Here is a 72,089-nt window from a genome sequence, read left to right as displayed (position 1 = left end):
AAGGATCCAGAGGGTCCTAGAAACCTACAAGAGGAACATTGTGACGGGTGGATTGGGGCTCAGGGGAGTCTGCTCAAACTATTGCACTAATCAAGGACAATACAAGTAGTAAACATCAAACCCCTACTCTGATCTACCCAATGGACAGGACATTCTCCACAGTTATGTGGAGAGCGGGGACTGATTCTGGCATGAACTCTGGTGCTCCATGTTTGACCACTTCCCCTTGGTGGGGAGGCCTAAGGGTACTGAAAGAAAGAATAAGCAAGCTACCAAGAAGAGATTTGATAGCCTATGACCACGTAGAGGGGGAGGAGGCCCCCCTGGGTCATAGACCTAGGGGAGGGGAATAGGGTGAAAGTGAAAGCGGGAGGGAGGGAGGAATGAGAGGATACAAGTGATGGGATAGCAATTGAGTTGTAATCTGAATAAATTAATTAAATAAAAGAAAGACTTTGTGCTGTAAGACTATTCATTTCATGGGCACCAATCCCTGAATTAGATAGAACTGCCCTCATTTGACAGGTAAGGAAATGGAGAAATGGTTTAGGTACTCTCCACATAGTCTGGCAGATTATTGAACTGACAAGGATTATAGTGTCAACCATTACCGTTACATCATCTTTTCTATCAAGAGAAAGTAGGGGGAGGGGAGAGAGAGGGGGAGGGAGAGGAGAATGTCCATGCACGTGAATGTGCAGTAGTAACCATCCCAGAATAGTCTTCGTTAGCCTTTGTTATGAATTGCCACTAAATCTAACACAAGACAGATTGTTCTCAAAGTGTGCACTCCACTGTAGCAGCCTTAGCATCCAGTTTGAGAAATGCAAGCTGTCAAGCTTGCCCCAGACCAGCTTCAGAAACATGGAGTGAAGGAGCTCATACATCTGTTGGGGTTTGCAAGTCCTCAATGTGTTTCAGATTTGGGGTGAAGCCCGAGAAGTCCTGCACTAGATTGCCTTCATCTCCTAGGCAGTTTAACCAGCAAGAGAGAGGTGGCTGACACGTAGCCACTGATGCCAGCTCTTTTTCTTCTGATTTGACTGTCCTCCAGATGGACAGTAGCTCCAGAGTCAGTCGAGCACTCCCCAGCTGGGTTACTGAGCTGCTCAACTTCTAGTCAACTCCAGCAAGTGGAGAAAGGTATGCAAATGCGGGCAGGGGTTGCAGGCTGTGGTGGCACTCTCAGTATTCCTTGTTGAATTTGCTACAGCTCTGAGTGAGAAAGGGACTGTCCCTGGCCCTGGTAATTTCCCAGTCTGAGATAGGACCCCTTCTACTTTGGAAAATCCAAACCTTAGTGAAGTTAATGGAGTTCTTCAAGTTTGTTCTCAACACATTAGTTCAAAGAAGATTTAGCTTCCAAATAGAAATCTGTATTGGCAGGTACATGTGCCCGCACATGCTTACTTACAGGCCGACACTTAACATGCACCAATACTAATAAACCTCTGACTGTGCCGTTATATTGACATTTTTACTTAAATAATAAAGTTGTTACTTGAAACTCTTGATTCAAATTGTTTATTGCACGGAAAATAATTGCTTTTGTTTACTTAACACAATCATAATGGATAGGCTTTATTTTTATATCTTTAATTTTTCATTTATATATGTGTATATGTATGTGTTTATGGGTGCACATATTTGGGGAAGACAGAAGACAACTTATAAAAATTTATTTTCTCCTTCTACCATATAGGGATCGACCTCGGGCCATTGGGTTTGGCAGCGAGCACCTTTACCCACTGCTCCCTCTCTGCTGACTCGGTCTGTATTTCTGTGCTCTCACATGGCCATGCTCCTTGGCTTTCTTCTCTAGTTAGTATACACACCACACTCTTCTGCTTCATTCTTTATTTATTCATTTAAAAGGATAAAACGTAAAGTTCATGAAAAATATTTTTATATGAAGTGCTAAGGTTGGAAATGAAACAGCACAAATTCTAGGAAATACAAGATTTCACCCACACTGCTCACACATTATTCTTTTGTTGCTATATAAATACTTAAAAGTGCAGTATAAGCCAAAAATAGCTTAAACATTTTGACAGTGTTTCAGTGACGAACACCCCATAGGACTCCACTGAGAAACTTCAACAAAAAGGTCATTTTCTTTGCTTTTACTTATACTTTCAGAAACTCAAAAAGAGTCCTGTCATGCTGGAAATTGGTGAGAATTCATTGGAAAATAGCATCTCACCTAGGAGCAAACGTGGGCTGCTAAGGCTGCCTGTTAAAAAGAAATGTGCTCTAACTAGGTGCTTCCAAACATCTAAGGTGCACCGGAGTTAGGTGCAAATCCTGGCTTAATTCTTTCTCCATTGATAAAAGCCATGATAAAAAGACCATCCCACTGAATTAACCATTTTTATAAAAGGCTCTTGGGTTCCTGAAGAAAGACCCTCAGCAGTGAATCTAAGTTTTCTTTCTGTGTCGTCTTAGAAAAAAGTCTTAATTCTTACAGCCTTGGTTATTGACCTAATATTGAGAAGGATTCTGGATGTACCAGGCCCCGTGCTGTGCCCTAGAGATAAAATAGCAAATTCACAATCCACAAGACACAACACCAGTGATTTCCAGAATGCCATTATCTATTGTAATAAAGACTCTAATAGGGACAGGCCCAGGCCATCAGATGAAAAACAATCGGAGAACCAATATAAATACAAACAGCCAAACAGGGCAACAGGTCATTCATAGTGTGGCTATTATACATTAGTGACTGTTGACTTTGGGTCCACCCACTTTGTAATATGGTAAACTTCTCATCCAATAAGCTAAAGGAGGGATCCTTTATTCCTTGCATCTCACCCACTCTTGTGGCTTGCTCAGACCTTGTGGCTTGCACATGGCCTTCCATGTGACACAAGGGTTGCTGCTTACTCTCCTCCTGGTGTTCTTTCTTACATGGAAATAACTGATTCGCTTACTACTATTAACCTACTTCCTTCACATCCTGGACAGCCCAGTCCCCTGTCACAACGGATGCTCTGACTGTTGTGGCCGTGAATGATGCTACTGGAAGCATGGTGGAGCAGGGAGAAAGAGCATCCCAGCAATGATGCTGTCTTATGAGGCATCCGTTGGTATGGCCATGAGTAAAAACTGAGTTACGGCAAGCTCCAAGTATATTTCAAGAGAATGGTAACAGTGTCAGAGCAGGTGGCAAGTCTTGAGGGAGACATGTCACATGGAAAGACAGGGGGAAAGGCACTTTGTGATCATTTTCAACGGTAAGTGGCATATGTTAAGAGACTTAACCTTTATAAATGAAGCATGTTAGTGAATGCCTTTAAAAGGCTTAGTGAAGTGTCCCATACACCATCTCATGTGCATGTGACTTTTCAGGTGTATCTGGCATATGTATTAGTATCATTTCCTGAGCTGTGTATCTTAATCTTTCATATAACTAAGGCTACTTGCCTGCAAAAAGAAAACTTTATGTCACCCGCAGATGGTTCTCTGGTGCTTCTCATCTTTACCTCTACACAGTATATGATCCACCAGCCGACAACAAAATAAAGTGTCTATTGTACTAAGTGTTCCCCCCCCCCTAAATCTATAGTTAATGCTTAAAAGGTTCAAACATATTTTTGAAGCTCATCCCTTCTCTTCCCCATTGTGCGACACTGGGCAAGTCATTTATCTTTTCTGAATTCAGATCACCTCCTAACCAGGAAAGGCTGATAGGAGGATGAAGAATAAGGAAATAGATCCTAGCTTCAGCTTTCATATCACTTGAACTTCATGCAAGTGATAATTATTATCTTAATTAATTAGCTAACTCTATACCTAAGTCAAATGAGGCATACAGGAACTAATTATAACACTGTATCGTGAAGTAGGGAACAAGAGAAGGTAATGGCTTCAGAACTGACGATTACTTAGCAGTTCAGAGCACTAGACCCTCTTGTAGAGGATCCGAATTCAGCTTTCAGCATCCACCAAGTGGCTCACAACCATATGCACTTCAAGTTCCATGGAGTCTGACACCCTCTTCTGACCTCCTCAGGCACTAGGCACACAGATGGTGCACAGACACATAGGCAAACACCTGCACACAAAATAAAATAATAGCCAAATTTTAAGATAAAGGTAATGGGAGGGAGAAAAAGGAAGTACAAACATTTCTCTCTAGTATATAATGTATGTGGATAACATGAAAGACAAGAAGTCTTACTTGGGGTTTGGGCAAAGTGGACCAAAAAGAGAAAGAGTAACTGGAGAATAAGAATAATCAAAGTACAATGGTAATATACTCATAAAGATGTCAAAATGAAACCCACCACTCTGTAGACCAAAATGAAAACAAGGAATATTTTCTAAAGAATATACCATAAGCTAAGAATGTGGCATGATTTGCTCAATCCTGTTGACATGATCCCTCCTTCTAAAAAAAAAAAAAGAAGGAATATGTAAATATGTATATGCAAAACTAACAACTCGACAAACAATATTGTCAAGTAGCCAAGTAATATCAGCGTCCTGGTTCCTGGACCCACTTCCTCACCCATAGCAGCGACCACCTATCATCACAACTAGTGGGTCCTGAGATGGGGAGCAATGGTTCAGGGATGGAGACCTCAAGTGGCAAGTGAGCATGGACAAGGACAGACTCTCAGGAAACAGGCTTTAGTAAGACAGCTCACTTAATTGGCTGGGGGGGGGGGGGGAGCTATAGGGTGAGTGTGCATCATTGGCCAGGGCCAGGGTGCTGGGGATGCCTCGTTTGCACAAGGAGGAATTCCAGGTGCTGCTGGACATTACCTTATAAGGGGGGAGGAAATTTAATGTGGCTAGAGGGCTACATGACCTCCTCTGCTGGGTAAAGGTTGGGTCACAGAGGTACGTGCACCTGGCCACATAAGCCTGGGACAGCAGAGAGAGACCTCACTCTGTAGATCTCAGGACAAGATTTTTGGAGTTTAGACACAACCCAACCCCTCTTGCTCCAGGCCAGCTTCTCTGGTCCCAGAACTCTGGCCCCATGGCCTATCTTCCTGGAAACCTAAGTACCACTATCTAAGGAAATGAACCCACTAGAGAGCATTGCATTTTTTTTATAATGCTGTTGAATAGACAGTGAAGGTTCTACTCCACATCAGCAGAGAGAAGCTGAGGGCGGAAGTAGTGACTTCAGGTTTGCCTGCTCAGATCAGGAAAGCTCCGTTTACAGCAAAACAAATATTATTTAGAGGCCTCAATTCACCATTTGGAATGGGAATAGGATGGATGGTGTTAATTGAAGTATCTGAGTTGTCATTTTATAAATATTTTAGTTCCATTATAAATTACTCATTTGTTCAGATATGTCAGCGTTCCTTCCCCCCCACCTGCCCTCCCATGCCTTAAGACATCTCACTAGTAAATAATTAAAGGGTATCAGGATAAAGTCAAAGAGAATTTGACAGGAGGATACCTGATGATGGATAGTGTTAAAGTTGGCCACAAATAACAAGTGTCTCTTAATTAACTCCAGCGAAAGGCATCACCTACCAGGCTTTATCGCCTCTCCACTCACAATGCCACCTTACTGCCATCGTGATAATGCCTTTTAACTCTCAAGTGACAAATAAGGATTCTTTGGTGGCTCGAAAGTATCTCCTCAAGAGGTGTTGCCACTGTGAAAGTGTTGGGAGTTGGAACTGCCAAGAGGCAATCCAGCCACGAGGACCCTTCCTGATGAGCGGATGGGAGCTCTGCTTTGTGAGTGAGATAAGGGTTCCTCTCGTGAAAAGGGCACAATGGGGGCAAGTTAACACTCTCTTGTGCTTTTATCTCGACCACACGCAGACCCAAAGAAAGTCATCATCAGGTGGTGGCACTTTCGATTTTTGACTTCACGGCTTGAGGAAATGTAAGAATAATTCTACGTTCTTTCTTTACCAACCATCCAGCCTCAAGTATTCGTTCATAGCCGCACAAAGCATGAATCTCGTAGACGTTGTTTGAAAGGTCGCTTGTCTTTTTTTTTTTTTTTTTTTTTTTTTTTCTGTATAAAAGGTCCCCCTCAGGCAAGTGCATGTGAACCAGCTGATGATGCTGTTTGAGGGACCGTTGAGAGATAGTGCCTAGATGGGGAAAGCAGGCTGCTCTCAGCACAGCCTTGAGAGTTAATAAAAGTCCCCAAAAGAGACAGTACATGATAACAAGCCCTAACCACTTGCTTTTGCTACCAGGGAGCAACCTGCCACCAAGCCGCCTGCTGTGATGACCTGTATCCCCTCAATCATGAGCCAAAATAAATCCTCCTCCCTTACTGGCTTCTTGACGGGTTCTTAGTCACAGTGACAAACACAATACCCAGCATAGCTTATTAAACCATGTTTCTTTTCTGTCTTTCACCTGCATAACTCCTAGAGCATAGTCCCAAAAAAAAAATTATATCACTGACAAAAAAGGTGAAGATATGAATGCTATGGAGTCTTCCCCTCTGGGCGGCCATCAGAGCTAGAGCAGACTAATTTTAAAAAGCAAATAAAGAGTATTCTAGATGTTAGCACAGGTAACAAAGGAAGACAAAGAGGGGACAGGGCAGCCAAATGGGAAGGAACATAGAAAACAATAATAAAGCAGGCTTGAAAGTGCTTAGGGGAAGCTGTCTTGTGTTCCCAGCTGCATGCTGCCATTTATAAAAGAAAATGCGTGGAGAGAACACTCAGTCAGCTAACACAGAACTGTTACGAACAGACCAGCTGGGTTTGTATTCACTTCTAAAGAAAAGTAATATACTTTCCCGTGTGAAAATATGCAGCAAGCACATACATACACACAGGGATGCTCTGTCTACACCCTTCATTTAGTCCATCAAATCATTTGATGGCGATATGCTTTCAGAGACGCGCTATAGAAGAGTAGAGTGAAAGTCCAATTTGGCTGGGACATTCTTTCATCCATCAAAAGCACAGACCACTTATTTGCTACAGTTCTTTCCATGAATAGTTCTTACCAGTATCCAATTCATAGAAATATTTGGTGGACTTCCAGAAAATGCTCTACGCAACCCAACATGCTCTTAAATTCAAAATGTATTTCTCTTCCAGTTCAAACATATAAGCTCAGTTAACAAAACAAAACAAAACAGAACAAAACAAAAGTTTAAGGCAGGCCAGGTGGTGGTTGTGCATGCTGTTAATCACAGCACTCAGGATGTAGAGGCAGATGTATCTCTGAGTTCGAGACCAGCCTGATCTACATAGAGAGTTCCAGGACAGCCAAGGCTACACAGAGAACCCCTGTATGGGAAAACAAACAAACAAACAAACAAAAGGTTTAAGTCCATGGACATTTTTCAAGGGTGTGTGTGTGTGTGTGTGTGTGTGTGTGTGTGTGTGTGTGTGTGTGTGTGTGTACTCATGTCACATGATTGCAGGTGGCCACAGAGGCCAGAAAGAGGGAGTCAGAGCCCCCAAAACAGGACTTCCATGTAGTTATAAGCCACCTGATGTAGGTACTGGGAACTGAACCCATGTCCTCTTGAAGAGTAGGAAGTGCTCTTGACTACATCTCCAGCTCTCCATGTAAATTGGTCGTCCTGAATTCTAGCATATCTGTGACCAGCCATTATTACTAGGGTTATGATCCTCTGAAAGCAGAACTTGTACACTTTTCAGGCTTTTAATATTGTTCTTTCTGAAAACAATTTTGTTTGTTTCTTTGTTTTATTTTTCTTCTTAAAGGTCTTTTTTTTTTGTTCTGTCTTTAGAGCTCTAACTTTTTCTTCTTGTGACTGGAGAAAGAATCTGTTTGCTCTGGAAAGACATTTGGGTTTGGACGACAAACGTAATGTCATTCAGCATCAAGTGGAAAACCTACACAGTGAAGATCCACAACCCTACTGCCCGTATCCCGTGGTCCCAGCCAGGCCTTCTCAGCTGTGACCACAGTGTCTCAGAAGTTGAGTTGGATGGGAGTTTTACACAGCCTGTGTCCTGCAGTCACGCCTCCATTCCAGGGCTGCATCAAACACAAAGCAAACAGCGTGAGTGTTCTTTCTCCCCTGTGCTTGGTCCAACTAGACAGCGTTGCTCCAAACAATAAATGCTCACAAAAATAAGAAACATATTAGATAGGAAGGTTATTATTGCCCTGTGGCCTAAATATTAGATTGGTTCACATATGTCTCCAGTAGAATCTTTAATTAAGATGCCTTTCTTATCAGTATGATTTGGCAATTATCTGTATGGTGATGAGCTCTTATTTTCCCAGCAAGGTAAGAAAGAACTTCACAGGGATGTCTTAACAGGTAACTTCCGGAGTGTTTTTTGCCTTTTGATTTTTATTTGACTAATTTTCATAAATGGCTTGGTGTTTATCAACCCTTTCCTCAACAGAATGAATTGGGATGCACCTACATAAATAATACTTAAGACTGATTGTAGTTGGACAAGAGACTTCTACTCCTTAAGAATTCAGTGGCCCAGTTCCCTCTTCTTGTCTCACTCATTTGACAAGTGGACACCAAGAGTCTAATAAATCTCCCTTATGACCCTTTGGTGGAACAGATGATGAGGAACATGGCTGCACTGGCTATGTCAGAACTTGTCATTGCAGTGACAGATATGGACCTGCGTGGCCAAGAATCAAGCACAGGCCTCTGGTGTGGCAGGGAGAATTCTACCATTGAACCACCCATGCAACTGGAGCGATGAAAATAGGCCTGCAAGTGTGGGACCCAGACAGTACTAAAACAGTCATAGTAGAAGCTCAACTTCAGCAGACCCGCTGAAATATTCTCACTAATGTTAAGGGAAGTGTGCTAAGTTTTGAGTTAGAAAGTGGACTTTAGACATTAACTTTCAAAGAATATCATTCTTTGTGCTTTTGCCTGATGAAACCCAGCTGACCACCTATGAGTTTCTCAAACCTTCTTGGCTTTACTCTCTCCTGCCTGGTCTGATTCAGCCTCTACTTTCCACCTATATACAACCCAACCACTTCATTTCTTTCAAGTGTTTTGAGGCAAATATAAATGAAAATACACCTGATCAAAATATGAATGTGCCATAAAAGCAGTCTTTACACGACATTTATAGTGTCTCACAGCAGCCATTTTTATCTCTGACTTTATCATCTCTCTCATATTCTTTGTCCTCTTCTCAACATATTCCAAGTTAGAGTAAGGAAATCCTTAAATCTTGTAACATTCATTGTCCAGTAGAACTCCATCCTTACATATCTTTGCTATCTGATCAGCAGGCGATGCCATCAGGGACCAGAGCTCTTGCCCTTTGAGGACTATGATTCAAGAAAAGGCATATAATAACTCACAAAGACCTAAGTACCTAATTAGTATATATATATATTATCCTTTCCCTTTATCCTCTGATGGGGGGGAGCTTCCATCTCCATTTTCTGACAACAGCTCATTGGGTCTCATAAGAATAGCCTGTATCTTATCCTCTGTGTGCCTGCAAGACCATCCCACCAACAGGAGTAAGTGATCAAATCGCGGACACCACAGTTCATGTCCGAGGCAGTCCCTGATCCTAATTGTTCTTAATGATAGTAATTATTTCTTGTACAACCAGATTTTCCAATGAGGGAACAGATTAAGACCCGAGAATTGGAGAAGGGTGTGAAAATCATCTTCAAAACGTCATGTCACTTAAGAGAATGTTCCAAGAGAAGGACTTAAGATAGCCCTGAGTGTCTGCTGTTCAGTGGATGAAGCTTATGTGGGCATACTCATGATAAAATCAGTGTGGCTACTCCTGTAACCACAATAATTGCAAAATCAAATACCTGGGGCCTCTAAAGTGGGTAGGGAGGCTCAGGATGGTAGCACTTGGGAGACAGAGGCAGACAGACCTATATGAGTTCAAGGCCTTTATGGTCTATACAGTGAGTTCTAGGATAATCAGAACTAGGTAGAGATACCCTGTGTCCTAAAATTCCAATAATAATAATAGTTATACTAAGGATAATAATGATGATGACAATGATGATGGTAATGATAAAAATAATAAAAATGGGTAGATAGAGAAAAGCAAAGGGCTCCATCCCCCTAAACCCCTAACCTGCTCTAGGAGGATGTCTCTCTCCACTTAATCTCCAGAACTTGTTTGCATTCCTTTTGAATTTTAAAATTTATGTACATGTTTTGAAGATTGCTTCCTGGTGAAGAATCTGCCAAACATGTTTGTAAATAGTATCTCTTGCCCCTATTCACACCAGCACCTGTGGGACTATAGATGCCTTTTTTCTGACATTTGAAAGTATTAAAACAGCTCCAGGGCTGAAGAAAACATTTTCCCTGTAATCTCTGAAAAGTTTAGTTGCCAAGGCGACAGAGGCCTTAGCGACCAGGTAAGCAGACCTTGGCTCCATATATTCACATGGTTATTCAATGAAAGAACAAATGTGAAAGCCAGGGATGATTGGAGGGAATAGATGCTGGGATTTCCTGCTTCTTAAACTGAAAGTCTCTTTTATTATGTAATTACAGGAACCCCAAACTTGCCCTTTTAAAATGGAATAGTTTTTTTTTGTTTTTTTGTTTTTTTGGAAAAGATTGCAATTTGGTTTCCATACCACTTTGATCCACTGACACACAAATGCCACCAGCATGGCCAACATCTGTAGCAACGTAGCAACACCCTAAATCCTAAAGGATACTTGCAAAGGCGTTAAAAGATGGCAGAATAAATGATAACTCCTAACAGCACACTCTACTGTCAAGGAAAGGGTGGTGCTTGAGTGAGAATGTCCTCAGTAACCTACGGCATGTAAACACTTGGTCCCCAGGTGGCGGCACTGTCTGTGGACACTTAGAGGGGGCAGTCTTGCTGGAGGAAGAAGATCACTGGGTAGGCGGGGCTTTGAGATTAAAAGCCTTCCATCACAGGCCTCCCAGTTGCCCCTATGTAGGTTGTGCTTGTGGTTACAGCTATTGGCTCACAGCCTCTCACTCCTGAAGCTGGCTCTGCTGCTTGCTACCATGTTTCCTATCAAGATGGACTTTTATCCTTCTGGAACCATATGCCCTAATAAACACTTGGCTCTATAAGATGCCTTGGTCATACTGTTTTATCACAGCAATGCAAAGGAACTAGAAAACCACAAAAAAGAAACTCCCTCTGCCTCTCTCTTTCTCTTCTTTCTCTTTCTCTTCCACCTCCCTTTCTCCTTCCTCTTCCCCTACCTTGTAGGAGTGAAGTGAACATACACAATATCATCCTGATCTGGAAGGACAAAGAGGCTGCCTGGTTGGAACAAGAACACAAACACAGTTTGAGATTTCCATGACTTCAAGCCAATCTTTGCTGGGTGTGTGACAAGTGCTTTTGGTCTGTGCTGTTTCATTGGTGAAGGGTTACTTTAAAAAAAAAAAAAAAGGCAAGACAACTCAAGAAACTCTCCTAGAATGCGTCCACAGCTAGTCTTAAATGTTTAGCTTCAGGCCTCAGAGGGAGAAAGGTTGAGAAAGAGAGGAGGAAATGTGCAGCACCAGCTAACACCAGACTCATGGATGAATAGGCCTGAGCTTGTATGTCCAACACAAGACAACTATGGTGATTAAATCAGTATCATCCTGCATATTCTATAATTTACATATTGTATTATCATTAACCAGTTCTTACCACCTCATCCAATACAGTGAACTCAAGTAATACAATGTTCAGGATACAAACACCTTCTTCATCTTGTCTGGCCTGCCTGAAATGGCCTTTTCCAAGATAACTAGTACCTCGGAGTCAAGGAAGACAAAATACTAAACACACAAAAAAGTGAGGTTTGCATTCTTGACTGTAGTCCATCTCCAGCCAGAAACCATGGATGGTCGTTGCCATAAACTAGGACTTTTATATTTTTATTTCCTATTGACTTTAATGTTCTTAGATGTTAGCAAAGAATTCAGTCTCATAAGCTGGTTCATGAGGAGGTTTGAGGTCATACAACTATACTCTTCAGATGAAAAGGAATCACACACTTAAAAAAAAAAAACCCCATTTAGCACCAATTAAGCCTCTTTTAAAACAAAATATTCCACCATACCTTGAAGGCATTATAACACTTTTAAATCACACTCTAAGTAGTGGGTCCTGTGGTTGCCAGAAGAAACACTGTACCACTATCTTCACTCACTTTTGAAGTTGAGTTCTGGTTTGTTCTGCTTGCTTTGAGTCAGGATCTCACCCCGTAGCTCAGGCAGTCCTCAAGATTGCAGAAGCCTCCACCAGCCTTATTCCAACTGCCAGCACTGGGATTGTAATCATAAGCCACCACATGTGCAACTAGAGTTCAAGGAGAGTTCTAGTAGGTTTTCAGGTTCCAAGCTATTATGTGGTTTTTTTCCTAGTGAAAACAGAAGAAGTAAACAATAAGAAATAACTTTATAATTATAGCTAGCAGACACTTAATACATAATTAATTAAGTAATGAGTAACTGACAGATTATAGAAAGATACTATTTTATGGTCATGTCATCCTTAATGATTTATCTTCAAAGTTGTTTTGTAAAGTTTAAAATATTAATTTAAAATTTTTTCCCCTCTGTAATTAGATTGGAAACATAACAGTGAGCCTTTTCTGTTAGATAGGTATGTTACATGCTACAACCATGTTAAAGGGTGTAAGCTGTGAACACAGGCACAGGTACTTCAATTTCATAGCTACAGGGTTACATTCAGAAGGTCAAATAGCCAGAGAAGATCATAAATGTACTAAAATAATGACATTTCACAGTTCCTACTAAAAAGCAATATTGAGAAATGTTACTCTGATAGAACAATCCCAAAAGGTTTCAAGTGAAAGATTCACCTGAGTTCCTAAAATCCACTATTTTGACTTCTAACCTGAACTTCCTATCCTACAGAAAGCTTTGCCAACACTGGGATCCAGACTTGAATTGTAGGAGATGCTGGTCCAATACTAGTGCATCCAGAATAAACCAAGAATCCTTTTTAAACAACCTTCCTTTTCCCTCACATAGATCAGAATTTTCAATTAAACTCCTATTTAATTTTTCTCTTCCCTTTAGAATACTAAAAGGAATATTGTTTTCTGATTCTTCTTAATTGTTCTCCTTTTCTGATCCAAATCAATTGAAACATCATAACAGCTTCAAAATTAATTATACAATTTCCCTCTGCCTGGATAGATACATACACACCTCCGAACTCCATGACTGCACTCGCAGGAAGCTCCGTGATGACTGGATGTTTTCACTGGTCCACTGGAGCAACTCACCTCTCACACAGTATGGCTTTGTGTTAAGAAGTAGGATAAAAAGGGCGTTGGCAGTTGACAAAAGAAGAAGAATCTATTATCTTCTTAAAATCAATTCTGTATAAAGAGAAGCAAATTTGACTCAAAAGCAGCATTTCTCAGGGTAGTTGAGCAGGTTCATGGTCATGTCTGTTGAATGTCTACAACAAGTGGAAGCTAAAATCACCAGATCGACTTCAGACCCTCCTGACTGTTTCACTCATCCCTACAAATGAAGTACAAAACCAGTTTTATACATACAAATAGCCAAAACACTAAGAATGTAATATTTACATAATACCTGATTGTGACATGGTTCTTCTTGCTACAGGTAGTTTATTGTATATATGTGTAATAATATAAATTTATATGTAAAAAATATTTAACAAAAAAGTAATGTTGCTCCCTAGAACAGAGGAACTATGAGACTCTAGATGACTAATGTTACATTGTGTGCATAAACTGGAAAAAAAGTTGAAGAAGAAGAAGAAGAAGAAGAAGAAGAAGAAGAAGAAGAAGAAGAAGAAGAAGAAGAAGAAGAAGAAGCCATCTTAGAACATCTGGGCCAATTTAGAATTGGTTTGTTTGTTTGTTGATTTGTTCATACTGTGTGGGATAGAATTTGGTTTTCAATGTTGCTGAAGAAGAGAAATACCTGGAAGATTAGTTTAGCTATCAAGCTCATTCTTTGTCCTTGTTCCTAAAATAGGTACGGCAGGGTTGCCTTGGTGGACTGGGCAGGCTATACACATACATAACCTCCTGTGGCATGTGGGACACAGCCATTTGTTTCTATGGGCAAATGTGCTGTGGAGTCCTTTTAAAATGCTTTTACTTGCAATAGGGCTTTATTATTTTCAGGTAAGTTTTTCTGATTAGTTTTTTCGGTCTTAGAAGAAAAAAAAACAGTACCAGAAGCTTTGTAAATATTTGCAAAGGGGATCAAAAGTGCACAAAAATCTACCACAGCTTTATGTTTTCTCTTCTGGTGTGTTTGTTTGTTTGTTTGTTTGTTTTCAATACCTCTGTCGTCATCATCTTTATAAATATATGTATGAAAATCTAATTGGCAACATAGAAAACTGGTAAAAAAAAAAAAAGTCAAGAGTTTTTTCTTGTAAGAATTAGAACCAAGGAGCTTCATAATTATTCAACATCCATTCAATTTTGTGCTATGGTTGGAAATGCACATGAAAGAAACTCCAGAAGATCCCTGGAGTCTTCTTTTAAGGTACTGGTCAATTGTAGCCACAATGTAGCCCTTACGCTAAGACGCTCTGTACCAAGCAGTCATCAGAATACGTTCTTTTGTGTGTACGTGTCAATGAGTCAAATTGTGAATCTTTGCCTATCCTTGGTGCCACTCAGTACTCTGTCCCAGTTTCTCAGTTTCTGGTCTCACATGATCACCTGTACAAGGAGCACACTTGGCATATAAAGTCTACTACTGACAACACTAGATCCAATCCAATATGGCGCTAATTAGAAAGTTGATAAAGTTGGTATCAACAAGGATGTGGCAAGGTGAACCCAGTTGAGTATTATACTAGAAAAATAATCAGGAGGAGTGTTGGGGAACTTCTCTTACCTTCAGAACACTGGGACCTTTCTGTCCTTCCTTTTTAAGCTTTAACCCACTTTTGTCTATAAGTCTTTCATCTCTGAGACTAAACATTCACCTCATAGTCACATACTTTCTTGTTTTCCTAGGCTTCCCCATGTTCACATCACACTTCTATTGCTGCCAGAATCACACCAAGTTTTATTTATTTTCGAGTATGTTTACGTATGTGTGTCTGTGTGAGAATATGTGTACAGGTATCCTTAGAGGCCAGACAAGGTTTATCAGACCCACCAAAGCTGGAGACAAAACTCACGCACTCTGAAAGAGCAGAAAGAGCTCCAGCCATCAATCATATTCCTTTTCAAAAAATTTTTAGATTTATTGATTTTATACATATGAGTGAATGCATGTATGTATACCATGTGTGTGTGTGTATGTGTGTGTGTGTGTGTGTGTGTGTGTGTGTGTGTGTGTGTGTGTACCTGATGATGTCACAAGAAGGGATTAAATACCCTGGAACTGGAGTCATGGACAGTTGTGAACTCCCATGTGGGTGCTGGGAACCCAACCCAGGTCCTCTGAAAGGGTAACAAGTGTTCTTAACCTCTGAGCCACTTCTTTCCTTTCTTTACATTTTAAAAAATTTACTTATTTATTCACTTTACATCCTGGTTGCTCCACCCCTTACTCCCCTCCCAGTCCTCCACTTTGCGTACCCCTCCCCGTTCCCATTCTCTCCCCTCTCCTCCTCTGAGAAGGGAGAGGTCCCCCCATGGGTACCAATCCACCCTGACACATTAAGTCCCTGCAGACCTAGGCGCAGCCTCTCCCACTGAGGCCAGACAAGGCAACCCAGTCGGGGGCATGGGATCCAAAGGGAGGCATCAGAGTCAGAGAAAGCCACAGCTCCAGTTGCTGGGGAATCCACATGAAGACTAAGCTGACCCCCAATAGACTTCCTGGGGCTTCCTCTATCCCAGGTCTCTGGCAATTCCCAGAGATGCCCTCACCTCCAATTCCCATTGTCTCTCCTGAGCTGCAACCCGACCCTCCCTAGTCTGAATCCCTACCACTACTCCACTTCCCATCCTGTCTCCGACCCAGTGCCTCCATCCATCCACCTCCAATGCCTATTTAATTTACTCTTCCAAGTGAGATTCAAGCAGTTTTCCCTTCGGTCATCCTTGTAACTTAGCTTCTTTGAGTCTGTGATTGTAGCATGGTTATGTTGTGCTTTACAGCTAATATCCACTTATAAGTGAGTATAGATCATGCATGTTTTTGGGCTTTGGCTGCCTCATTCAATATGACTTTTTTTCTAGTTCCATACATTTTCCTACAAATTTCAAGATATCCTTGTTTTTAATAGCTGAGTAGTATTCCATTGTGTAAATGTACCACTTTTTAAAAATCCGTTCTTCAGTTGAGGTGCATCTAGATTGTTTTCAGTTTATGGCTATTACAAATAAAGCTACTATGTACATAGTCGAGCAAATGTCCTTGTGATGTGATGGGGCATCTTTCGGTTATATGCACGAGAGTGGTGTAGCTGGGTCTTGAGGTAGAAATATTCCCAATTTTCTGAGAAGCCTCCAGAGTAATTTCCACAGTGGCTGTACAGGTTCACACTCCCACCAGCAACAGAGGAGTATTCCCCTTTCTCTGCAACCTCACCAGCATGTGCTGCCACTTGGTCATACTCATCCTGATGGTGTAAGATGAAATCTCAAGGTAGTTTTGATTTGCATTTCCCTAATGACTAAACACAATGAACATTTCTTTAAGTGTTTCTTGGCCATTAGAGATTCTTCTGTTGAGAATTCTATTTAGCTCTGTACCCTACTTTTTAATTGAGCTAGTTGGTTTGTTGTTGTCTAATTTCTTGAACTCTTTACATATTTTGGATACTAATCCTTAGTTGAATACAAGGTTGATGAATATCTTTTTCCATTCTGTTGGCTGCTGGTTTACTATTGATGGTGTCCTTTGCCTTACAGAAGCTTTTCAGTCTCATGAGGTCCCATTTATTAATTGTTGATCTTAGGGCCTGGCCTGTTGGTCTCCTGTGCCAATGAGCTCAAGGCTTTTCCCTACTCTCTTTTCGATTAGATTTGGTGTATCTGGTTTTATGTTGAGGTTTTTGATCCAATTGGACTTGAGTTTTGTGCAGGCTAATGAATTTGGATCTTTTTGCATTCTTCTAATGGAGACATCTAGTAAGACCAGCACTACTTTTTGAAGATGCTTTCTTTTTTCCATTTATGGTTTTGGCTTCTTTGTAAAGTCAAGTGTCCATAGGCGCGCAGGTTTATTTCTGGTTTTCAATTCAATCCCATTGATCAACCTGTCTGTTTCTATGCCAATACCATGCTGTTTTTATTACTATTAGTAGTACAGCTTGAAATCAGGGATGATGATACCTCCAGAAGTTCTTTTAATGTACAGGATTGTTTTAGCTATCCTGGATTTTTTAATTTTCCATATGAAGTTCACAATAGCCACAAATAATATAAAATATCTTCGTGTAACTCTAACCAAGCAAGTGAAAGACCTGTATGACAAGAACTTCAAGTCTCTGAAGAAAGAAATTGAAGAAGATATCAGAAGATGGAAAGACCTCCCAAGATCAGGAGGGTTAACATAGTAAAAAAAAAAAGGGGGGGGAGGGGCGTCTTACCAAAAGCAATCTACAGATTCGATGCAATCCCATCAAAAAAATTCCAACACAATTCTTTACAGACCTTAAAAGAACAATCCTGAGCCATTTCTCTAGCCCTTCCCCCAACTATCTTTCAGTATAACAGCTAAGCCTATAGAGGAGTGGGGGGGAAATAGCAATATGAGTAATTTTCAAGGCACACTATATAGTATGATCCCTTTTTATTTGAAAGCTGAATTAAGCAGTTTGGGGTGGGGGAGGCATTCTAAGGAGCAAGCCTTTGGACAGCTGCCATGAGTGCTATTGTTTACTTCCAATCAGAAACTTATGCAAATCCCAAAGAACTCTCCCAAAACAACTGAGCGGGCTACTTCAGGCTTCACAGAACCCATAATCTACGATTACCTTGTGCTTAAGTCATAAGTTCTATGTTCCCTGGTCCTATTAGCCACTGATATCTCATTTCTCAGTAAATGCATTGCTATTTTCAAATACAAACCCAAGATAAGATTTTAAATGTAAATATGCTTGAGAAAAGCAACATCAATTTGTATTTCTACTTCTACTGAGAGCAGATTATTCCCTAGGGAATATGCTGGATGTCATATATGCACAATACAAAAGGAAAAAGACAATTACAGATGCACCTGACGTGAATGGATGGATGAAGAAAAGGAAGGAGAAAGTTCAGACAAAAAGAAAATTGAGACTGAAATACTTAAAAAAAAAAAAAAAACAGCTTTTCTCTGCTATTTTTTTCCCTACATTTAGTCTTTGTATCTCACAGAGGGAAAACTCAAACCTGAAATAAGGCCATACACACCCTGAGAGAAGAATAAAATAAACAAGTTTAATTAGAAATGAACCATTGGTATTCTGCTTCTGCCAAGTGTTTGGGTGGGTTCCCACAGTAGACAGCTGTATCGTTAATATGAAATTGCTAAGTGTAGAAAGAATCCTGCATATCCATCCTATAGTAACACACTTCTTCACTATTCTCAAAAAAATGGCACAAATATCTTGGGCATGATGACCTCCTAATTCCTCTTCAGACCCATAAAGGCATCCCTTAGCCCCCAACTAAGCATGCCTGCTCACTCCCCGAAACTTACTGATCAGCCAAGGGTAAGAATTAATTAAAGCTAGTCCAATAGATGCACATCAGTCTTAATTGTCAATTAACAATATGGTCCATCAGCCTGCAATAGGAAATCTATTTGTAACAACTGATGGCTGAGTTATAAAACTTGGTTATTGTTGTTACTGTCTCAAACTTATATTTTGGACAGTAATTGAGAGACGTCAACAAAACAAATGGAAGCATAAAGCTTTATATACTTCTATGGTTTAGGATTTTTTTTTATACTAAAAGTAATGTTAGGGCTCCATTATACAAATATAATGAAAGTTCACTAACTAGAGAACCATGGAGCAATGGAATTGGAGAACACACACCGACAACAAGAAGTGTGAGGTGTGACCCGGGGACCTGAACCAGCCACAGCAGCTTATAAGAAATACAGATCACTAGTCACTAGTCATGGAACAGGTTTTAGCTGGGAGGCTGGAAAAGAAGAGACAGCGACCAAAAGTACCACATTCAAAAGCAAGAGGATGAAAGGACTATGGGGTGACACACACAGAGGCCAGGCAGAAAAACCCTCTCTCTGGCTATCACTCTGAGCTCTGGAGTGGGGTCTAGTTAGTTTGGGTTGGGCTGGGTTTTATTGCTGTTCTTTTTTTGATTGAATGTTTCTTGAGTGTGTTGGCATGAGTCTTCTAAGTTTTTAAAGCTAAGAGATGAATGGTAAATTCACAGACAAGATCTGAAAGCTTGCCGTGGAGTGAACAATTTTACAGAAAATCTATGATGGGAAATGAAGGCAGGTGAGGCCACCGGAAGACATTTTTCAAATGCTATGATGTAAGTTAAAGGATTTTCATCAGACTGTTCATGTGCTGAATAGGTGTTCAGTAAGTTTTCTACTAGGCAGTATTCATGCATTCTTCCTGGACAAATAGGGCTTTTAAGCCAGGCCTGGTGAAGAACACCTTTAATTCCAGCACTCGGGAGGCAGAGATAGACGGATCTCTGTGAATTCAAGGCCAGCCTGGTTTGCAAAGCAAGTCCAGGATAGCCAAAGACAAGCAGAGAAACCCTGTCATGAGAAGAAGAAGAAGAAGAAGAAGAAGAAGAAGAAGAAGAAGAAGAAGAAGAAGAAGAAGAAGAAGAAGAAGAAGAAGAAGAAGAAGGCTAATAAGAGTCAGTTCCTGGTTATTGAGGCCCTTCTATATGCCAAGTAGTTTACCCAGAAATATCTTCTTTTCCAAAATTCCATTTATTAGTAAGAAGTTGCCCCATTCATTCCTCAAGTGTGTCTGAACTCTATTGTGTTCCTTTGGCTATATATAAAGGGGGAAAGCCTCCAAGGAGCCTGGGTGTGCTTGGCCCTCAGTATTCTGCTCCTCCACACGGAGACAACAGCTTCCATGTTTTATATAATTTCTCCTTCATGACAGCCCCCTAGTCTGTGCTAATCGTACACGTTAAAATAAAATAGCAAATGTGCTGAGTGAAGTGCACACTACAAAGTGCTACTTGTGATATCAAGCACTTTCAAAAGTGTATAATATTTGCATCAGGTCATCAAATATGTCCCCTGCTGCAGGAGACTGCTTTGTTCCATGCTCTCCTCTATAACCGGTCTCATCTCTCACAAGAAAATATGCTTATCTCTCCTAAGCCGTTCTTACATAATCTCAGGCTTGCCTCTGTTATTATCCATAGGGGAAAACAGCATCATTCTTTATGTGCGCAGAAGAGTCCTCAGCAAAACACGAGACAAATGGTTCTGCCACAGCAGTCCTCTCTTGCAGGGTGTTGGGTTCCACCCCTTCAAATGCCTTCGCTCTTTGTAAGTCCAAAACTAGAATTTCTTCAAGAATGTGGATGCCCAAAGCTGCACATTAAAAGCAGGCTCCGGATGTCGCTGGATATCTTCCACCGTGCCACTTTAAGGAATATGATAAAGAGGGGGTGAAGGCAGGTGGTACTCTGTAACTGGCAGCTGATCGTGTGCTTGGCTTAAAGCCAAATGAACAAAGCTGATATTAACTGACTAGTATAGTCCTCCTTGATCCCTTAAATTCCTCTTGTTCAAATGCTTTATGACATTTAAGTATTCTTAGGATCCATCAATATATATAAAATGATGAGACGATTACAAATGGAGGCAGCTAGCCATCATAATCATCTTTTATGGGGCATTTAAAGTGTTTTTGCACTTTATACAGTCATCACATCCCACAGAACACCTTTTAAGCCTGAGGGTATGAAGGAGAAGCCCAGCATGGTGGTTCATCTCTTTAATCCCCTGTACTCAGGGAGGCAGAGGCAAGGGGATCTTTTTGAGTTTGAGGCCAGCCCCAGTCTACAAAGCAAGTTCCATGACAGCCAAGGCTACATTAAAAGACCCTGTCTCAAAAACAAAAACACACAAAAAGATACAAAAGGGAGAAATTAAGTTACCCACAGTCCTAGATAAAGCTAGAGAAATGATTCAAATGTGATTATTTTGCTCCCAAACTAACGTCTGCTCTCTGTGGTCCCCAATACTCAGATCTTCTGTGTTTCTTCACCACAAATACACATCCTGAATGTGTGTGTGTGTGTGTGTGTGTGTGTGTGTGTGTGTGTGTGTGTGTGTGTGCACGCAAGCGTGGGCACTTTCCACCTTTGTCTCCACATCATCATCTGTGCTACCTCACACTTTCTGGGGCTTGTTTGTTTTGTTTTTGTTTGTTTGTTTTTGTATGGCCCCAAGAACAATACCACTGGGAAGTTACTATTTCCAGCCCTGCTGTTGGCAGAGAAGCTCCCACGTGGCTGGGGCTCAATCAGTTTTAAACAACAGCTCCCGCACATCCTGATAAAGCCGACAGCGCCTTCCTCTTTATACTTTTAATGTCTTTACGGGGCTCTTCTCTGTTAATTGTTTAATCACAAATTTCTGTTGTTGCTATTTACATGTTCTTTTTCAACTTTTGAATACAGTTTTATTTCTATTTTGTGAAGCTTTCAGAAACATCAAATTAGAAGCACGCCTATTGTCTCTCCCCCACAGTCTCAGCACTGTTAACGGCTGAAAGACTCCAGTGAGCCAATGCCTGGAAGAGAAGGAGGAAGAGAAGCCAGCAAGAGGTCCTAGGAATTCTACCTTTGCCTAAGGGCTTCAGGGGCCAAATTCGCTCATTCCATAAAGAGAAAATACTCCCCTGCTTCTTTCTGCTTCCTGAACAAATCAAAGATGGAGCACCGCATATGTGTAACTCCGATGGGCTTTTATGTGGGCATGGGGGATTTATTTGCTATTTTAAGGAAAAATAGACTCATCCATCAATCAATAAAAAAAATATAGAGAGATTAAGAAACATCCTGCCCCAGATGATGAAAATGATAAAGTACATCCAGGCTAGTGTTGTGGTATTGTATGGTAAGTCCCAAGCTATCTATGCAAATGATAAGGCAGGGACTGTGAGACTGCCCACTTGCCTTACGGCATTTGAACTGGGGGCTATAGAGAGACCAAGAGCTCCTTCTGCTCTTGCAGAGGACCTGGCTTCCATTCCCAGAACCCACAGTGACTCACAGCTACCCTATACTTCCAACTCCTTGGAATCGGATGCTGTCTTCTGGCTTTGTGGGCTCCAGGTGCACACATGGTGCACATACGCAAGAACTCACTCATACACATAAAATAAACGTAGATAAATTATTTTAACATTCGAACTCATTTTGTGTGTGTGTGTGTGTGAGAGAGAGAGAGAGAGAGAGAGAGAGAGAGAGAGAGAGAGAGAGAAACATCAAACGTTTTAACCATTATCCAAACTGAGACTCTTACATCCTCTCCAGAAGACCTTGCCCATAAGGTCAGAATTTAAACAACAGACAAAACATTTTTACCAACCCTCGAAGCTACCAGAAGCAGAGGCAGAAGCTTGAAAAAAAAAGATTTTACATTTTATGTAAAAAAGTTTACATAAAAACTCTGAGAGAAAGCCTGGAATGAATGGTGCTGTCAGAGATTGCATTTGTTCAGGGATTCACCTTCATGATACTAACTCTAGCCACAGCCTAGGTCTGATCAGAGACCCGAGTGCTGCGCTCCCAGCTGATTTGTCTCTCTTAAATGTGTGGAATCTTTCCTCAATTCATTTGAAATCTGGCAAACTCTTACAAACAAACTAACTCTGATGCTTCCTCTATAGATCAGCAAGGTCCAGGAAGGAAGGAAGGAAGAACTCCACTGCGCTGCAGAGGAAGAGCCGGGTTGAGACACAGTCACTCTCTTCCTTGCACAGTCTGTCTGTCCTCTGCTCTCTGATGATCCGCAGCCTGTTTGATCCACCTCCCGGATCTTTCTGCCTCCTGTGAGCTGTAAAGGCTGTCCCCTTTGTAAGCAATGGTAAGGGAATGCAAGTGGTGTATATCTGAGAATCCCTAACCCAAAGATTTTTTTATATTTATGCCTATGCACATATAGATGGTCTCTCTATGTAGTCCTGCCTGGCATCGAACTTGCTATGTAAACCAGGCCGGCCTGAAACTCACAGAGATTCACCTGCCTCTGCCTTCCCAGTGTTTGGACTAAAGGCCTGTGCTACCATGCCACACCTGGCTAAACTAGTGATATACTTAAAAGCCTCTGTATTAAAAGTAAAATTAGTAATACTTTGCTCATGCGTCTAACTCTAAGTGCCTGAATACTTTGGGACAAATTATTTTAATGTCTTAGACCTGGATTTCTTCATTAGGAAACTAAAGATATCACATTAAGTAACTTTAGAGTCCTTTCCAATCCTGAGAAATTGTTCTCTTATGTGGGAACCATGGGGACCGGGAACTTTATGTATAACTTCCTATTTTCATGGAGTGGGGGAAAAGAGGCCACTATCACCATAGTCTGTATAGGAGATAGGTGATCTCAGTTATTTTAAATAGTGTAATTCTAAGAAAAAGAAGTCAAAATCAGAGCTTCCGAATAATAGCACAGAAAATAAGATGTTCAGTTCAATTTTCTGGAGGTTGAAGTGATTGTTTTGTTTTGTTTTGTTTTGTTTTGTTTTGTTTGAGACAAGGTCTTACAGTGTATTGCTGCCTGGTCAACAACTTGCAACATAGATCAGGCTGGCCTAGAACTCACAGATATCCACTTACCTCTGCCTCCCAACACTGAGATTAAATGCATGCACCACCATGCTTGATTTAGTTAACTTTTAATAAATGCAAAGTTAATAAAAAATAGTAATTGAATGGTATTGGGTTGGTTTCTGTTCCTTTCGAAGAAAAGTCCATATAATGAATTCTGAAGAGCTCCACGTGACGGTCCTTACAAGCTGAGTATATACATGGCTAATCAAGTTGAAATGACATCATTAGGACCAGCCCTAATATAGCATGACTCTCACCCTTATAAAATGGAGGACCACAAAGACAGACAGATAAGTGTAAAAACACACCAGGATGGAAGCTGCAAGAAGCTGGGAAAGAAGCCTTAAGCAATCCCTCCCTCACCTTCATCTTGGACTCCAGCCTCCAGGACTAGGAATACACCTCTTTTATTTTACATCAAGATTGTGGAGCCATGTTTCCACAGCTCTAGCAAACCCATGTACCACCTCACACCTATGTCCTCCAGGTAACCAGCCTAGCAAAAAGGCCCAGAGCAGAAAGAAACTAACACCTCTGGGAGCTTGGAAGGAAGGTGGCATAGTCTGGCTGCTACCTGGAGCAGCTATCAGCAAAGGTCAGTGTATACTAATTCTTGGTAACTTTTCTGAATCTTGACACCAGCCTCTAAACTAGGTACATGCACTGCAGAACTTAACACAAAATAATTCAGGACCCTTGTTCACAGTGATTGAGAATCCAAGAAGGCAGTGCAAGTGGGCAAACTAACAGTGAAGATTCTCCTTAGGAAACCAACTCAAGTGAGGCCACTCAGTTTCTGAAAGACACTAATGCTTCATTTGTTTTTCCTGCCTGGACATCTTGGTCAGCTTTCTGTTGCTGTGATGAGACACCATGACCAAAAGCAATGTGGAGAGGAAAGGGTTCGTTCCCTTTGTACTTCTCCATTACAGTCCATCCCTGAAGGAAATCAGGGCAGGAACTCACGGCAGGAACTGCAGCAGAAGCCATGGAGGAGGGCCGCTTACTGGCTTGAGCCACTGTGGTTAGTACTGGGCAAGGGTGAGCAAGCCTTATGAAGCAAGCCAAGGTTTTCAGCAATGTATCACTGCTTTCCCTGGAAACATTACATGGCTAAAAGCACCAACATATCTAGTGTCTCAGTTGATAGGGTGGCTACTCCAGTCTAAGGTCTTATAGAGAGTGAAATAGCTGTAGTCTGAAGTGGTGAGAAAAACCCTTGATGTCTGAGATTCCAATGGTCACAATTGTCACAGATTAAAGCACTGAATGTCGAAATCAAAAATTAAAACAATTCCTACTGGGGTGGGGGGAATTCACACAATTGGGAAAGAAAGGTCGGTACACAGTAAACCAGTAGCAAAACCTGGAGTTTGAAAAGGTGTCATCTGCTTGAAGAGGCATTTCTTCCAGTTGTTCAAATAGGAAGTGCCTTTTTTTTCCCCCCAAGACAGGGTTTCTCATGTATCTTTGGCTGTTCTGGGACACTCTTTGTAGACCATGCTGGTCTCGAACTCACAGAGATCCGCCTGCCTCTGCCTCTCAAATCCTGGGATTAAAGGCGCCACCTGTCTGCGCCACCACACCCAGTTTAGGAGGAGCTCTTAACAAGTTAAATTCCTACTTGTCAGAATAAGTGAAGAAAGCTCCCGATTCGTTCCGAAGTAAAGATGTGCCAAGTAAGAAGGGTAAGAAGACACAGGTGATGATGATGTTCCAGCCACAGTGTTGTTCTCACCCAGTGCATAGTCTGTTCGTGATGGCGTGAGTGAGGAGAGAACATCCACGTATCCAGATGACATGGAAGCGCGGAACAGAGGACAGGACATGTAACAAGGAATGCATATATCTAATCATAAGCACATTTCAAAAAGAACAGAGCCATGTACAAAATCACTGAACAGTAAGGAGAGCTGTGCCCTAAAAGGGAAAAGGTAAATATTCATTGACATTTGAGTTTGCATGCTATAGCTCACTCTATGGACTGCCTCCAGGCCACTGTCTGTGGACTCTTCTTATGACACGCTGAAATATATGTAATTATATCAAATTTTCTTTTTAACTTCTTTCCAGGGTTAGTTCATTCCCACTAGCTTAAATTGTCACCATTAATTTTTTGCAGCTCTGACTGCTATCCGTTTTCTCTTTGCACTATTATCAATACTGAAGGCCTATATAAAAAACTTTTAAAGAGTTCTAAATCATGTGTTGTTGTGCTGTGGTTTGTTGTGTTTAGATTTGACTTTGTGGGGAGTGACTCATCAGGATTCACATCCGATCACTTTGAGAATTTAAGGGTAAGCATTATGTACGTTCAAAGAAAAAAACCATGAGCATCTCCTTAATAGATGTTGTCCTAGTTAGCTTCCTGTTGCTATGATAAATACCATAACCAAAAGCAACACAAAAAGGAAAGGATTTATTAGGCTTACGCTTTCATATTGAGAATATCTTGCAGCTTCCAATCACAACTCATCACTGTAAGAGGTCAGCACAGGAACTCAAGCAGGGACCTGGAAGCAGGAACTGAAGCCAAGACCACTATGGAGTACCCTTTACTGGCTTGCTCTTCAGGCTCACAGGCCCAGGGATTGGCACTACCCACAGTGGACTTGGCCCTCACACATCACTCACTAATCAAGAAAATGTCCCCATAGACATGCCTATGGGCCAATCTGATGGCAATTCATTCTGTTGACACTTCCTCTTCTCAGATGGCTCTAGCCTGTGTCAAGTTTACATAAAACTAAGTAGCACAGATGTGCAATTTTGTGCATCCACATAGGTAGAAGGTAAAGTTTCTCTAATGCTTGGCTCTGAGCAAGTGATTAAACACTGATGAGCCACCATGGGTTTGCTTATCAGAAGACAGGCTGTCCCTCGAAGCACTGCATGGAACCACTTACAGGTAGGGTATATACAATTAGCAACTGTGTGGAGTGACATGAGTGTGTTTTCTTTCTTGATCTTTGCTGTTGTTGTTGTTGTTAATGACTCTTCTGCTTAAAGTTTATACCCATGTAACTGTTGTTAGTATACCTGAATGTTTACACTTAAAAATTTATATTAGTATAGCCTACTGCATTGGTCAAAATGGCCACAAAAGTTGTCTGTGCACTTCTGTGTTTCTGAAACGAATTACTCTTTAAAGATATCAGTAAGTACCTTCTGAAGAATTTTTGAGAGTTTAGACTGAGGATTTTTATGTGTAGGATTATAACATACTATATATGACATTCAGGATTGTCATCTGGGTTTTGAAGCACACTTGCCACTGTGTGTCTTCGATAAAGACAACATGAGCACTGCACTATAAAATCCAAAAGGGAGACCTCACTGCCTAGGAGGCAAGGCCAGAGGAGACCCTTCACAGGATGGACCGAGCTCTGTTACAATCCAAGAAGAAGACACATTGCGCACAGAGCATAGACATGAAACCCAAGGACGTACATCTTAGGAACGTGGACAACCTTAGTGCATGTAGAAACATATGCAGTCCTTGAAAGTAAGTTTATAAACTGGATGAGTGTAGGGCCAGTGAGATGGTTCAGTGGGTAAAGGTGCCTCCAGGCCTGATGACTTGAGTTTAATCCCTGAAACCCATGTCGAGGAGAGAATTGACTTCTACTAATTATTTTCTGGTCTTCACAAGTGCACTGTGACACACACACACACACACACACACCACTAAATAAACAAAGCATCAAAAAAAAAACCAGTTATAGATCAAAAAGCCTTTTCTTCCATGACTTGGGTGCCAGCCACTTCTACTTACACAGAAGAGCCAAGAGTAAGTGAAACACAAGGATCACCACAAATTTATTGATATGAGTCTGACAATAGATGGCACCCTCCTTTGCAGATGTCTGTGAAACACTCTTACCAAGTATTGCTTAGCGTTAATAATTATTTCATTCCCATGGGAGAGAATTTTACATGAAATCCCATCTTCCTTTGGTCCTTCTGACAAGCTGCTACTTCCTTCCATGTAGCACCATGATTTGCAATCACTCATTATGACTCCATCTTCCCCAGAAGACTGCAGCTCCTTTACAGTGCTTTCTACCTCTGCATCTGGCACAATGCCTGCTTCATGGTGAGTGCTTAGCAAATATTTGCTGAAAGATTTAATAGAGATTGTTACTATATGTGGTTGATTTCATTTAAATGCTTCCGTCCAATCTAATTATTAATGAAAGGTGTTCAATAAGAAATCTGAATGAAAAAGGCTTCCACGGAGGCAAGGTTGTTGATAGCAGCTAATTGAAATATCTTCCAATCTGTTCTGTTACCCTTACCCAGGATTCTTTGCTTCTGCTGGTTTCATCATCTTTCAATTCCCTTGGCCTTCTGGTATGTGGTTGCCGTTATGTGGCAACATTATTTTCTTACTCTCCGCAATGGGCAATTTTCCAGTGGATCCACCCTACAGAGATAAAGATGAGGCCCCCAGGTTGTGTTTTGCTAAATCAATACCAATGACACTGTGGGTGTACTAACACCCTCCTGTGCACAATGTCTTCCTCAAGTTCAAGGTAAGAGTGCGATCTTCACCCCCAACACCTTAGCAATTTCTCTACCTATCTACTCTGGAAGGTTCTTTTCATGTTTCTCCTGTTGTCCTGGCTTGTTTGTGGTATCTTTTTATTTATGTCTGTATTTATTCATTCACCCATTCATTTATTTATTTTTTCCTGAAAGAAAAAAAATCTGATAGTGTTTTAACCTTGGGGCTCACTTCAGAGTGTGTACGTAGGAAGCAATTCCACTGCTGAGTTGCTTTGTTGTTTGCCTTTCAAAAGAGGAGCACTCTGACATAAAGAGTTCTAAGTATTTATGTCGATAAAAACTGCCTGCAACAGGGGCTGGTGGGTGGGGAGGTTTTAGATGGTACCATGCTGTGCGGTGGCATGTGCAGTCTATACCCTGGCATCCAGAGGACCAGTGCATCCTCCAGCTGCATCCTGGGCTTCGTGGCACTTACAAGGAACAATCTTAAATCATTTTGATCTCAAAGCAATTGGAATCAGGGTGAACTGCAGAACAGAGTTTTATCATTAAAAAAAAAATGCATTCCTGTGTAGCGCCCCTTCGGCAGGAGTGGAAAAAAAAAAAGACACTCTTGATAAAAGAAGTGCGACAGTCTACAGACAGAAGCAGAGCATGGAGGTCTGAACCCTGGCACTTAAGAAGGAGGGTTCACCTTCTAATTGATAAATCAACATCCACCAATGAAAATGGCGCGACTTCAAAAGGATTAAGCAAAAATAACACCCTTAACAAATGGGTGCAAATATTAGCTGCCAAAATTATCAGCATGGGTTTGGAGCCAGGTATGTGAAGTGATCCTAATTCTATTTTGCCCAACAGTCTTGCGTGTAACTTTTCTTTGCCTCAGTTTCCACATTTATAAGGTTGTACAGAGCATCCTTACAGAGTTCATGCCAGGTAGGAACAAGAGCCCTCAGTGAATGTAAAATGCTACTGTTGTTACTAGTGGTGCTAAGATTATTCAAACAGCAAGATCAATGTTCTCTGGGAGAAAGAAAAATGGCTTTTTATATAACCATGGTGCAATGATCAAGAGAGAACCTGATGTTGGTGTCATGCCATGCCGATTGCTCTGGTTTCTGTCAGTGTCTTCTTTCCATGCTAGGATTCATCCCAAGATTGTACCTTGTATACAGTTGTTGTGTCGTCTTTGTCTCCTCCAATCTGGAAGGTTCATCAGTGTGTCATTGGCTTTTCTGACAGGGGCCTGCTGAAGTGAGTTGGCCAGGTAATCTGTGGAGCACCTGAGGCCTGCCTTTTGGTTTGTTGTTGTTGTTCTGTTTTTGAGTGGGAGAGCAAGCCAACCTTTATTTTTTAAAATATTTGATTAATTTATTCATATTACGTCTCAATTCTTATCCCATCCCTTGTATCCTCCCATTCCTCCCTCCCTCCCTCTTTCACCCTACTCCCCTCCCCTGTGACTGTGAATGAGGGGGACCTCCTCCCCCTATATATGCTCATAGGGTATAAAGTCTCTTCCTGGTAGCCTGCTATCCTTCCTCTGAGTGCCACCAGGCCTCCCCATCCAGGGGACGTGGTCAAATACGAGGAACCAGAGTTCATGTGAAAGTCAGTCCCCACTCTCCATTCAACTGTGGAGAATGTCCTGTCCATTGGCTAGGTCTGGTTAGGGGTTCAAAGTTTACTTCACATATTTTCCTTGGCTGGTGCCATAGTTTGAGCAGGAACCCTGGGCCCAGATCTGCCCATCATAATGTTCTTCTTGTAGGATTCTAGGACCCTCTGGATCCTTCTATTTCTCCATTCTCCCATGCTTCTCTCACCTAGAATCCCAATAGAATGTCCTCCCCTCTATTCTACTTTCCTGGTAAGTGAAGACTTTCATGGGACATGCCCCCTTGGGCTAGTGTCCAGATATAAGTGAGTATATACTGTTTGAGTCTTTTGTTCTCTCACAGTTAGGCTGTAATTAGGTGGAAGGAGAGCCTCCCAGAAGCACAGTGTCTCTCAGAGTGTGTGCTCACAGGTTCATGGTCTCAAAGTCCTTCATAGCCAGGCAGCTCAACCTTAGTGGCTTTATGATGGCTCTGCCAGATGGCTCCACTTTTCCTACTCTATGGATCAGAAATGACTCACTAATTCCCACCTTCACAATCATTAAGGAAGGAATATGCCTGATGTCCTAGGGGGAGACGCCAGAGACATATGGAACCACCATATCAGCGGATGGTTGGGGAGAAATTAAGCACTACCGTGTTGCACAAATGTCTCCTTAAGCTTTTGTCACAAATGTACACACTCATTAGTGTGCCCTTTTGGTGTCTGTGTATTTCCCTCATTCTCTCTTTAGTTTTCTTCAACTTATTGTTTTTATGTATGGCTGTGTGTATGTGTCTGCCATTTGTGGGCAAGCACTGAGGAGGCCAGAAGAGGGGGGCTGGGGCCCTGGAGATGGAGTGGCAGGTGGCTGGGAGCTACCCAGTGTGGTGCTGGGAAGAAGCGTGCATCCTCTGGAGGAGAAGCAGCATGTGCTCTTAACCACAGAGCCCTCTCCTCAGCCTTCGCCTTATGCATTGATTAAATTTCCTCTAATGAAGAAATTTTCTGTTTTATCTATTTATGTGTATAAGTATGGACTCTGGGATATTCACTATATTCTCTGAGCTTTTACTTAATATGATCGCTCCTTTTTTTTTTTTTTTTTTTTTTTTTTTTGTGGCTCAAAACTGTTATAACTTCGGCCTTTGGAGTTCATGCTTATGGCCTTGACTCTTCTCCCTCTCCCACTTGCTCACTGTCTGTAACTGTAAGGCCAAGCTCAACTCTTCCGCTAGAGACCCCTGTCTCCTTTCTTTAAGGAATGCTCTTTAGCAATCAAGTACTAGGTACTAAATATCTTCTTGCCACCAGGCCTTCTCAGGGGTACATGTGCGCTGATCAATGACCACGGACATCTACATATCTTAATTTCTGTGCCCAACTTTATGACTATTAAATGTGAGCTCACGCTGATCCCTGAGAATCTAGTACAGCACCGCCCTCGCCTTATTTTCTCCCCACTCTCAGCTGCTATGGTGGTTCCCTGTGTCTTTGGAAGTCACCTCCCGGCCAGGAGGTCAGGCATATTTCTTCTCCCATAGGATGAAGGCAGAAATTAGTGAGTCGTTTCTGATCCATAGAGTGGAAAAGGCGGGAAATAGCAAGTTCCCAGCTTCCTGGTCTTCCCTTGCTTGTTTGTAAACTTCTTTATCTTTCAATGAGAAAGCTGGCCAATTCCTTTCTGTGATGTGTGTATGTATAACACTCCATCCTACAGAACCGCTAGCTAATATCACTGGGGGAAACATTTGTCAAAGGAGGTGAACAGCTCATGGACCATCCCTTTTGGCTCCAACTTGTACGGCTCAGTTACACCGCTGCCTGTCTCCACCGCATCTAACACACACTACCCCTTGCTGTTATTAGCGTCCACACTTGCTGGCCAGCCTCTGCTCCTTCTCTGTTTTCCCCAGTATTTGGTTTGTTGACATTTGGATGAATAGTCCACCCTTGGTGAGGCACGGGTCTACAGTTTGGTGGGCCATATCCCATCCCTAAATATCATTCCTAACCCAGCCCTCGTGCCTTCACGCTGTGGTCTGGCGCCTCTGCCGCTCACACCCCTTCATTGCCCTGCTTCTTTGTTGCTGCCATTTTGCCTTTTCCAGACTATCATACAAAGGAGGTTAGGATACATATGCAGATTTGTGTATCTGCCTTTCTTCTTAAAGAAAATGCATCTAGAATTCATGCATGTTGTCACACATGTCAACGGTTGCTTTCTTCTGACTGGCGAGTATTATCACAGCCAACATAAAATGTGTTTCTCCATTTTCCTGACGCTGGTGATTACACATGAGCCTGTCATAAACATCTGCATATGTGTGTACATGTGAGTATCAGTTCTCAAGTCACGTAGTTAATCCCAGGTAGGTTTGGTAAGTCGTGTGCCCAGTATCTGTTTATATTTAGAACTCATAAACTATTCTCCAAAGTGTGTGTTGCGTGCTGCAACCTAGTGTTCTCCCTGTTCACCCTCATCTCAGCATGGCACTGGGGCTACCATTTTCAGGTTCCTTTGGCTGTGTTTGTATAGTGGTGCTGTCTCCTTCTGGTTTTCATTTGTATTTCTCTAACGGCTAGTTATGGGCACATTCTTATATTTACCTTTTACATGTCATTTTCAATGACGTACTGGTTGCAGTCTTGTGCAACTCCCTACCCCGAGCAGCAGGGAGGTTCAAACCTAGGCTCCCCCACAGGCTAGGGAAGTGTTGGCCTGCTGCACTAGAGTCTCAACCCTAGCTATTCTTAAGCGAACTGTTTGTTTTCAGCCAGGTGTGGTGGTGCACACCTGTAATCCCAGCTCTTAGGGAAGCAGAGGCAGTAGGGTCTCTGTGAGCCAAGGCTACACAGAGAAACCCTGTCTCAAAAAAAATATTTTGAAAGATTTTGTTTTTAGGTCCTGTGTGTTGAATTTTAAACTGTTAAAAGAACATCTCATGAATGTTTTCTTTTAGAAAAGTATTTTATTAGAAATGTATCCTGCAAATATTTTATTCTAAACTTTGGTCTTTTATATCCGTTCTATGGATGGTGTTTTTCTATAGCACTGATAAAGCTTCAGTGTATTATTATTTCTTTTATAAACCATGCTTTTGAATTTATAACCAAATTTTTGGCAAACCCAAGGTTACATTAGTTTTGTTGTAGCTATTCTATGGTTCCATATTTTATATGTAAGTCAATGATCCATTTTCAGTTGCCAACATGTATGTAACTTTTTTCTTACATGTGGCTATCAGATTCTCCCTTGCCACTTCTTGAAAAGACTGTTCCCTCTACAGTAAACTTTCTTTGTGGACTTGCTTTAAAACATGTGAGCTGCATCAACGCGGGTCCATCTTGAGCCTCACATTTAATGCCTGTCCCTGTGTTTGCCTTCCCTGTCAGTAACATGCTGTATGTGTTATTCCGAGTATGCTGTCTGTCCCTTGCTTGTTCTCTCCTGTAAGGTTCACTTTCTTTTTGCATTGGTCACACTGCAATGGTCACACTTACGTTTCTAGTCTAATGAGACTGTTAACCGGAAGTAGCTGTCTCGTGCTTGAAGATAAGCATCTGCTTCCTTCTACAGGGCAGGCGGTGTTACAAGTCCATACTCGGGGTGATTTGGGGGCTGTTGCTACCCATGAACCTTCAGCGTCTGGTCCTGCTGATGACACCTGCTCATTATGTCATTCTCTCAATGGCCATGTATGTCCTCTGTGATTTGGGTCTTTATTTTGTGCTGCTCTAGAGAGACTCTGTTCTCACATCTCCCAACCTACTTTTATTCGACTAAGACCACTACTGAACATTTGTTAGTCAGGTGTTAAGGGATGGAGGGGTGGGGGCATGTTTTAATTCTAAGCAGGAAACACTTTGGGTTCTGGCAGGGATGGGGCTGCACAAAGTCCTGCCCTGTGGAGTAAGTGGGCCTTGTCCTGCGCGCATGCCCATGCTCCCTTGTTTCTGCTTATCAGCTCTCTTCCCCCAGCTGCAATCCATTTCCACCTGGGTATCAGACACCTTTTCTTCCCTTATCATAGACTCAGCTGTTTATTATTCAGGAGATAATTCCAGAAGGTTCTCCGCAGCGCTGTTGCCTGCTTCCAGCAAAGGAGATAGAAAAGTTGGGACAGGAAGAGTAAAGGGAAGGTGTTCAACAATAAATAAGTAATATGGTGAAGTTCACATTTAAAAGCATATGGAGTCTGTTCTGAAACTGGACGAGATGTGCAAATGCCTTATGAAACTCTTGTGCAGACAGTGAAAGCAAAACCGCCATCCTAACTGCCCATACCAAAAATCTTCCCAAGGCACTAAATCTCTGAGTGGGCTACTAGGAGCGAGAGATGAAAGCTCCACCAAATTTCTCCACAGAGGAAAACAAATTGAACTTGGCCTTATTTTATCTGATGAGACAGAGGAAGGGGAGCCAGCAGGTAGATCACTTCATGGGAAGATGTCGTTGGAAAGATTGCCAGAGAGGAACATACAAAGTGTCTCTATGTCGGGCCATCTAAAACAAAACAGCAACAGTGCTCCTGTGGCACCTGTGCTGTCCAATGGCTTAGAATCTTTAACAAACGCTGCCCCCACACAACCAAAGAACCAAAGTCTCGGCAAAGGGCATCTTGGGCAGAGGTTGAGCCCACAGCGATAGCACAAAGTGAGGGTCAGAGAAGCCATGGGGAGGGAATGTCCCGAGTTAGTACAATCTCACTCCTGACAGACGATTATTGAGGCATCCAAGAGACAGCATCAGACCTTTATCAAGTCAGAGCAGGTGCGTGACAAACTCACAGTCCACTCATTTAAGGGAACAGGAAAATTTGGACCCCATTTCCAGAAATCTAGTATCCACACCCCCCCCCCATGAATAAAGCACCCAAACCAGGCATGTTTTGCATGAGAACTAACATTAAAGACATATTTGAAGAGTTTATTACTGTTATTGTTTGGCTGACTTTTGGTTATTTGAGACAGGGTTCCACTGTGTAGCCCTGGCTGGCCTGGAATTCATTGGGTAGAACAAGCTCTGCCTCTTGGGGCCCGAGATTGAAGGCATGTGCCACCACACTAGTCAAATATATGTATTGTTAATATAAATATATGCCCCTCCATAAAGGCAAATTGATCGTGCCCTGACAGGCTTCTCTGGTGTCAAACTTACCAAAAGAAAATCAAACGGTGGGTAACTTATTCAAAAGTTGTTTAACACACTGTTATATCTCAAAAGAAAGAAAGAAAGAAGGACAGTTGAGGGTAATATAGAATTTATTAACTGCTACATTTAAAGTGGAATTGTTCTGCCCTAAAAGGAAGATGTTTTCATGATGATCTGGAAAAGGAAGACCATGATGGGAGACAGACGCCTTCCCTCAAGAGGCTTGACTGCTGCCACACAGGAACTTGTGCTCAAAAACGTGTCCAACAAAAGCACCAAATTCCTGCTGTAGCTAACATGCCACAAGCAAAAGCCAAATTGGGCACAAAATACCAATTATTTCACACCTGAGACACAAAAGAAAGACATATTACAAACAAGTGTATTTTAGGAGACTCTTCCAAAACAGTTAATCACTAACTTTGGCTCATAGTCTGTTGTATGAACTTCAGTAGCAAACAAGAGGCAGTTGGAGTTACTGTCAACAACAGAAGCCCTCCATAAGAAAGTCAAAATTTTTTAAAGAAAACCTCCTGTGCATTTATGTTGTAGGAATACTTCTTACAAACAAGGGAGAAAATGTCACTAAAAACTCCAGGTATTATTCTGGGAAACACTCACGTTCACATTGGCTTGTTTTACTTTCTCTGCTCCAAAATATCTTGTGCCCTTTGCTGAAACTAACAAAGACAAATTGCATCCTTCTGAATTCCCTTGAGTTTGGTCTGTCATAGAGGTGCCATGCCAGTGTCAATCTGAGTACTTTTGTCAGTGAGAAATTTCAAAATTAATCCTGATAGACTTAATATGCTAGGTTGTGTATGTTGATTGGTTTCCCAGAGGCAAACCCACATATCAGGAGTTGAGAACATGCAGCCCATCTAGAATAAGATCCTGGGGAACCCTAGGAATGGGGAGCCAAGCAAGAGGGGAAAGGGATCAAGCCAACAGAGTGGGTATTGTCAAGCAGACACTGTAGATAAGCCAGGCACAGCCTCCCCAAGGACCGATGGGAAATCAGGTGTAGCATATCTTAGAACTATCCCAGCCCGAGGATTGCGTTTGGCAGAGTTTATCCGCTAACCTCCGAAAGGCTTTGCCTTGTGTGAGTCTCCTCAGGTGTGAGCTGAGAGGAGAATGCCAAAATAGCATGTAGTCTCCCAGGATAGCAGTCAAGCATCTCACTAACAAAGCACAGAACTGTGAAATGAAAAGGAATCTAGACAGTGAGGGGTCCATTCTTTTTGATAGGGGATTCTGGAACCTTCTTTTGGCTCATCTTTCCAGAGGTTTCAATTCATGGTCAGCTGGTCCTATTGCTTTGGACTGGAGACAAAGCAGAATATCCTGAGGGGGGCGGGGGATGTGGCAGAGGAGACAGTATTCCTCACACATCTGAGAAGCATGAGGAGAGAAAAGAAAGGGGTGCTGGAGACAAGATGGACCCTCCAAGAAATTCCCTCAGGCACTTGCTTTATCCAACAGGCCCCACCATAGTCTCCACCACTTTACAATGGCACATTCCGTTATGAAAACATCAGTAGCCAGAGCCTCCTGACTCAGTCACTCCCCAAAAGTCTCACCCTGAACATTGCACTTGGGACCAAACTTGGATCACATGAGATTTTTGTGAGACACTGAGCATCCAAACCTTGTCTATATGCATTTATATAAAAAGCTAATCTCTCTTTGTACCTCTACCTGGAGCAACTTGAACCCCAAGACAATGGTGACCACTGGCAGTCTGAGGGAAACCTTGGAGATCCAGGGAACCCCCAGAACAGGTACTAGGTGTGTCAGAACGGGCACCAGGCTCTAGCCAACATGAAACGCCTCTTTCTCGGTGATGTCATAGATAAAATGCCACTGAGGAGGGAACTACCACTGACACCCATGCTACTTTGGGGGATGGAAAGGAGGTAGTAGTTGTGGTGGGCAGACATGATCACTTCAACCATTCCTACTTCTTGCCTGAGAAATGCTTAATTGACCCCAGCTACATAGGTATATAAAACAGATATGTAAATCAAACAAAACTAATCAGAAGTCATAAAAATTTTAATTTAAAGTAATTCTTAGGTATTCATTGAATTTTGTGATTTATTGAAATGAGAGAAAAGTATGCATGCTAATGAGATGGGTGTGTTATTTTTATATAAAAGATCACATATTGGCTAAATATTTGATAGTGTAGTATGTGAAATATCTTCAGTGTTTTTCAGAGTTGATCAATACTTTGATTTTACAATCATCACTGCTATGAGTGGCACTTTGTATAGTATAAGATACTAGAAGTAAGTTCCCAGTCATTTGAGAAACTGTAGGAATGACAGTTCTACTCAAGCCAAAATTCAGTAAATGATTTTTAATGAAACTCAAGTCAGCCACTCACTCAATCAAATATTCGAACACAGTGCAATGCAAAGATATACTAACTTGATACTTACCTACCAAGAAAAAAATATTACAAGTTTTTTCCCACAATTAAAACATTAAGCTTCTATAAAAACAGGAAACTTGGTGTGTACAATTAAAAATCCTTGCAGCTCAAAATGTCACCACTGAGCTGAGGGGCTTCGGGTAGCATTTGTGGGCGTTATATGTCACAGCATGCATCACAGTGTGACAGATCAGAATCAAGGCTGCAGGGAAGTCCTGTGATGTCAGCAACACCCTGGACTCATCAAAGGCTTGGTTTTGAATTAAGTTTTGGTCTTTAGGCAGTCAAGAAACTGCTGCCAGCATGTTTGTGCCCAACCTTCTGTAATGTGATGCTCACATGGGGTTATGTCCCTTAGTTTCAGGAGCTAGAGCATGACAAAGACAGATCATCAGCTATGGTGACAGGGTTAAAACATGGTTAAGAACCTGCTAAGGCATGTGGTAGTGTAGCCTGTCCACTCAGCCAGGGCTCGAAGAAAGTTTTTGTAGGAGGCATTTGGAACATCAGGGTGCGAAGAGGGTACCAAATAAGGCCCTGGGATGGATAAGGAGTGAGGATCCATCCTCCACCAGCGCTGATGAGGGTCATTCTCTGTGCCGCAGACTTATTCTACATGCTAGTTTGCATCCCACACACACATCGTGAAGGCACTGTGCTTATGAAACTTAAGAGTTTAACACAGTGACACTGAAGTGTGTGCCCAGTGTTAAGTGGTGTTCTTTCCTCTTTTTAAAGCATAGATTTTGTGTTATAAAAAGCAAGGGTCCTTCCAAATCCCCAGGGGATCTGTTCCAGGACACCCTGGCCCCTCGGTTCCTGAAATAAGCAGATGCTAGCTGTCTTGATACAAAATGGTACCATCTTTGTGTGCATCCTGTACACATCTTTCTGCGTACTTCATGTGGTTAGTTCACGCCGCCTAATTCAGGGTAAACAGTTTAGATCCTGTGATATTAAATTATTCAGGTAATAGTGAAAGAAAAGTGAGTGTGTGTGTGTGTGTGTGTGTGTGTGTGTGTGTGTGTGTGTGTGTGTGTTCAATAGAGACATAAGAATATTTAGGGCTGTTTGTTTGTTTGTTTGTTTGTTTTTTGCTGGTATCATGAGTAAAGAACCCAGGGGTTCAGAGGGACAAGATTTGTCTTTTAAATTAAGACTTATCCCATTAGGGTCAGGATTTTGCATATAGAAATATCTCCGGGATAGAAGCAGTTATATCAAAACCCCCTGTAGGCGCTTAAGATGGGTTGAGCTATTCTTGGTGGTCCCCACGGTTATTGCAGGTGATTGGCTAGTGCAATAGCATGCAATGCCACCCTGGCCAATTAGACCTGCAGGGAAGAACATGAAGGTGACACTGCATGGACTCTCTGCCTGGTGGTCATGGAAGGACCCAGAACCGAGAGATGTCAAGCTGGAGGTGGGAGGAAGGACAGAGAGAGAGAACCTGGATCATAACACCCCTTCTGGCCATGGGTTTAATAAACTTTTGAGCTGTAGACTTCCTACAATCCTGCTTCCTGAGCAAACAGACTCATGCTATTCAGTTTGAACAGTATATCCCGGGACTCACAGCCAGAAATGCTCCCTGGCGGCCGCAGGGAGAGCCCACCCAGGGTCAGTCAGAAACGCCTCCCACACACCAGTCTTCAATAGCCCGGCATGTACAAAAAAAAAAAAAAAAAGTACTGCTTTTTTTTTTATGTAGAGGATCTCTCTTTATTTCAAGTGTCCCAAAGACTGAGTTTTCTTGGTTCAGCCTCATTTCTTTTGAAATAGAAGCCTTAAGTTTTTTTTCTCTGTACAGCTGTGTGAAATAGTTATAATTTTACCACACAGTTATTGGACTGCTCAGAAATAGCGGTTGGTTTTTCTTAGTGTCATAATAAAATAAGTAAATAAATAAATAAATAGCTTGAGCTCCAGTGTTCTGTGGGCCAGTACCAGAATCTACCCTTTGTTGCCAGTGCCTTTCTGTCCTTGCAAATAGCCTGGTCCACGAGCTCCTTCCCACACTAGAGCAAAAAGAACCACTTTCCTGCCCAAGCCTCCTACATCCTGCAGTTACAGATATGGATGGGGACACACACACACACACACACACCATACACCCTAACACACATAGGTCTGTCCCACCTGTCCTGCAGCTCAGCTTCCACGCTGCTGGCCACTTCCTCCAGAGCAGAATGACCTACCAACGTCACCTGGTATAGGAAACCTAGTGAAAAAGTAAAACAATGCACAATTATTCTCTGACCATATTTGTCTTTATAATTACTTTTTTTTTTTTTTTTTTTTAGTAAATTCTTAGCACCATCTTAGAAAGTTACGTCAGGAACAGACGCCTTTTGGTACCCAGTTTCCTTCCTTCCTTCCTTCCCTGTGAGAGCTTCAGTGTTACATCGTGACGACCTTTCAAGACTTCCCAAATAAACTGTGTCAGGAGGAATCTCAAAATACATCATAGGATCTGAATTGCGGATGACAAATGGCCCGGATTTCCCATCATCCCAATGTTGTCAATTTGGCCTTCCTCCTCACTGACTCAGGACAGACAGTGGGACTCCAGCTTCAGGCTTGCATTAAGCATCATATCCAGTAAATGAATTTATTTCTTTTACTATTATCATTGAATCGAGGAGACATGGGGGGGGGGTGCTGGCTTGGTAGACCATTCCTGGTAGCTAAAGATACAGCAACTTCCTTCCTGTAGGGCCTAATAAAAATGGGGGAAAAAAAGAAAGAAAGAAAGAAAGAAAGAAAGAAAGAAAGAAAGAAAGAAAGAAAGAAAAGAAAAGAAAAGAAAAGAAAGATGAAGATAGAGGAGAACTTCCTTCTAGTCTTAGCGCCCTTTCCTTCTAGGTTCTTGCTCATCCCCCGCTTGTGACAAGACCAGCACCTGCTCATACGTGGGACAGTGTGGAATCGTGAGTTCGCTGCCTCCACCTGCTCACCCCTCTCAGAGCCCCGGAGTTCACATGTCATTCCACACAGGTATCTCGGGTGTTGTGTGCCAAAGCTCCTGGACCAATTTATTCCTTCCCTGAAGCTTCCTTCCGCCTACATGGCAATCACACCTCTCACCTTCCTCCTCTCAGAGCTTTGTTAACTTTCCTGGTTTGTTTTCCCCTGCTTAAATAATCCAAAACCTGCCGCTGTGTAGTACCTCGCAGAACAGATGCAGTTGGGTGCACCTGGGGACAGCTGCGGTCTGGACTCCCGGCCCCCATCAATTATCACCCCCCTTACACTCGCCCTCCCCTCCCTCACGTCACCACCTGTGCTTTGTGTGTTCCCGAGATTTCTTGGGGGAAAAAAAATGCAGTGAGTGGCGGGCTGGAGTCTCTCTGATTCCCACATCGGGTAGAGGCTCCCCTTCCCAGCCCTCCCTTTCAAAGAGCTAATTGTAAATGCAGATACAAAGAAATGCCTCCAGAAAACGCAGGCTTCAGCCCAGCCCAGACAAAGGTGTAGCGGCTGCCAGAATTCAAAACACTAGCCAATCCCATCCCAGGCATGGCTTGGAATCCTGCAGGCTCACAATTCTCCTTGTCTTCAAGGGCAGGACGGGGCCCAAGCAGGAGGCAACCACTGTGAGTCTGAGGGCCACCCAGCAGTGCGAGGTTCCTCCAATATATTACAATCATTAAAACACCTGTGCTAAATAACCTGCTCCAGCCTGAAGTGTTCCTGAGTCTCTGAAATTACTCATCTCCTAACTAGGCTGACTGTATTGATTGCCTTTTAGGAGGTACTAGAAAGCCAGGGCAGAGCCAGGTCCTGAGCTCTTGAAGCACTTCCTCACCTGTGCTGCAAAGCAAGACACCTCGGCAGGCCATGCGTGAAACTTCTTGTTATTTTCTGCAGTTCTGGTGAAAAGCCACCAGAATTTAAATGGGGGAGGGGGAAACAATGCAAAGGAGCCTACAGAAACCAGCTGAGGGAGGGAAAAAAAGGTGCTGCTGACTGGGGAGGGGGCCTGAGTGGAGCAGGAGCCTTCTATTAACCTTGGCTGTCTTAATGAAAGCTCATGCAGAGAGGACCGATGTAGGAAATAGGGTATTAAATAAATAAAATTCCTCCTGCCTCTCAAGATGTACTGAGTGCCCATGTCATATGCTTAGTCTATTTTCAAGCAGCTGGTCACTTAAATCAAAAACCACACAGATGGATGAAACGTTCTCACGGGATTAGAAAATGCCTTTAAAATAACCATGGCCACATGGGCACTGCGGCCATTGGCAAGGCCTGCTCTTAAGCCTCCATGCCTTCAAGCTCACAGATCCTACCGTTCAAGTTAACTCCTGGCTCTAGCAGCATCTCTGGTTTTTCTTTTATTTTATTTTCAAATGAAGTTTTTCTTCTTTGCTCAAGAGTTTCTTTCTAGCAGAGTTCCATTCAACTATATTTAAGTAGTGCCAAGATGGACAGATGTGCCAAAGTCTGATCTTACAGGAGCACCGATGGTCATGTTGGGACCCAGGTGTGGGTGTGAGGCCAGTTTTAGCTGGACTCACGTTTGAACTGTTTGCGCTCCTCTACTTGTTTCAAGCCAGACAAAGACAGCTCAAGTCTATAACAGCGACCCTTGACTAGGCGCGATGGCAGTCACCTGGGGGCATAAAGTAGATGCTATGGACATTTTGAAAAACTTCTCCCTAAGCAACCTATGACATATCTCAAGTCATTACTTTGTTCCAATACCTGTGTTGAATGAAGTTTTTTATATAAAATATCTCATTCTTTTTAGCAAACTGGTACCAAAGTCATTCTTGCTTCTCTACTCTCTACATGAAGTTTAAGTATGTGGTATTTAAGTGCCTGAACCCCCAAAGGTAGAGAGCTAATAAACTAAATTTCAGAACTAGAAATGGGTCCATACAACCAAACATGTGCTCTTTGGAGTTGGGTGTGGGTTCTTTTGAGTTTTGGTCATTGTTCGTTTATTTGTTTGAGACAGGGTCTCACTCTATGGTCCAAGCTGGCAGAAGTTCACAGTATAATCTAGACTGGCCTTGAACTTGCTGCAATCCTCCTGCCTCAGCCTCCCAGGTACAGTGATTACAGACGTGAGCCACACATCTGGCTCTAAGGCGTCAGCATGCAGATGCATACATGCTATGGTGCATGTATAGGGGTCAGAGGAAAACGTTGTAAAGCCGCATGTAGGTCCCAGGAATCAGGCTTGGGTGGTCAGGCCTGCACAGCAAGCTCCTTTACCAGAGGAACCAGCTCACCAGCCCCAAACATCATCTTATTAAAAGCCATGCTGAGGTGAAATTAGAAGATACTTCGTGAATTTAAAATTATCCCTCTTGCAATACCTCTTTTTCTCCTTCAGGTTCCAACACGCTCTCATTGAGTAGAGGGTGATAGAAAGGGTTGGAGTTCCCATCAACCCACGGAAGCGGGTACCACCCACAGCTCATGTGATGTGAGGGGCAACCCATTACTCACAAGACTCCATCTGTTGGATGAAATTTAATTATGACGGCACATCTCCACCCTAGCGATTGACTGGAGGAGGGAATGAGGTCTTTATATCATTTGCCCTTAGACGAAGGGTCAAAGTCTGAGTCTGGTAATGTCTGCATGTGAATCACATGGCCTTGCAGAAATCTGTAGATGTTTAGACCCTTTCCAGACCTGATGCTGAGACCAGCATTCCCCACACTCCCACCCCCCAGTCTTTTGGACTTCCATGATGAACTACCTAAACTGCTAGCATTTTTCAGCTGTATCCACACAGTAGATGATTCTGTGACTCCTGCTTTCTGCTTGTTTTCACTTCTTAGGCAGTTTTCCAGAAATTACAGCACAATGTTCCTGGGGACAAGGATACAAGTCTAGGGTCTCTGGATACCAACCAGTGTATCTCGTTTTGTGAACACATGCTCTAACTGTTACCAGTTGACTAAGAAAAACTTACAGTTTGACAAAAACAAAAACACACACATGTATTTATGTAGACATACATGCATACATATATGTATATATACATATACTTATATAATATACATACACATAAATATGCACACATAAACATGCAAATATACATAAGTATGTGTGAAATATATTTTTATCCAATGTAGAAAAAAAATCTAACTTCAAGCTCTATAAATGTGGGTCACTAAGAAATTTCAGGATCACAAGAGCAAGCATTAAGCTAGCCTGTAACAAGCATACCTTTTCTGTTCCCTTCTTCATCCACAAGATCTGTTAACTGACACTAAGAGGCACCTTCTTTGACAAGATCAAATCTGCTGGAAATAAGAAAGCCAAAGTAACTGATGATTTCCAACACTTACAACAGAACAAAGTGAAAATACAACAATTCAGTTGAAACCAGGGATTATAACTCAAATATAAAGTATTTGGAATATATGTCCATATCTGATAAATACTACAATCTATTTGTATGCTATTAAATCAGTTTTCCCCATAAAAATAACCCAAGATTTTGTTTTGAAGCACTGTGTACAGATATACATTTTGTTTGCATGTAAATAATCACACATTTATGTGTGCTGTGTATGTATTTGAGTGTACGTAAAGGTAGATGGCCTAATATGCTATGTATGATTCAGAATTCAGGCTGAAGTTAAACCTGAAGTGACTCTGCATACAATCCCATGTTTTATATCTTCGATAAAGATATTCAGTGAACTCGACATGCACTAGTGTGCAAAGTCTTGTGCTGGACGCTGGCAAGACATGAATAGATGGTTTGGAAGATAAGAGTTATAGTTTGCACTTGAGTGATCTCTGTAGGCATGGTTGTCCAATGCTTATTCTCTAGCAGATGGCCTTGGGAAGGGGGTTCTAGGCTGAGGAAGGAGATCACTGTTGGTAGACCCTTCAAAATCATCACAGCCCACCATTTGTATCACACGGTCAACCTCCTGGTATGCTGTGATGTGAGCTTGCCACAGACTCCTCCTGCCTTCCTTACCGTGACAGACTGAAGCCCTTGGAAGCTATGAAGCAAAGCAAGCCTTTCTTCCCTTAAGGTGTTTCTGTGGGGCATTGATTTGTTGTTGTTGTTGTTGTTATTGTTGTTGTTTTTCACAGTGCCACCATGTTAGAATGCTAGCAGGAGAATCTGAACAGGCTATGAGGTGCCCTGAAGATAGTTTTAAATAGGAAGGAAATGATGCCAGCTACCGCTGCGACAGCCGAAGATGGAGGACTTGCTGAGAAAAGAAATGGGCTTGCAGTGAGATGTGGCAAAGAAGTCATCTTCGACGAGAGCCAAGGGTCTGTGAATATGAGCAGAAAGTCAGGGTTAAACTCTGTGTGCTGGAGAAGAGGTGCACACAATGGCTGAGGAAAGGGAAGAAAGGGAAGCTGTTCCTGTCCCTCGTCCGGGGAGCAGAGAAGGGGCCTCTTTCCCTATCACCAGTTGTCTCAAGACCACGGGAGGTTTGGGCTGAAGGAGACTCTCATTGAGAAGGCAAAGGCAGCCTACATCCCAAAAGACCTTTCCAAGAACCTCTCTCTGGGGAGCAAAGGACACCTCCATTGGAGCACAAAGAGCTTCTCTGTGGAGAGCTTTGCCCAGCTACAGGACTCTTCCCTCTGGCTGCATAAAAAGCCCTAAACCTAAGCCCCATTTCAAAAGGTGGGGGGGTGGGGCAGGGAGTGCTTTACTGTGCGGCTCTTCCTCCCTTTTCCTAAGCCTGGATTTGAATAAAACTGTCTTCTCTACCAATTTCTGTCTCCCAGTCTGGTAACAGCAGCAGTAGTGGGACCTTGAGGCTGGGATAACAGAAGGATGCAGAGTAATCTGGGAGGTGAAGAGAAAGAACTCACAGGATCCCCCCAAAGTGGTGGAAGTTGCTGTTGGAGTGAGATAGGGGTGCTATGAGGGACAGTATGAAGGGAGGCAGGTAGAGAAACAACAGAGTGAAGAGGTTGTGGGGAGTGTGAAGGAAATGTAAGATGCTGAGACCATTTCTTCACGCTAGGGACGTCAGTGCCCATAAGGGACAGAGGATGGGACACTTGTGATGCCCACTGCAGTAGAATTCAAGGAAAGCCAGATGACAGTGAATTTAGGAGTGAGCTGCTGAGGAAAATTAAGATAACAACAACACAGTGTCCGTAGCACGGTGCCTAGGACTCTGTTGGGAAGAAAGAAAATAAAAAGCCATGATTGTTTGTGTTGTTCAGATTGCATGGGGCCTCACTCAGAGTCACTGGCAAGAGCTGACTTGGAAGAACTTGGCAATGGCTCGATGCAGAGGAGGCATTCAATTATAAGGTGTACCATCAAGTTAATGACAGCTTTCTAAGGAGGAAAAGGAGAAAGTGCCACTTAGCATGCACATTCCAAACTTCAGCAGGCCGACTCTCCAGACTGCGGACAAGAAATGTGTTTCCTTTTCAAATGTATAGCTTCTTCCTATTGGAGGAGGAAGCTTTCATTATGTAAATAGCTTCCAATCAATATCATCAGGGACCTGCATTCTGGCTAGACAGTCTTCTGCAAATGGAAGTAGAGTAAAAGTCATAGGAGTGTTGCCAAGACAAGTAAGAACTTGGAAGCAGGAGGCAGGAGACCGCGAGAGGTGGAGTTGGCTTTCAAAAGGAGTAGACCTGGAAACCTCCAGTCTCAGCCCTTGAGATTGGAAGGAAAGTTCATCAGAAGTTCAGGATCTTCCTCAGCTACAAAGTGGGTTCAAGGTCATCCAGGACTACAGGAGACCCCATCTCAAAAGAAAAGGAAAGAAAATGAAAGAAAGAAAAGAGAAGGGGAGAGAAGTTGAGGGGCTGGGAGGAAGGGGGAGCACTGTACGCCGGACCATCATAAGAACCAAAGATACCATGACCACATCTGCTCCCCAAAACTGCACAGGTGTAACTATAACTTGAATGCGTGCCCCCCCCACCAAAGCATAAGCGTGTGTTAGAAATTTAACTCCAACGTGAGCTGGGAAGTACGACATTTAAGAATTGACTGGGTCAGAAGGCTCTCCCACTGTGCAGACTGAAGTCATGACCCAGGGAGTGAGTTTTTGCTTCAGCAAGGGTGGGTTTTTTTTGTCAAGATGGGTTCGGACCCCTTGGCCTCTCTTGCTCTTCCTTCTTTGACCCTCAGCCTTGTGCCACCCCACTGTGGGATGGCCTGCCTTGAGCTGTCAACCTTCCTTGTCTGACTTCCGGGGCTAACTTGCGTCCTTTCTAAATCATCCAGTTTCGGGATCTCTGCAATAAGACCGTGAAGCAGACCAAGACACGTTTAGCGGGATCTGCTTCCAGCTTGGACCTCTGGTGCAATAGCTTCTACCCATCATTACAGATGACACAGACTCAGTCGAAGGACAAAGACTGTGCGAGCCTCTTCCCTTCTACCATTTCTTCATTTCTGTCACACCAGTGTGTCCAACTCTCAGCTCACAAAGTCTTTGCCTTCATCTTCATCTGAGCAGTGATCAGTAAACGTCGGTGTTGGTGCAGCTCACAGCGACCTGTCTGATAAGCAGTTGAGAAACACTGACTTTTTAAATATCTTTTAGACAGTCTAGGACAATTTCATACATGTTTGCAATGTCTCTTGATCACATCCACACCCAACGGCTCCTTCCACTCCTTAGCCCTCCCGCCTTCATCTCTCTTCTCTTGCTTTTTAACCCATGGGAACCAATTTGTGCATCGGGCTGAAATGTTGACTGACTGCTCCTGGCTTGATCCTGTGTAGTACCTACAGCTGCAGCGCTCTTGTGGTGCAGCAGCTCTGGGTAGAAGAAGCATTTCACACCTTTCCTCATCCTTTAGCTCTTACAGTCTTCCCCTCAACATGCATCCCCTTCCACAATGTTCCCTGATCCTAGGGTGGGGTTTGATATTGCTGTCCTACTTGGAGCTAAAGTCTCAGCACTGCAAACAGGTAGAAATCTGCATTCGCTTCTGCCTACGGCAGAATGACGCTGTCCTAGCTAGCATGGAGGGCAGCACTAATCTAGTCCATGAAAAAGCATAAAAATTCTCAATCCCATATCTGTATCAGATATGTCTTCGGACAGGTGTATGCCTAACCCTCCCACAAAGCATAGTTATTTGTCTCCTGTTTGCCAATCCCTCTGGAGAGACGCTTGACACTTTGCCTTGTTTGTTTGCAGCAGGATTTTATCCAGATGTCACTTACATGGAATAGACCTATATTTTCATGGCAAAATGAATCAACCTTGACGCCGGAGCCTTTGTTCAAATGTGTATTATATTTAAATAAACATGTCTAGGTCGCTGACTTTCTTCCAGCAAATGTTTGACATCTTCCCATCTCTTTCTACCATTTGTCTAACTCATTTTAAAAAACAATAATAGTTTTTCTTTGCCCTTCCGTCCAGTTTGTTACACTCTCATTTTTTTTTTAAATTAGAGAAATTTAGTGCAATATGTTAAACCTCAGATTTTAAATGTTGACTGTAAGCCTCTCCAAACTGATGATTCCTGAGGCAAAAGGAGGGTCTCACTGCTGGAAAGTCACCACGTCACTATTTTATACTAGATAGCAAAACCCCTCACTTTAGAAAGGATCAGACTTAATGTTACTGTGATGAGTAAATTTCTGGCTTTTATGCATGTAAAATTTCAAGGGTATTGGTTGCGTTGTATAAGACTGTTTAGGAAAATCTCACTTGGGCACTAGGGTGGTCATTAAAAATTCTTACTGAGGCCAACAGAAACAGTTGCCCTCACCACACAGTGAAATAGACAGCCATCTATACGTGCTGCAAAATGCTATGAAATCGATTAAAATCTTATTTCTTTCCATTGCTGTTATACTTCCAAACACATATACACAGTACACAGCACTGGTTATAAATACAAATAAAACATAAAGAGAAAACATAGAAAATCTCATAAATATACAGTATCCTGCCTTATCAATATTCATTTATGCATATCTCTGCACTCGCGCATTAATAAAAGCACATATATTGGATTTGAATGTGTGAGGGATGGGGTGGAAGCTGTAATCAAGAGGGTTGGGCTCTCCTCTTCATGGCAAAGGATTGCATTATCTCTCTCAGCCTATTTTGCTTTCTGAAATTTCCAAATGTATGTTCTGGCCTCTTCAACTTTAGTCTTTTGCATTTAAGTAATGAGAAAGTTAAGTGCAATAAATGGATCACTCAAGGGCATTACAAAGAATGCTTGGATCTATTTAGAGCCTTTAACTTCAGAGCAAAGGCCTGGTTTTGTGTGACCTTAACGGATTCAAATTGTTTAGTTTCACTAAGGAATGCAGTATCTACTTCAGTGAATTAATGTGGAACTCACATCTGCAAGTGACTCCATTCCAAGGGGACCGCAAGACACGGCTTCTGAACTCCTTCACACATATTTTTAAGGAAGTATTGTAGTTTAATGTCAATTGGTGAAAATTTGAAGAGTGTGTGGTTTTTCAGAATGAGTGTGTGTGTGTGTGTGTGTGTGTGTGTGTGTGTTAGGAATTAGTAGTATGTGCCTAGTTTGTTTTGTTTCTTCCAAAAATTCAAAGTTCTGAGAAGTTTACCATGAAAGATGTAGATGCTACCCTCACCACGCTCTTCTGCTGTTGGTGTTCTCCAGGGAATATGGGAGTGCATGGTGCTGTATTGTCTTCTTACTTGGTAAATGTTAATATTGAACCAAACTCAACCCTGAGATAAATTATTTACTGTTTTCACAATTTTGTGCTCCTGAAGTGTCTTCCTTTTGTTGTCAATTCAGCAACTGTGAGCAATGCACCAACCTTCTTACAGAGGGCTGATTATTCTACAGAGTTAGGACGGGTAATTAGCAAACTAAGTCACTAGAGCTACCCTCGCATTATTGAACCAATCATCTGTATTGGCAAGCTGTCTTTAGTTTATAAACGACACATGTGCCTGTAAGTGAGTAACTGTGAACTTCTTTTTTCTCCTTTATTTACTTTCTAGAAAGGTTTGAAGGAGGCATTTGAGTGATGTGTGATATATGTTTTCTTCCTTAAGATTTGTTTTTATTATTTTTATTTATGCGTATGTCAGTGAGGGTGGAGTTGTCTTAGTCGCTGTTCTATTGCTGTGCAGAGACACCATGACCAAGGCAATTTGTATGAAAGAAAGGGTTTAATTGGGAGGTTTGCTTAAAGTTTCAGAGGCTTCATCCATTATCATCATGGTGGGGAGCATGGCTTACCTGTAGGCAGTTGCTGTAGGAATAGCTGAGAGCTACATTCTGATCTGCAGGTAGAAAAAGAGCCGAGTGGACTTAAGGAACCTCCGAGCACACTCCCACTGACACACTTCCTACAACAAGGCCACGCCTCCTAATCCTTCTAATCCTTTCAAATACTGCCACTCCCTGGTGACTAAGCATTTAAATGTATGAGCCCATGGAGGCCAATCTTATTCAAACTAGCCATCATGTAAGTGCAATTGGGAGGAAGCCAGAGGTTAACAGATCCTCCTGTTGCTGATTACAGGTTGTGACCTGCCCTCCCCCATGGGTACTAGAGAAACCAAATTACAACCCCCCTGAAGAGGAGTGCACATACAGATATCTGGGGCCACAAAGTCAGGGGCCCTCCAAAAGGTCTGTAGGAAAGCCTTTTAAAAAGAGACTAATGCATTTCCAATCAGCGTTCTGGTTGAGTCTTAAAGATCGACCTGCTGTTCCACGAGCTTCAGAGTTGTGTTTTCACCATCATAATAACCCCCACAGATTAAGCACCGTGCCCCCACTTTTTGCGAGCAAGGTGCTGAGGTAGCAGAGGGCTTAGATGTGAATCAAGCTTTCAGAGCCTTGAGACCCTTCTTCCTGAATGCTTGAAACCCAAACCACACCAGCTCCCTTAAATATGAAAGAAAAGAACTGCAAACCAGCTTTATGAGGCTTAAGAAATGGAACAATTTTGTCGCTACAATTTTCTATGCCTTTTTGTTATTAGTAAGAAAATAATCTCTTATTGTAAGAAATTTGTAAATGCTAAAACAGCCATTCCTAATGGCTACACCATGTTAATTATCACTCCTGGTGGTAATGCCACAGTAATTCAGACTTTAACATTTGCATACATTATAAATAGTCATTGCTAATAACAGGAAATTCCAATAAAAAATCAATCATATGTCAAGAACTATTCTAAATTTGTGGGCAACTTTCTTTCTTACTCTGTACCATAAGCTTTGTGCCATTTTTCGTATTTATTTCCACTTCAATGATCAACGTTTCATTATGTATAATATTTAATTTGCTTACAATTTACACAACATTTTTTCATACTGAACATCTTTTGTGCTTCTGATGATGTCCTATGATAACTAGACACATTTTTAGACACACACAGAGTTCTAGGATAAAGGCTGGCCCATTTCAGGTTATTGCCAATTGCTCCCCAGAACCTACATGTGATGAATGCTACATGCTTGGAGCACTTAATGAAGTGGCTGTTCTTTGGGGAAGTGAAGTCACAGTGTGTGATCAAAATAAATTGTCATATGTTTTCCAGAATGAAAATTCACTACTGTGAGCGTCTCAGAACAGTCTTAAGTCACATGTCAAAAATATGGCCTTGAAGAAAATCAAGACCAGCCCACATGAAAAAGAAAATGTTATAAGCAAACAGTGTCCTTTAAATAAGAGAAAATTAGCTTTGTCCCTTGACTGGACATATATTCATCTGTTCCTTTAGTAGGGAACTACAATTCCATTTTTCAGTCATAGTCTGGAAACCCAGCATTAAAACATAAGTGAATATTATAAAGTGATGATCAAAATAAAATAAAGACTTTGCATGGTCAGCAGTCTTCCCAACATGCTCGTCCATGGTAGACTCACTGACCCACCATCCTAAGACCCGCCTTCTTTGTGCTTCTTCACTTGCCTTCAGCATCCCCCTTACATGTGAAGAGTCGTTTCTAAAACCCATTTAGTCTCATTGCTAGCCTACCTTCTTTAGTTGCTTCTCTATATCCAACTTGGTGACTAGGTCATAAGATCTCAGAGGACCTCTCTCATGCCTGCATCCTAGGAGAATTCTTCCAGGGAGGGGCCTCTGGTACCTAGGTTTCCTTTTCCATCTATGTGGAGCCTGTGGTGTGCTCTCTGGGGAAATACAGTAAGACAAGAAGAGCCCATCAATGTCTCTTCAGAGCCCTGAGGGGTTTCAAATCCCTTTACATCATAATGACCTCTAATAAAGGCATAGTCACTTAAGCCAGCAAGTCATTTTCCTGTACAATAGAAACATGAACAGCTAAACAGCTCCCACTGTCATTGTTACTACTACCATTAGCCCATGATCTCAGCTGGAGTGTACTGAGTGGCCACAGAAAGAATCCAGTGTTGGCTCGCTAGTCTAGGTGTTTCCCTATCTTCTTTGAAAAGAAGGTTTCCCTGAAAACACCCCTTTTCATTTTAGTTAGGGTTTGGGGTGTTCCTTCCACTAACCCCCAGCCAGAAATCCTTCCTCAACAACCCTTCTTCACTAGAACAACTGTGTTTCGTAAGATCTTCTTTGGAGGGTGCTGGAGCTTGCTAGCAAGCCTTTAGTTTCCAATATAGAAGGGCAACTAACTAGCTCTTGTCCTTTTGTATTCCCTAATCATCCCCTCTCCAGTTTCCAGAATGACTTGAAGAAAGTATTCACTGTTCAAACCTCCCTTTGTTGAGTAGCAATTCGATGCTTATGCCTCAGCCAAGAGTAGACTTGAGAAGTGTGTCTAAATACAGCACTTCAGGAAGCCAGGGCAAGGTCAACCCTCATACCATCTTGGAAAAGGGACAGAGGTGCTGAGTGGAGGCAGCAGGTAATAAGAAGTTTGGAGGCAATTGAATCTCATCTCCAGAGAAATCTTAAACTCTTGGGAATGCTAGTTAAGGACAACAGACTGTTGACCCAAGAGGCTCTTTAAGTCTCTCATGCCTCAAGGGTAGAAATGCCCAAACCAACCACCATGAGAGAGTGGGGCAGCTTCGAAGCAGACAGTAATAATGTCTCCTAGTCTAATTTTCCATCAAAAACTTACAAGAAAGAAAATACAGAAACCTTCCTTCAGAGCCTGGGGACCGGGAAGTAGCTAATGGAAGGATGGATTCATCATATTGATTGGCCCATCGATTTCCCCCTTCTTAAGCGCCCATGTCTTGGTTCTATGCCAGACATGCTTTAAAGAGCTTAAACAAAACTTACACCAAACCATGCCAACAGCCTCCAGGGAACCTGCAAACCAATCTTCTCTCTTGTCACAGGATAACTGCCCAGGAGATTCTTTCACGGAAGAAAATGCAGGGTTCTGGATTCACATCCTACCTGATTAAGAACTCGGATGAGAAGGGGAGTAAGAGAAACCCTATGCCATGATGCTGGATGCCCTGGCCTAATGGACTTAAGAAAGGAGACATTTTTCGGGAACCTTCAGCACATACAGAGTAGGCAATTTTCATCCCAGAGCCAAGGAATGCGGCTGCATCGCGTTGGCTTTCCCACCACCAATCAAGGAAATTCTGGAATGAGGGACTCTTCAATACATCAGCTAGCAGATTCTCTTGTACTCAAGATCACCAAGGGCATTACTTCCAATGCAGTTTATTGGGTCTCTCTTCAGAGATCCTGCTTCAGTGGGGATGAAGGAATAGGAGGCCACAAACTGGGTCTTGGTAAAGGATGTCTTTAAGCCTGGAAAAAAAAAAATGACAAACACCTCTGTATCTGGTGGTTGTAACAGATGATGACAAATATCTCTCTATTGCTTGTTCTTTCACGCTCAGAAATACGGGGTCTCTTGCTAACCCTTGGAGAGCAGGAACCAAGAGACCCGCATTGGTCAGACTCCTTACAGTGCAAACAGTAAGCCCCAGCCTAAGCCCACCCAAGTGAGTCAACACAATTTGCTGCTGTGGTTGTTGTTGTTGTTGTTGCTGCTGCTGCTGCTGCTGCTATTATCTAAAGCAGGGCCTCACTCTGTACCTGGTCATAGACTCGCCATGTAGACATCAAACTTTCAGTAATTCTGCTGTCTATGCCTTTCCAATGCTAGAACTACAGGTATGAGCCACCATACCCTACGCAGTGTAACTTTTTAAAATGGATACAATGGTGATTCTAGTTCTGTGACCTTGCAGCTAATGCTGAGAAACTGAGCACAGCTTAGCTCCATGTGGCCTTGAGCAGACAGAAGATTACCGGGAGTTGGAGCCCAGGTCACAAGGGAAGGGTGTTGGGAGTAGGGATTTGCTGTCCTTTACATGCTTATCTTCTTATTGTATGCATGCTGGTTTTGTGTCCAGGCAGGCAGTCACACCCTTGTGGAGGTCAGGAGACAACCTGTAGAGTGACTTCTCTACTTCTTCCATGTGGGGCGCGGAGACTGGACTCAGGTCTTTAGACTTGGGCAGCAGTAGCTTTGCTCACTGAGTCGTCTCACCAGCCCATGACTTTCAACCTTCAGACTTGTACTGTGAGGGCTGAAGTTATGTTTGAACTTTCAACTGCTGTGCTTAAGAGACCTATGAAACAAAAAAATGCCTCTAACCTGTCTTGTAAGCCCCACTTGCCCAGGGGCAGATTAGTTCATGCAATGCAGGGGGCTTGATTCATGGAAGATAACAAACCACGTGTTTTCAGTCTTGTGAAGAAGGTTGGTTGCCCCAACTGCACAGATTGCTTGATCACACATAAGCAGGAGGCACATAGGCAGGAAGTTACGTCAGGATGTATGCTTACCCCCACTGGTCAAAGGCAGGAAGCAGGTAGCCCTGTGGGGTTTGCCTTTATAAGCACCTGACTAAGGTAATTGCTGCCCATTCTCTGGGAATGCTGGGTATGGACCTGGCCAGTGTCCGTCTTCTTGGCTAGTATTTAATAAGGTTTGCTTGAAATTTGGCTCAAAAAACTGTAGTAGTGGTGGGATTAACAATGCCTTAAGGCTTTTCTTCGGCCACCAATCTTCTCATCCTTAACAACTGGGTGCCACAACAAAGGGCACCAAGTCTAGCCTCTTAGTACCGAGCAAAGGCCTCACAGACGGCTCGTTCTTAGAAGAAAAATAAAATGAGCAGAATTTGGTCTCAGCACAGGGTCAGCTCAAGGTATAATTGACAAATAGATTAACTGTTTCTTGCTTTTCTTATCTCCCCTTTCCAAGCTCTTACAGGCCAAGGCCACCCTTGTCTACACAGCCACCAGTTCCCATTTGCTGGAAGGGCATCAGTGTTAGAGATGTGCACCAGGTGGTGGTGTGCAGTAGGCTGTCCAGCCTCTTACTCTAGGAGAAAAGCTAACCTCAAAACACTACGTCTTTACCCGCACAGGGATCGCCTTTTCTTGAGGCATCAGGCATGGGTGTTATTACTGGGTAAGAGTTTAAATGGGTTCTCTATTTGGACAACAAAGCAAGTCAGACTAAGTATGTCTGGGAATCCTGACCTTCACGACAGACATATTCATATCCGCACACACACAATCTCCACATATTTGGCACTTCATGACCTATTTGCCTGTATCAGGAGATTTTTCTGTTTTTAAATATTAAAAGGGGTGAAAAGGTTCATTTCCTTTTCAATGGCGAGCAAACCCCAGGGTAGCCCTGTTGCTGCCGGAGAAGAATTCTCTTTCTGAAAAGACTCCTTAACAGAGGTTGGAGGTGGAGATTTTTTTTTTTTTTTTGGGAGGTGGGGGCAGTGCAGGGGCAGGCTGACTACAGCTCTGCACGCTGGCATCTCTTACACACTGTACTGCTACAGGGGATTTGTGCCCACCCGGGGTCTCTGCAACAGCCAGTTGTGTGCGCATGCGTGTGGGAGGTTGGCAGGGAGGGAGAGTAGAATATTTTAATCAAAATCACAAATTTCTTTGCTTGGAAATCTTAGGGTTCACTCAAAGCAGCTGGTCCCTTGAAACTGAAGGTGCATCTGACAAAGGCCGTCTTGGGAAATAGGCTAGCTTCATGTAAGACTCCCTTTGACTCCAGTGGGTTCAAGGGGAAGCTCTCATCGGAGAAGGCTTATCTCTTCATTTTTTAAAGATGGATGAGCAAGTGCCCTGAAATCCAACAGGGCATGGAGTAGTGCTGCAGCCTGAAACTATTCTACCCTCTGGCCGCTCACTTCAGAAAAGACGTCACTCTACACTGCACCACCTAGTGGTCAGTGTGGAGAACAACAGTCAGAGGCAAAAACCATTTCAGAGTTTGAGGACACAAATTTCCAGGGCACGCTTTGGAAAGAAATGATAGTACTCGGATGACGACACTCTTAAGAGAGCTTATCTGTTGGACATGGAAGCACACACTTATAATCCTAGTACCTAAGAGGCTAATGCAGAAGAAGTAAACGTGAAGTTTGTCTGGGCTACATAGCAAGACTCTTTCTCAAAAATCAAAGAATAAAGCAATTGGACCGCCATGCTTGTGATATGGTCTTCTGCAACTGACACCATCAGGACATGGCATTATTGGGGTGATTAAGAGAGAAGGCTTTGGGGAGAAACAGATATCGGTCAAATCCTGACTTCTTTCACCATTGGAGTCCTAAGCTTTGGATGTTGTTCAGTTTCTTGGGTCTCTGGAAATGCAAGATGATCACAGCATCTACTTGTTGCTTTGTTTTGGGGAAGTAAGGAAGCAAACGAGATGATGCACAAGGAAGGGTTGCCATGGAGTTCAGCACAAAAGAATAGACTGGAAAATGAGTTTAACTGAGTGGCATAAACACAACGCTTTCTTTGGGAAGCCTCGCTTCCCTCTTAGCCACTAGAGTCATTGCTTTTGTGTGTGACCAACGGTCTGAAGTCAGAGCTGCCTTTTGAGGGAGCTGCCAGATCTTTTATTAAGCCAGCATGCGACTTTGGTGACTCCTGAACTCAGTCACTCAAGTAGAAGTGCTGTCTGTGTGAAGGGGGTGTCTACCTACTACTGTCAGTGGAGACTGGAAACGCTCCTCCCCTTTATCTTTATTGGTGCATGTGGCCAAGTAGCTATTAAGCCATCTGAGGTACACGCCAAATCCTTAACCAGTCTCAGCACCAGAAGCCATTGTCCATTCAGGGAAAATGGCCGGTCGGTTCACAGTGTGCCACACGATAGGGGTTTGCAGCTGAGGGCAGCTTACTCCAACCAGGGAATCAAAAACTCCCTGCTCACTTCCTATCTTATTCAGCTCTCTTTATTTTAATATTGATTTCATAGATGCATATGAAAGCTTCACTCAAACTACAAACCTTGGCATCTGTAAAACACATGGGCAGCTGTTGAGGAAATGACGAGTTATAGAATACTATTTTCTGAACCCAGTAGATCAACTGTGAATGATCAGCCAAGCATAACTCAGTTAAAAAAAAAGGGGGGGGGGTATTCTGCCTTGTGACTTACATCAATTGTCACAAGCTAGAGTCATCAGACAGGAGGGAGCCCCATTTGAGAAAATGCCTCCATAAGACTGGACTGTAGGGGGCTGAATAGATGGCTCAGAGGTTAAGAGCACCGGCTATTCTTCCAAAGGTCCTGAGTTCAATTCCCAGCAACCATATGGTGGCTCACAACCGTCTATAATGAGATCTTGTGCCTTCTTCTGGTGTGCAGGGCTATGGGCAGGCAGAACATTGTATACATAATAAATAAATAAATAAATAAATAAATAAATAAATAAAAAGATTGGACTGTAGGCAAGTCTGTTGGAGATTTTCTTAATATAGTGAAGGGTGGGGGGAGGAGGGAGATCCAAGCTCATTGTGGATGGTGCCACCCTTGGTTGATGTCTTGGGTTCTAAAAGAAAGAAGGCTAAGCAAGCCATGAGGAACAAACCAGTAAGCAGCACCCCTCCATGGCCTCTGCATCACTTCCTGCCTCCAGGTTCCTGCCTTGAGTTCCTGTCCTGGCCTCCTTCAGTAATGAGCAGTGATGTGGAAGTGTAAGCCAAATAAGCCCATCCCTTCTCAAGTTGCTTTTGGTTTTATATTTTAAGTTTTATTGTGACGCCCCATACTCTTTGGTCTTCTTCCTTGACTGTATTCTGCGGAGGGCCGTAGGGGTAAGTGGGCTGAGAGGGTTATGCAGTTTCTGTCTCTACTCAGGTGCTTAAGGTAGTCTGTGCCTCATGTCTAATTTTGAGGGGTGCTCATTTAAGGGTGGCATCAGGTCCAATATTATAAGATCTAATTGCCACACCAAACTTCACAATTTAAAAGTCCTTTTCCTGTGGATTGTTACATTTGATCTCCAAATAATGTGTTCCATGGGTAATTACCAGAATTTACTCTTGACAGATGAGGCTCCAAAAACAAACAAACAAACAAACAAACAAAAAACAAGGTGACTTGTTCAAGGACTCTCTGTGAAGGCTGTCTATGCTGAGGTGGGATGGTGCTATTAGGACTGTGAATGGGAGGCCAAGGATATGTACACAACTTCCTTCCCTGAAAGTCTGCCAAGAACAAACTGCGTGATCTTCTAATCTGAATGTTCTGATAGTCTACATAAAGTTCTGGGAGTCCAGAAGCCCCCGTGTGGATTCTGTTGGCTCTGTAACTGAGACCCTTTCTTTCCTCTAAATGAACAGTGATAGTAATGATTAAGCTTTAGGCCTCCGTACTTGCTTTTCATGCTGGTTCTTCAACCAGACAAGCAGGAACCACCTCCTTTGTGTGACTGGGATCTCTTGTCAAGCTAGTTCCTGTCCGTTGGAGCATCTACACTTTGTTTTCTCATAAAGAGAACTATCTTAGGGAAGCCCCGTGGATTGGAATCTCCCTTTGCAGAGTCAAATCATTTCAGAGTGGGGTGTTGTAGGTAGATAAACTTTTTGAATAAACAAAGTCACTGCTCTTACCACAGGATAATGAAGTTAAACTGAGTCTCTCTAGTCAGCTACATCTGCAAGTGGAGCTGGGAGTCTGAAGGCAGAGCACAGGCAGAAAATGTGAACAATCCACTCTATCCCGCCTCCTCCCAGCCTTCCACCTGCAATAGACTGTATTCATATCTCCCAGAGGAAATATGCTATTACTGATAATATGATCACTGAAACACTGGGAGTGGTTAGATTCCGAGCTCTGGCAGTGGGTTAATAAAAGGCCTAATGAAGAACAAAAAATTCTGCCAGTCGCTGTAAAAAAATATTGCCCTTGGGAAATTATAAATCAGACACCATGGTGTGAATATATATATATATATATATATATATATATATATATATATATATATATATATACACACACACACACACATATATGTGTGTGTGTGTGTGTGTGTGTGTGTGTGTATTCATTCTGCATTGACTCCATGATAAATTCGCGAGTGGGCAGACTGGTGACGAAATGCATATGTCACCACATGCATGCCCTTGAATTCCAGCTCACCTCAGCATGATGCAGTTCGGTCCCCTCAGCAGTGTCAAGCCATAGCCACACTCGCTCAGCCTTATCAGATACACTGCTCCACGCAACAGAAGCAGGATGCCTCCACCGCAAATTAGTGGCAATTCCCATAGCCTCACTTGCTTTTCCCTTTTTATTTTTATCTTGTTTTTATTTGTTGGTTCGTCCAATTCCACAGCATTGATCTCAGTAGACTCTTAAATGCTGCTTGTGGGTGGAGACCTGTATTTAGAGTTTTCTTAATATACCCACACTGAGCCTGTCTGCAAAGGACCCGGTGGAAATCAGTTTTGTAGGCAGCCTCAACAATTCCACCTGATGGATACAGAAAATGGGCTGAATGAACCGAACCGGGGTCAGGGTTCGGGGTCAGGGGTCAGGGGTGGGAGGTGGGAGGTTGGGGGGGGTGGTGCCAAGGCCCTGAAAAATCACAGCAGCACCTTATCTCTTAGCTAAACTGCCATTGGTTAGGAAAGAACAAGTCCCTCCCACCCTAAAGACACTAACAATTTCACCCTGATCATAAAGCTGAAAGGTGCTCAGTGAAGGGCTGGGGTTACCTCTGCTTGGCTTTTCCCCTGTACTGAATCACTGCTTGGCCAGGAACTTGGCTCTTGACCCTCTTGCCCTCTAACCACTTTCCCCCGGAGACCACGCCACTTGTACCAGCTTCTCCCTTGTCTGATATTGTACCAGCCATCTCTCTATCTGTACCTGAACCTGAAGTGGAGCCTACACCAAGGAGAGCCTACCATCATTTGATGAACTCTGATTCCTAACTCGCTTGCTGACGTGCCTGTCCTCAGCATACTCTTCAAAGATTAAAAAAAAAAAAACATCCTGACATGCTTCAGGAACTCAGTTTAGGCTTTGAGGCGTTCAAGGCTCGACTGCCTTACCTGGAGCCACCTCAACACAAGAAAAGTTGCCTTTCCTAGCACCACGCACCAGCCTCAGCACACTCAGAGTTCTTAAGGTACAGGCCCAGGTCAGCAAGCCCCACCCCCACCCCTATGCCCCAAGTACAAGATGTCCCTTTCCTTTCAATAAGAAAGAATCGTGCTCAAAGCCTTCTTCTGAGGACCATCCTCCTTATCTTTAAGAGAGAACCAGTTTCTGGCAGATGCCAGTAAGATGCTATCACCAAGTGACTCTCCAGTGTTTTGGTTTTTTTGTTTTTTGTTTTTTGTTTTCAGTTTGATGTTATCTCATGTTTTTGGTTTGGTTTGAGACAGGGTTTCACAGTGTAGTCCAGCTGCCTCATAAAATTTTCAGAGGCCTCTGCCTCCCAAGGCCTAGGATTAAACCTGTGTGTCACGATCCCAGCTTCGCCAAAATTTTGTCCTGTTCCCCTCTTAGGCAAGCCAAAGACCCTTTTCCGTATACACTTGATTATGCTATTATGGTCACTGTGTTGTGAGTATCATCAGACAGAGCTTTGCAGTGCTACCCAATGCTGCGTGGCTGACATCTGTAGAATAAAGCCCTTGGCAGAATCTATTTAGTCATCTTTGTTTATGAGTCAATTTATAATTGATACTGTATGATAGCAAATGAATAATCCAATCAAGTTAGATTATCTAATGTTTTGTTACTCAATAAGTTATTTGTAGATAATTCTTAATTGCATGCAAAAAATGAAAGTTTATGAAATAGTGCGTTGTTCATCCTTAAGAAGAAATGAAAGGGAAAGCAAGCAGATCTCTGTGAGTTCAAGGTCAGCCTGGTCTACAAAGTGAGTTCCAGGCCATCCAGAGCTGTAGACCCTGTCTCAATAAATAAGTAATAAATAAATAAAAATAAAAGACAACAGATTAATGAAAGTCCTTGTGTTTATGGGTCAACTTTCTACCCAAAGAAGATCCCAACAATGACACTATGAACCTCCCCCCCCTTTTTTTTTTTAAAGAAACAGCATGTTGGAATCCCTAGGCAACTAATGAATGACCCTATCTGTAGACCAGGATATTAGCTTGCTACTTCCTTAGAGTTTATTTCTTTTGTTATTCTCAGGCTTTGGGCTAAATTTGTTTACATATTTTCATTATGCTGATGGATCTTAAAGAAGAGCTTCAGTCCATATGTAAATTAGGAATACTGAAGGATTCTACTTGAATTATAAGCTAAAGAAGAGCCCAGTAGAGGCCCTGCGCTGGGCTGTAGCTGCTGGGAGAGAATGGCTAGCGCTAAAGGAAATATGCCTCTTGGGTCTACAAGCAAAAGTCTTTAGGTACAGCCATGTCTGTCCTTTTCAGAGATTCTTCAGTTTTAGAGAATTGTGGTCCACATTAATAAATGTGTCCTTAGATGCTACTAGGTAGTTAGTGAAGAGAACAGAAAATCAATCTTTGAAGTTGGTACCAGGAATTTGGGTAGCCTTGACAAAACAGTTGCAACGAAGGGACAGGAGTAGAAGGGCATTTCAGAACCTGTTGAAAATCAAATCCAGTGAAAATGTGGAAGTGGCATGCACTGACCATGGGTGGGAAAGCAGGCTTCGGAATGCATGTGGGTGCCGGGGCAGTAGCAGGAAGGGCTCCTGACGCAAGGACGTGGTGGGCAGGAAATAATACAGATACTGTTGTGTTATGGTAATGAAGATTTAGGAAAACAAAGAGGCATCGTGCGATAGAAAGAGAAGGAGCAACTGAGCAAGAACTTCAATGAGATGATAGGGGATGAGAGCCAGTGTAGATGGAGAGATTTGAAAGAAGAAGAGACGTGTGTGTGTGTGTGTGTGTGTGTGTGTGTGTGTGTGTGTGTGTGTGTGTTTCATACTAATAATTATAAGAAAAAAAGTAGGGGCTGGAGAGATGGCTCGGTGATTAAGAGCACTCCCTGCTCTTGCAGGAGACCTAGGTGTGGTTCCCAACGCCCACACCAGGCTGCTCACACCTGCCTGTAACTGCAGTTCAAAGGGCTCTAAGGCCTTCTTCCAGCCTCTTTTGGTACCTGCACACCTGTGGCATACATACACACACTCACAGGCACACACACACACACACACACACTATACTTATAATGCATAAACATCTATTTATATTTAGGAGAAAGAAGGAAGATGGTTATCCTGACAAATAGACTGAGATCACTAAATGTGACCATGAAGAAAATGACATGGTTTTTATGGCATTGACTTCCACGACACTGGACGATCAGCTGAAATGAGGGGCAAAGTATCAATGTAAGAAAGTTCACGTGGCACTTGATAGAACTGCCGCGCTGTGCTGAGAAACCATTTGAGTTGATTTTTGTCCTAAAACTGAGCCTCCTTTCCTTGCACAGATGTGGAAAGAACGAGGAACGTGGCGGCAGTGTTAGAACTGTGTAAAGCCGAAGGAGAAACAGCACAAGCGGGGGTGAGGGTGGAGGTGCGAGGAAGCAGAACCCAATGCCCAAATCTCAGCTGAAAAACAGGGACCACGGAGAATGAGTCTTACCAGGAAACTCTGAGAGGCGTGGCCTGCAGAAGCAGAACGGGGAGAAGCTGCCAGGGGAAGACATGCATTTGGATTTTGGAGTGGGTGGAGATGAAAATGTCACTGTGGAAGAAAAAATAAATAAATAAATAAATAAATAAATAAATACACTCACTGACACGCCAAGTTCTTAGGAAGATGTCAAGGCCAACCATGACGGAAGAGCTGACGTGGCTGGAGAAGATCTGAGTACAGCGGTCACATGGAGAAGCTGATGACCTAGCTGGAGTGACGCAGAAAAAGAGGAAGGAGGGCACTGTACTGGTCTGAGAACAGCTCAGCGGAGCAAGACAATTGCATCTCCCCTCTGCCCGAAAGCAGAGGACACTGCACTTCAGAAGCGAGGGCTGCTGGGAAGTGAGGTCTGTAGAGGAAACAGATTTCAGCCACATCAGTGAAACGGCATTAATTTGGGCTATTTGGCTCTGAGGTGTTTACCTTCCAAGATGGATGTCAAGAGTCCATGCCAAGAAAATGCTACCATTTTCTTTCTTTACATGCTGAGTTGCATGATCCAGGATGAATGTTCAAAGAGTTGAAGAGACTGGAACAAGTAGGACCGTTGTTGCTAGGGACAAGCAGAACTGTTGCTAAGGACTGCTTTTCTCTAAACACTGTCAAAGTAAGTAGTTTTGCTAGGTATCCACCGTGTACAAAGACTGCATTCTCACACACCATCTCATCTAAATATCACAAAAATCTATGAGGCAACTTGTCTCATTCGATCATCTTAAAGAAGAAATTGGGATTTTAAGAAGCTACACCAGAGCAGCCGGGTGTGGTGGCGCACGCCTATAATCCCAGCACTCGGGAAGCAGAGGCAGGTAGATCACTGCGAGATCGAAGCCAGCCTGGTCTACAAAGCGGGTCCAGGACAGCCAAGGCTACACAGAGAAACCCTGTCTCGAAAAACCAAAAAAAGAAAAAAAAGAAAAAAAAACGAGAAGAAGAAACTACACCAGAGAGGGGCGTGGCAGTAGCATGCACCTTTAATCCCAGTACTCAGGAGGAGGCAGAGTCAGATGGATTTCTGTAAATTCAAGTCCATCATAGTCTACAAAGCAAGTCTAGGAGAGTCAGGGCTACACAGAGAAACCCTGTCTCAAAAATACCAAAGAGAAAAGGAAAAAAGAAACTATATCAAGGCTAGAGAGATGGCTGAGCAGCTGCGAGTATGCCCTGCTCTAACAGAGGGCCAGCGTTCTGTTCTCAGCACCCACTTTGGGTGAATCCTAACTGTTTATAGCTCCAGCTCCAGAGCACCACACACCTCTTGCTTTCTCAGGCACCTGCTTTCGCGTGCACAGCACCATCCCATATATAAATATTGTAATAAATCTTTTTAAAGAAAAGCTCCATCATCTGCCCCTAAATAACAGCTGGCTTAACCCAGTTTTATGTGCCTTAGCATTTAGTCACAGATAAATTCCTGAAGGAGCTGACGGCAATCTGATCTTTCGTAAATCAAGTGGTAATCATAATTTACCAGAAGAACTCAACACTTCCTGTAATCTTACTGTGAATCCTTCAGCAACTCAAGAATGGCTCCTCCAACTAGTGCCCTCCTCCATAGGTCTGGCCCATCCTGGTTTTCTTAAGACATTAAGTTCTTGTTAGTGAAAGGTACACTTACACGGGACTGTAGGTATTTCAGGCCCTAAGTTACCCCTCTGATTAAACAAAGGTGGAGGCACAGAGACGGGCCAGTGACAATAACAAGATCTTCCCCAGGCTCTGTGGCACTCCTCACTGGAGAGCATCGCCATCCCGTCCTCATTAGCATGGGCATATTTCAAATGAGGATATTCTGTAAGGAAAAAAAACAATGCATACGGGTTCGTTAGTCTTGCTCTTTTAAAGATAAATGCTGTACGTGGGATAAATGCTGTGAGCAAGAAATTATAAGCAGGTTCCCATATGCTAGATATCTATTTCCACGGCGCCTATCATCATGGTTTCTGGGCACTTTGACAGAGGGATGAGGCTAATTCAGGCAATGCATCACACTCAGTGAAGTAGGTGAAAATTTTCTTTCTCTATAACTCTTCGCCACGAACAGCAAGAACTCACTGAGAAGTAAGGAGGGTGGAAGATCTTGGTGGAATGGAAACTGAGGAGAAAGCAGGGAGGGTTTAGTATTTTGGTACCAAATAATGTGATGAATGCATTACCCTTTGATCAAAGTGTACATGCATCTATCCTACGTAAATAGCCGTCAATGGGGAAGACATATGCTAATCACCCTACCATTTTCTAGGGAAAACTGCAAAAGCAAACCGGAAAGAAAAGTGTCCAAATGAGCAAGATTTTTAAATAATTTATGGCGTGTATTCTGTGACTATGATGCATCGATAAAAATAATATTTGCCACAATTGTCGAATTATTTGGGGGAAATCCTTATGATTTCATAATAGTCTATGAACAACATGCTAGCTGTTAAAAAGAAAAACAGAAAAAAAATGATTGGATGATGAAACAAGGAGTCATTTTCTTTATTCGTTTAACTTATGTATTTTTCAATATTCCCTTATGGAAACTGTCTTATTTTTAAATTCAAGTGATAATTTCGTGATCTGGATTCCTTCAAAGGCTGAAATAATCACACTTTAAAAACTAGTCAGCATAGGTGTGCAATAAATATGTCATCACTGGCTAACCACGAAGTATTTTTACTACCTATCTGCCATGGCTAACTTCAGTTGTCAACTTGACACACCTGGGAAGAAGGAAGCTCAATGGAGGAACTCCTTCCCTAGGACTGGCCTGTGGCCAAGTCTGTGGGGCATTTTGTTAATTGATGTAGGAAGACTCGGCCCACTGTGGGCGGAGCCATCCTTGGGCAGGTGAGCCTGTATACAGAAGGAATTTAGCTGAGCAAGCCAGGGTAGGAGGCACTCCTCTGTGTTTTCTGCCTTGAGTTCCTTCCCTTCTTGGCCTCCCTGGATGATGGACTCTGATCGGTAAGCCAAATAAACCCTTTCCTCCTCCCAGGTTGTCTTTAGTCGGTGTGTTACCCCAGCAACAGACAGTAAATTAGAACATTATCTCAAAGTCAAACTTTTCCTAAGTCTACTTGCGTTAAGACGTAGCACAGCATGGAGAGTCGGATGGATGCTGACAGGCACACGCCAAAGGCAAGACATAGAACAGATCCACTGTGTCCAAACACCTCCTCATGTCCCTCCCCATTAGCTCCTTCCACAGACAACCGCAGACCTCTTTTCTATCATTATAGACTATTAGTATTTCTGGTTCTGGAGCTAGATCTAAGTGCAATTGTAGTTGACACTTTTCCATTCAGCATAATGTTTTTGTTTATCCCTATGTTGTTGTATGTATCCATAACATGTTCCTTTTTCAATTACTGTGTATTTGTATAGTATATGTATACATATCTGTGTATATATATATATATGTATATTATATGTGTGCCTCCCATGTTCTTAGTCATACATTTAAATATTTAAGTGTTGATCACTCCAGTTTCCACCTAAGGACATTATGAACAAAGATATTATGCTTAGATCTTTCAGTAGACTTGCATTTTCATTCCTCTTGGGGTAAATCCTACCCCCTTATGTTGAACAGTACATATATGTCAAACTTTGGGGGAGGAAAACCCCAACCTTCTACATATATTTTCCAAAGTGATTTTAACCATAAAACATCCAGGAGAAAAAAAATCGTTCAACCTTAGAATAGACAGAACAGTGTAAAAGAAACAAAGCACAAATGCATTTTTACAGAGAAGACATCATCACAGTTAAATGCTGTATTGTAGAGGTAGTGATAGGGAAAGGAAAAAGCAAGAAACACACAGAGACAGTATTTGCTGCATATATACATGTGGATGTGAAAAGGGACTCACGACAGAATATGTAAATACAATGTACAACTCAATAATAAGAATTAAAACACCCAATATAAACCTAGGGAAAAGGTTTGAACAGACATTACATCAAAGAAAATGAACAGATGTCCAAAAAAAGCACATGAATAACTGCTCAGCATCATTAGTCACCAGCGAAATAGAAACGAAAGCCATGATGAGATGACGCCACACTTCTGCTCGGAGTGTTGAATGTCACAGAGATGGCTAAGAGCTAATGACTGTACATAGCAATAGCAGCTCTCAGATGCTATATTTATTTTTCTCAATGTCATTAGTTGTTATCTTGTGTGTATGTATGGTGTGTTTTTGAGTATAATATGGTGCGCCTGAGCCACAGCATGCATTTGGAGGTCAGAGGACAACTATCAGGATGATCTCACTAGGGTACTTGGCCTTGTCCACTCCGGGTCCTGGGGCTCTCACTTGGGTGGTCAGCCTTGTGCATCAAACAATCCTATCCCACTGAGCTCCCCCACAGGGCAGATCTGATATTTTTCAATAGGTTAGTTTGCTCACACTGGTATCTTAAATAAGAAGAGAATTATTGACTTGGGGACTGACATTGAATCACTGCTTCTGGTTCTCTAACTCATTATGATCTGAGACTTTGCTTAACTTTTGTGGCTAGATTATTATGGGTTACCTTTCGGGGCTGGAAAGAAACAATTATTATTCCTTGAAATTTTATTTTAGGACATCACCTCTAAAATGCTATCAATTACTACATTCAATACTTCATTCTAAGTTTGTCCATTTTAACTTTTTAGAAATCATTTTAGAGAGACTACTACACCTCCTTCCTAGTATATAAATCTGATAATGCCTTTGACCAAAAGGATGAATACAAGCAAGAAACAGCAAACTCAGACCTTCAAAGTTCAGTTCTGAAAGTTGACTCTTCCTCTGGCGTAAGTTCTGCACGCGCACTCACCCAGAGTATCAACTGTGCCCAACTGGAGAGTGTGAACAGGGAACTTGGAAATTTTCAAATATGGTCCTCTGTGCTCTAGAATCTTTGTTTCCCATAAACATCAACCCAGCCACAAAACGGGTCCACAGTCTGTCCCATCTGCAAAGTATGCTAGGGCAATGGCGGCACAAAGCTTGTGGGAGTAGCCAACCATGTCTAATCTGACTTAAGCCGTTCTCATAAGATGGAATCCATACCCAACACTGCTTCAGTGACCAAGAAACAGAGACTAGATAGCACAGAAACCTAGGTTAAAACCAAATACTAATGGACAAAAAAAAAAAAGTAATAATAAAATGACTCCTAATGATATTCTGTGGTACTCAGATCAGTGCCCTATTCAGCCATCATCAGAGGTGCTTCCTCCTGTAGCAGATGGGATCAGATGCAAAGACTCACAGCCAGACATTATAGAGATGAGGGTGGGTGGGGGGTGGAGTGGGTGGGAAGTGGTGGGGGTAGAGGAGGAGGAGACGTTGGAACACTCAACTCTAAATAGGATGTTTCCACCTAATCCATCCCCTCAGAGCTCAGAGAACCCTGCAGAAGAGGAAGACTGTAGGAGCCAAAGGGGATGGAGAACATCAGGAGATCAAGGTCCTTTTTTTTTTTTAAACAATTTTTTTATTTTATTAATTTATTCATATTACATCTCAATTGTTAGCCCATCCCTTGTATCCTCCCATTCTTCCCTCCCTCCCATTTTCCCCTTACTCCTCTCCCCTATGACTGTGAATGAGGGGGACCTCTTCCCCCTGTACATGCTCATAGGGTATCCAGTCTCTTCTTGGTAGCCTTCTATCCTTCCTCTGAGTGCTACCAGGTCTCCCCATTCAGGGGACGTGGTTAAATATGGGGCACCAGAGTTCGTGTGAAAGTCAGACCCCACTCTCCACTCAACTTTGAAGATTGTCCTATCCATTTACTAGATCTGGGTAGGGGTTCGAAGTTTACTGCATGTATTGTCCTTGGCTGGTGCCATAGTTTGATCAGGACCCCTGGGCCCAGATCTGCCCATCATAACATTCTTCTTGTAGGTTTCTAGGACCCTCTGGATCCTTCTATTTCTCCATTCTTCCATGCTTCTCTCACCTGGAGTCCCATAAGAATGTCCTCCCCTCTGTCCTACTTTCTTGGTAAGTGAAGACTTTCATGGGACATGCTCCTTGGGCAAGTGTCCAGATATAAGTGAGTTTATACTATTTGAGTCTTTCTGCTTCTAGGTTAACTCACTCATTATGATCATTTCTAGGTCAATCGACTTGTTCACAAATTTTGGGAATTCTTTGTTTTTAATAGCTGAGTAGTATTCCATAGTGTAAATGTACTACAGTTTCTTTATCCATTCTTCTACTGAGGGACACTTAGGCTATTTCCATGTTCTGGCTATTATGAATAAGGCTGTCAACATGAGCAAAGCTCATACAAAGCCACAGAGATTGAAGCAGCAAACACAAGGCCTACATGGGTCTGCACCAGGTCCTCTGCATATATGTTATACCTTTTACCTTAACATTTTCTATTTAGTATTTCACTTTAGTATTTTGTGTGAATGAGTATGTCTCTAAATCTTGTGCCTTCTCTTGGGGCTCTTTTCCTTCTGTTAGTCTGCCTTGCCCAACTTCAAAGAGATGGGTTTTGTTTTATGGTATTATATTTTATTTTGGTATATGTTTCATTGTTATCTCTTAGGTGTCTGCCCTCTTCTAAAGACAAACAGAAAGGCAGTGGATCTGCGTGGGAGGGGATGTGGGAGGAACTTGGAAGAGTAGAAAAAGGGGAAACTGTAATGATATATCGTATGAGAAAAGAATCTATTTTTAATAAAAGCAGAAGTGGGGAAAGAAATCATCTTATTCGATGGTTACTTAGGAGAACAGAACAAACTTTTCTATTGTCACATCTAGTGATGTGTTTTCTATCCCTTCCTCCAACTTTATTGAAGCATAATTGACAAATAGAAATTATATAAATTCAAGGTATACAATGTCATGACTTGACAAACATATGCATTGGAAGTGATTATTACAACCATCGATCACCACACATTATTTTTGGTTAGCATTGTCATTTACTACTATAAAACTTATAATAAAGTTTATAAGTCTGTGGGGAGAAAAAGAAATCCTCTCAGGCTATAGGATGACTAAATGAATGACAGGGAAAGAACACTCGAGCTTTGCTCATTAAACCTTCCTGTGAGCCTTGCTCACTCTTCTCCTGCTGGTGTGACTTTCCAAGCCTAAAATCAGGTGTTTTAGATGAGGCAAGAAGGGGACAATCTGATTCACACTGTTCATGTATGAACTTCCCGCAGCGTTTGGATGATGTGCAAAGAAAGCAAAAAGGAGTGCTGCAACCCCAGCCTCACGGCCTACAGCAGCATGTCCTCATCCTGCAATATTAGAGGTAGCCTCTGGTGGTCTAAATTTCCCAGGGTTAGGTGTTGCATATAGTTTATAGTTTCCAAATCTGCAGTGGACTCTGCCCTGTGCTGACAATTCCCCCCTTTCTCGGGATCAGTGTTGGTGGGCTCTGCTTCACTGCTCAAAGCTTCCAAATGTCTTTAAAATGTAGCCACATAGAGATTGGATCAGCTGGCAGAAGCACTCATGGTGCACTCTGTACCTTCTTAGAGACTCGTATTTAATTAATTAAGAAAAAAATAGCATTCCACAGGAAAAATGGGGGAGGGGCTGTGAAAGATCAAACTTCCCAATGAACTCCTTAAGCCATTATGATGACCCCAAACCACAAACAGTGCAAAAGCCCTTGGGAAATTTTGCCTAACTGGCACGCCAATGCATTTTAACTCTGAAGCAAGACCCTGCCAAAAATATCACCCAGTCGCTGTGCATGAGTGGGAGAAGGAAACAGAGGCACAGGAAGAAATGCATGTTTTGGTGTCAATCTTAAACTTCTCTCCCGTTGTGAGAGCTGTTTGCTGATTTTCACAGCCGTGAGATGTGCAGGGGGCGATGCACACCTGAAGCACATGGTGCAGCTGTCTGTAGTTGCACCTGCAGCTCTGTCAGGTATGACTATGGCCATTGTGAGTACTGATTTACAGAGCCTCCTAAAGCCAGAAAGAGTGGGTTGTACAAAAGTTCCAATCCTGGCTTCCTGTTAGACCCACTAGCATGCTCCAAACCAATACTAAGTAAGACCCTGTAGGCATGGGATCTTAGACACTGGTATTCTCTTTTTAAATGCCCGATAACCCTACTGCATGACTTGATCTAAAACACCACGTACTGAAACAAATGTTGGCAGCTGTTTCCAGCTCAGGCTCTTCAGATGACAAGGAAAGTACAAACAAGATTGAAGTTTCTGGAGCATTTTTTGAGTTTATCAAGGAGCCCAAGAGAAACTGTTACAACATCCGGAAAGAGAGAGTTGTTTATTGGTTGTGTGGTTGATTAGCTTATTTGTTGATATTTTATTGGCTCCATATTCAATCATGAAAAACAGATCAATTTCTTTAATAAACAGAAAACAAGAAATGAATTTTTGTTGTTGTGTTGTTTTTGTTTTGTGAGACAGGGTTTCTCCGTGTAGCCTTGGCTGTCCTGAACTCACTTTGTAGACCAGGCTGGCCTCGAACTCACTTCAATCCACCTTCATTTGTAGAAAATTATTTTTTCTTTTGGGAAAAACTAAAAAGAAGACTTCTAGTAGATTCTGTGGCATATACAAAAAACATTCTTTATCACTCCCATTTTGTATAAGGGAACAGCCCCTCCCCCAGTATGGGTCTGAGCTCACTCACCTGTTCTGACACTTGCTTCTGAGATCTGCCTCTGACCCAGATCAAACTGATATAATGTCACCACCCCAACAAGAACAACTGGTTCCAGTCCATGAAGATGAGCCTTGTCGAAGTTCAGCCCTGAGACTTTTCTAGAATGATAAGAAAGAAACTCAAGACACCAGAACCACAAGAGTGAAGACTCTTCACAAAAGGGCAATGCGGAGGTGCATGGAGACTCACCAGTTATGTCAATGATGTCACTGGGTAAAGCTGATAGGCCTCTCCTCTCTCCCTTCCTTTCTTCCTTCCTTACTTGTTGTTTGCTTCATTTTGTGGAACCCAGTTTGAAGAGGGATCCTGTTACCAATATCTAAACAAGCTCTTAAAATGCTGGTCTTTGGGCTTGTGGAAGCGTCTCAAGCATGACGTCATCCAGAGTCGCCTCGCTGTTCTTTCTGGAGAGACTTTGATGTTTCATCATCAACTTGATTGGCATATTAATTGCTTTTCTAGTGCTGTGGTAGAACACTATGATCAAGGCTGCTTGCAGAAGGAAAACTTTATGTGGCTTAAGGTTCCAGAGGGAGAAGATTTCAACATGACCCGGTGGCTGGGCAGCAGACAGGCATGGTGGCTGGAGCAGGAAGCCGAGAGATCACATCCTCATCTGCTAGCATTAAGTAGAACTAAGGTGAGACTACAGAATCCTCAAACCCACCTGCCTCCTTCAGCAAGGCTCCCCACACAGCATCAGCATCTGGGGACACGTTGTTTTAATGACAACTGAGCCTTTGGGGGACCATTTCCCATCCAGATCACCATAGCTGGGTTTAGAATGACCACAGAAACACACCTGTGTCAATGCCAGGGTTTCCAAAAGCATTTAATAGAGAAGGAAGATGCACCCTAAATGTGGGCAGAGGACTGGCGTGCCCGCATCCATCTTTCTCGGCTTCCCAGCTACAGATGCTATGTGACCACCTGCCTCATACCCTGTTGCCATGGCTTTTCCAGTGTGGTCAACTGTATTCTCAAACTGTGCGCCAAAATAAACTCTTCCCTTAAATTGCTTTGTTCAGGTACTTGGTTATAGCAATGAGAAAAGGAACGAATACGTTTGCTTTGTTTGTTTGTTTGTTTGTTTGGGTCTAACCAAACTAAATAGTAAGTTCCTACAGCCGGAACCCCAGGGAAACTTCTGGCCAAGCACTCCACGCATCAATAAATATGTAACAAACCCATCTACACCCACCACTGTACTTGGCAAGACAGGAAAGCAAAAATAAGCAAGTCCTGG

At 42.6% G+C, this 72,089-nt stretch overlaps 1 long non-coding RNA gene across 1 annotated transcript; it reads left to right on the top strand.

Annotated features, from left to right (window-relative positions):
- The first annotated feature begins 65,068 nt into the window (after window positions 1-65,068).
- LOC311581927 lies at window positions 65,069-67,682 on the top strand. The gene is made up of 3 exons (XR_014773936.1): window positions 65,069-65,139; window positions 66,839-66,979; window positions 67,569-67,682. It is a non-coding gene; the product is annotated as an uncharacterized lncRNA (long non-coding RNA).
- Window positions 67,683-72,089: the final 4,407 nt, after the last annotated feature.

The sequence above is a fragment of the Acomys minous genome (assembly GCF_964271855.1).
Source record: "Acomys minous genome assembly, chromosome: 13".
NCBI lineage: Eukaryota > Metazoa > Chordata > Mammalia > Rodentia > Muridae > Acomys > Acomys minous.
This window is presented reverse-complemented; position numbering and strand designations above follow the sequence as displayed.